Consider the following 70,663-nt stretch of genomic DNA (forward strand, 5'->3'; position numbering starts at 1 on the left):
TTTATTATTATTATGAGTGCAAGCCTCTTTTACGGGCAAAAATTAACACAATGTATTAAAATGCAATACAACATACACTGGAGAAGAAATCAGGAAAATAAATATTATTATTATTATTATTATTAACTGGTTTGAGGGAAAGAGACAAACGGAAAAAGTCTGAAGAAAAAATTGACTGTCACCACCAGGACTCGAACCAGGGACCTTCGCTTGTAGCGACTAGTTGGTTTGGAGGTGACAGCGTTGCGAATGACCGAGGGGCCTCGACGTCTGTCTCACTGTCCAGGAGCGACACTGACTCACGCTGCTATCTGGTGTTCACGAGGTGTTTGTCGCGCTGGAAACGGAGCGTCTCTGTAAGTTTGTATCCCTGGTGATGTTTGTGCCTGGAGAGCACTATATAAGCGGTGCTCTTCAGGCACAATCTTCCTCAGCCTACTCAAGCTCAACTGATGAGGGGTGAATTCCCCGAAACACTGTGTATTGAGCAGGGAGTAGTGCTTTCTTGCAGGTTTGCCGAGTCGAAGGTTCGATGGACTTCTCGTGTGCTCTGGATGGCAGTCGTGAGTCAGTCAAGTGTCAAGTAAAGTCGGCGGAATAGCGCGAGCTCCGGTGTGGGGAGCAAACCCTTTCTTACAAATCATCGCCGAAGTCGCAACCACTACTTCGTATTATTATTATTATTATTATTATTATTATTATTATTATGTCTCCTTTATTCACTTCTTTCGAAGGCGATAAGCCAGACCCACCGGGAAATATTTCCATGGGTGGGACAGCAAAAAGAAAGTGAAAAAATAGAAAATAAAAAAATAAAAACCAAAGGGACAAGAAATAGTTGAAGGAAGAGGAAGAAAGGAAAGAAACTCAATCCGAACTCCAACATCAAAACAATAATAAAGAATTTGCAGCGACAGGCAAAGTACATCAACCAATGAAGAGAGTAACAAAGGAAAATTAATATCAGTCTTTATCAGTCGGTATTCAAGTCTCTTAGCTATTGAACATGCATACGCAGCAGAGGTGCATCTACATGTTAAGGATAGTTCTTAGTATTTAGTTCTTAGTATTTTAATCGAACCTTGGATAGCCTCCTGTTGCACAATAGCCAGGTTATTATTATTATTATAATAGCAATGAAAAGTATGAATGCCGCAGACATCACCACGCAACATGACAATTTGTTCAAGGTTTTGGTTTTGTGTGTTTCCAAAATCGATTTTCACGTTCCGATCATCAGTGGAAATACGGAACTAAAGAGATCAAGGGAAAAACAAAGGTTAAAAATCCAAAGAAGTGTGACACATGACGGGTAACTTGTGGTAAGTATTACAAGAAGTGAGAACTAAAATAAAGAGTAAGTGTGACAAACGGGCATGAACAGTGCAGAAACAACTCATGAACACGGGGTGCAAACTCACGAAAATAACCTAAGTGCTAAAACATGTTCTTTTTGCTTACACAAATCGGGCTTATGCGTACGAATACAAACAGCTTCAAGGACCTTCAACTGCTGGACATAACGGGCACGACACAGTACAGAGAAGTGGGAATCATCATACACACTCAAACAATCGGGACGAGATAACAAATGCAAGTACACAGCTGACTTCTTACGAATTTCACCCTCATCAGCTCCATCACCTACCCTGCCACCTGACTCCTCCTCGTCCGTTTTATCACCATCACCACCAGCCGTCTCACCGTCATCCGCCTCGTCTTCATCCGCCGCCTCGTCATAACCCGCCTCGTCGTCATCTGTATCCTAGCAGCAGTTGAAGGTCCTTGAAGCTGTTTGTATTCGTACGCATAAGCCCGATTTCTGTAAGCAAAAAGAACATGTTTTAGCACTTAGGTTATTTTCGTGAGTTTGCACCCCGTGTTCATGAGTTGTTTCTGCACTGTTCATGCCCGTTTGTCACACTTACTCTTTATTTTAGTTCTCACTTTTTGTAATACTTACCACAAGTTACCCGTCATGTGTCACACTTCTTTGGATTTTTAACCTTTGTTTTTCCCTTGATCTCTTTAGTTCCGTATTTCCACTGATGATCGGAACGTGAAAATCGATTTTGGAAACACACAAAACCAAACCTTGAACAAATTGTCATGTTGCGTGGTGATGTCTGCGGCATTCATACTTTTCATTGCTATTATTAAACTTTTATCTCCACGTAGATTATTATTATTATTATTATCATAGCTCAGTGGTTAGAGCATCGCTGGCTACAAGCGAGGGTCCCTGGTTCGAGTCCTGGTGGTGACAGTCAATTTTTTCTTCAGACTTTTCCCGTTTGTCTCTTTCCCTCAAACCAGTCAATATTATTATTATTATTATTATTATTATTATTAACTGGTTTTGAGGGAAAGAGACAAACGGGAAAAGTCTGAAGAAAAAATTGACTGTCACCACCAGGACTCGAACCAGGGACCCTCGCTTGTAGCCAGCGATGCTCTAACCACTGAGCTATGGTGTAGTCGTCATCCAAGCAGAGACCGTTCAATGTTTTCTTCAGACTTCGTAACTCACACTTCCTGTGAATCCACACAGGCGGGTGGGACGCAGCCCTCACTGTAACCCACACACTTCACGTACAAACTAGCACGCGGGGAGCCCCAAGTCATAAAATATTAACTGGTTTTGAGGGAAAGAGACAAACGGGAAAAGTCTGAAGAAAAAATTGACTGTCACCACCAGGACTCGAACCAGGGACCCTCGCTTGTAGCCAGCGATGCTCTAACCACTGAGCTATGGTGTAGTCGTCATCCAAGCAGAGACCGTTCAAAATAGCAGTAGTCACAGAGACAAAATTTACGCCAGATAAGTGCAGCGAATCTGAAGCAGCCATGCCTGGCTATCACACCCCCATCCGCAAGGATCGCTCTGCACACGGTGGTGGAGTAGCAGTCTGGGTGAAGGCTGGCCTAGGATATGAACATCTTGATCACATCCAGTGCCATGATCACGAGATCATCTGGCTGAGTGTCACGACGCAGAGTGGACAGAAAGTTGTTATCTGTGCAGCCTATCGGCCCGGGTCCTGTTCGGAGACAGATCTCCAGCTATTGGAATACTTGGACAACACGCTGGAGGCATCCCGTACCTACGGATCAAATGTCATTGTGACCGGCGACTTCAACGTGCATAACGCTGCCTGGCTCTGCAGCAACAAGACCACCCGAGCTGGAGAGTATGCAGAGGATATCTGCTGCTACCATGGCCTGAGTCAACATGTCGACGTACCCACCCGAGGTGATAACACCCTGGACCTGGTGATGTCTGATTTCCCTTCACCAGCAACTGTTAAGGCACACCCGCCTATTGGACTCTCTGATCATGCTGTCCTCCAAGTTGACTTTCCTGTGAAGCTCACCCGTGAGCCCAAGACATCGCGTAGAGTCTGGCGATACCACCGCGCAGACTGGGAGCGGCTTGCCCACTTCTACCGAACAACAGACTGGGAGAGCATGCTCGGACCTGAACCGGATCTCAGCTGCGACAACATCACCAAGAGGATCCTCGAAGGAATGGCACAATTCATACCCAACAGAGTTATCTCATCGCGCCCCTCCGACGAACCTTGGTGGACACCGGAGTGTACAGCTGCAGTCAACACCAAGCGACAGATGTGGCACCAGATGCGCTCAAATCCCGACAGTGCTGATAAGAAAGCAAACTACCGCACAGCTGCAGCCTCTGCACGCAGTACCATCCAGCGAAACAGAGAACGGCATATTACCATGCTCCGGCAGAAACTCACCACTGGTAGCCTTCGGGACAAGGAATGGTGGTCCACTATCAAGCGTGCGGGTGGCAAGGGCCGCAGCGCTGATATACCAACACTCCGATCTGCTGATGGAACTGAGTACACAACCAGTCAGGAGAAGGCCAAGTGCCTTGGTCAGTACTTCGCCGATAAGTGCAGCCTCGGCCCACAGGACTTCAATGAGGAATCTGAATTCCCCTTTGTCCAGCCTCGCTCCCAAAGCCGTCTCCTAAGTATTCGCTTCCGCCCTGCTGAGGTCCGTAAATTGCTGAGGGCCCTTGATCCTTCGAAAGCGTCAGGCCCTGATGCAGTTCCGGGCAGAGTCCTCAAAGCCAACGCTGAGCACCTTGCAGTGCCACTATGCTTGCTCTTCCGCCAGTGCATGACGTCGGGGACACAACCACAGTCTTGGAAAGTGGCAAGTGTCGTCCCAGTCCATAAGAAACGGTCAAAGTCAGCCCCATCGAACTATCGGCCCATTTCCCTCCTGTCGCTCATCTCCAAGACAATGGAAGCAGTTGTTAACCGTGCTCTCACCAACTTTCTCGAACGAAATAATATACTCTCAAACCACCAGTTCGGTTTTCGTCGAGGGTTAGGACCTGCTGATCTCCTAACAGGACTACACCACCAATGGAGCAAGATAGCAGCTGCTGGCGGTGCTGTACGTATTGTTGCCGTCGACATTGCGGGGGCCTTCGATAAAGTCTCCCACGCAGGTGTCCTTCACAAGGCAAAGGCTTACGGAGTGTCCGGGAACCTCCTCAAGTGGCTCCACAGCTACCTGGCGGATAGACGAATCCAGGCCGTTGTGAGTGGACAAACCTCACCTAAATTCCGAATCAGCTCAGGTGTGCCGCAAGGGAGCATACTGGGCCCCACTCTGTTCCTCCTATATGTCAATGACATGGAGGACCACCTCCCAGCCACAACCCAGCTCGCCATATATGCAGATGACACCACGCTTTATCAGTGCATCCCATCCCTGACCGCTCTCCCAGTTGGCCTAGCGCAGCTCCAGAATGCTGTGGATGCCTTAGCTGAATGGGGCCAGAGCTGGAAGATCGCATTCGAGCCGACAAAGTCGCAAGTCTTGACAATTTCACATCACCGTCAACCCTGGCCGATTCCTCCAGCCACTTTCAATGGGGTGGCCATAGAGGAAGTGGAGGAGCTGAAGTTGCTCGGAGTGCTCTTTGATCGGAGCCTCTCCTTTCGCTCCCACATCCGACAGGTTGCAGTCCGTGGTCACCAACGTCTTGGCTTCATGAGGAAGGCCCTGCCCATTCTCGACAGCAAGGCCAAGTATGCAGTGTATCGCGGCTTCGTCCGCCCAGTACTTGAATACTGCCCGCTTTCATGGTTGGGTGCGTCCCAGTCTACCCTGAACCAGCTGGACCGGGTACAGCACCGAGCCCTAAAGCTCATCGGCCCAGGGTCATACCTCCCAAGCCTCACTGTTCGGCGTCAAGTCGCAGCACTCACATTCCTGTACAAGCTGCATTGGATCGACGGTCCCCCAATCCTGACCACCATGACACCACCGAGGGCAGTTGCAAACCAGCACCGGCGCTCCACTCGCCACCAGCAAAAGAACCAGCACCAGCACCAACTAGCACCGACACTGCCCGCCGGAGCCCGTAATAGTGCTCTCCGATCATTCCCCCATGCCACGATCCAAGACTGGAATCGTCTCCCATCTGCCCTGCTACGCAACCTTCCCACGCAGAAGGGAATGCAGGCATTCAAGGAAGGCGCCTACAAGTCGCTCCGCAGCCGAGACTGGCGTTCAGCCACAGATGCCCTCTGAACACTCCCTGAACACCCTCTCTGCTTGCACCCTGGCTCCCCCCTTTTTTATTTTTTATTTATTTTATTTTTTATTTTTTTTATTTTTATTTTTTTTCTTCCTCTTTCACATGTATCATCTTTCCGTTTTTCCTTCCTCTATATAAATGTACCCCCCCCCTCCCCTCCCCCTGTGCCTACTCCTCCCCAGTTTTTGGTGCTCTGAAGTGTCGCTGAAGCCGAGACCTCAGGTCGGCGGAGATGCTCCAGTTTTCACCACCACAGTTGCGTCTGCAACCACCTCTACCATGCAGTATTCTGTTCTCGAGGTTCGTGGTTTCTCGTAAAAAAAAAAAAAAAAAAAAAAAAAATGTTTTCTTCAGACTTCGTAACTCACACTTCCTGTGAATCCACACAGGCGGGTGGGACGCAGCCCTCACTGTAACCCACACACTTCACGTACAAACTAGCACGCGGGGAGCCCCAAGTCATAAAATATTAACTGGTTTTGAGGGAAAGAGACAAACGGGAAAAGTCTGAAGAAAAAATTGACTGTCTCCACCAGGACTCGAACCAGGGACCCTCGCTTGTAGCCAGCGATGCTCTAACCACTGAGCTATGGTGTAGTCGTCATCCAAGCAGAGACCGTTCAATGTTTTCTTCAGACTTCGTAACTCACACATTATTATTATTATTATTATTAAGCTTCCGTGGAGATAAAAATGTAATCAACGCAATAAATAGAGTAAGCTGCGCACTCAGTACAAACACCATAAGCAAAACTTGTTTTCATGTAAATAAAGAAGCTATTACTTGCATTGTGCGTATATATATTGAGTTAAGAGCTTTTGTTGATTTGCCAGTAATCCTCTGATGAGATGGCGACGAAAACGTTTAGGAACAAGCTTCTTTATTTACATGAAAACAAGTTTTGCTTATGGTGTTTGTACTGAGTGCGCAGCTTACTCTATTTATTGCGTTGATTATTATTATTATTATTATTATTATTAACTGGTTTGAGGGAAAGAGACAAACGGGAAAAGTCTGAAGAAAAAATTGACTGTCACCACCAGGACACGAACCAGGGACCCTCGCTTGTAGCCAGCGATGCTCTAACCACTGAGCTATGGTGTAGCCGTCATCCCAGCAGAGGCCGTTCAACATTTCCTTCAGACTTCGTAACTCACACTTCCTGTGAATCCACACAGGCGGGTGGGACGCAGCCCTCACTGTAACCCACAAACTTCACGTACAAACTAGCACGCAGGGAGCCCCAAGTCATAACATATTAACTGGTTTGAGGGAAAGAGACAAACGGGAAAAGTCTGAAGAAAAAATTGACTGTCACCACCAGGACACGAACCAGGGACCCTCGCTTGTAGCCAGCGATGCTCTAACCACTGAGCTATGGTGTAGTCGTCATCCCAGCAGAGGCCGTTCAACATTTTCTTCAGACTTCGTAACTCACACTTCCTGTGAATCCACACAGGCGGGTGGGACGCAGCCCTCACTGTAACCCACAAACTTCACGTACAAACTAGCACGCAGGGAGCCCCAAGTCATAAAATATTAACTGGTTTGAAGGAAAGAGACAAACGGGAAAAGTCTGAAGAAAAAATTGACTGTCACCACCAGGACACGAACCAGGGACCCTCGCTTGTAGCCAGCGATGCTCTAACCACTGAGCTATGGTGTAGCCGTCATCCCAGCAGAGGCCGTTCAACATTTCCTTCAGACTTCGTAACTCACACTTCCTGTGAATCCACACAGGCGGGTGGGACGCAGCCCTCACTGTAACCAAGAGTACATAACCCGTTTATCTACTCTTGCTGTAACCCACAAACTTCACGTACAACCTAGCACGCGGTTATTATTATTATTATTATTATACGCACGTCCGCGTTTACGTCAACAGTAAGTCCACGTATTCGCATGTGCCAGAAGACAGCCAGAGTTGGCAGAGAGGAAAACAAAAAATAAAAGTAAAAAATAAAAGTAAAAAATAAAAGTAAGACAGCAGGCGATAGGCACATGACTCATGTTCGATGATAGGTGCTCAATGCACGGGATCTATTCGAAAGATCAAAAAATAAAACAAGAATAACAGACAACTACGATAGGTTTGTAACTCATGGTCGATGGTAAGTGCTAAATGCACGGGGTCTGTACAATGCCTTTGTCCCATCCGTTAGTACTGCGTACATCCTGGCACAGCTCGCGCCACGCAGGCCTGTCCGCGGCGATGGCCCGCAGGTGCTCCAGGTCTGCCAAGTTCCTTAGACTCCTCAGTCCTGCTGATTCTAGGTCCGCGGATAGTGTGGACACGATGGTTGTCCGTGGCCGCCCTCGCCATACCTTGTCCCCACAGGTGAAGTAACTCCGCATAGCGAGGGCGGCAGGCGTGTCTTGAGGGAGTCTGAGGATATTATGACCAAACAGGCCCCATCTGGATCGCCGCATGAGGGCACTGATGGGCTCTGTTGGGACTGCTCGAGTAAAAATAATGAAAATGCAAAAAAGAATACCAATTACCCAGTGCTCATTAGCGAGCCTGCTCATGCTGGGCCTGCTCTTCTACTCTGCGCTGTAGTGCCTTCAGAGTATCGATGGTCACAAGTACACTTGTAATTAGCGGCCTGGATCATGTTCTCGACGGGAGTTTTGAACACGAGCGGGTCCAAGCAGTCGCCGTTAAACTCCTTGTGATGGAAAAGAGATATGATCGACACGCGGTGCTTGTACATAATGAACGACGGCGTGTCCTTGATTCTCTGAATCGTGAGTGCGAGATTTCCCAGAATCGCACTATTGAGCAGTATGTAAATAACGAGCTTGGCAGCGACGAACCAGCTCAGGTAATACCCACAGTAGCACTGACACTGCGAATCTACGTGTGGATACCTACGGCCTTGCGCAATGATGCCATGATGCAAGCCCAAATATAGAAATAGTCCTCCAAATATCCAGAGGGATAACGCCAACAACGATGCAGAAAACAAAATCAAGTTGAGCATGCGCGTACGCCCGTCCAGTTTGACCTTTAGATCTGCTGTACTGAGCGAGATGTGGTATAACAGGTAAAGCCTGCTGGCGTGTCTATAGAGGGCCAGATCGTGCTTGACCAGGGACACGATCACGCTAAACGAGCATATGGCCAGCTGCACTGCAAAGAACTTGCTCGGATAGACGGAGGCGTTGTCCACGATACCGGCGTTCGTCGTGTCCAGCTGCACGTCCACCGTATCAGCTGGTTCATCTAGCAGGTACACTGGGGGACACGTTTGCGTATCCTTCAGGATGGGCTGCACACCGTCGCCGCAGTATGAGTTACACCATTTGCGCGGTGCGGTATGCCTGTCAAGGTAGGTGTAGTCGAACCCCCAGAAGAACATGATGACGTTGGTTGCCAATAGCGATCCAATGATCACCACGTACAGAAACGGAGCGAACTTCTTAAACTCCTGCCAGCTAACCATCTTGCAAGTGCCTACCACAATACTACTACAATGTATTATCTACTCGCTAGGACACAGACGTTCGCACACAACCGCTTACAACAGACTCAGTTAGTCGAAAACTACACTGGGCCACTAGGGCAGATCCGATGACTGAATCTGTCCAGTACCTACATGTCTGCGGAGGTCCTCCCCAAGTCTAAGAATTGAGCGATCACGTAAGCGTTGGCACCTCCCGGCACCTCCGACTTGCAATGCGCAACTGGCAAACAAGAAATACTGGCAATGACTGCTCGCTAATTACTGACTGTCAGGGCTTTTCACGACTCCCTGATCAACTGGTCCAGCCACAGGCATAGACATGCAGAAGCGTCGGTGTCCTCCTCGCGATCCAGGGTCTACTTTCTTGATTCACTAGGACGACTAGCGACTGACTGTGTACTGGCAAGTCTCTCGGAGTCATTTCACACTTCTAAGTTCTATGAAAAGAACTAATACTTATTACTTGAGTCACATCGCCAAGAACGCTAACAGCAACAACAGCTGCAGAGCAGGCATGACCAATGATTCATGTTCAAGACGTGCAACGTGGAACCATCACCCCAGCACAGATCACAGAGACTAGGTACATGGCATTGTGCATTGCCATTGCTTGGTAAACCAGTTGTACTTTTCGACCCATTGGCATTGTCATATTGTCATTGTGGCAATGTCACTATCGTTGAGAACACAATGTGCTCAATGACTATGAATTACGTCGTCATTAGCTAGGGTATTCACCGAGGTGTCGAGGACTCTACACCAGAACCAGCAAAGCTAAAGTGCAGTGTACATTGTAGGTACAGGTTTGACGAGAGAAATCCGACCTCACACTAGTGTCCCTGGCTGGCGCTAGTACTAGTAGTATAGTCAGGATGTCGGATTTCTGTGGGAAGAACTGCGTCATGCACAATGTAGTATGGACTATGGTGTATACTGTATGGAGGTACATGTCACATGATGTCTTGGATGATGTCTTTGATGATGATCATGGCACAGTCATAATGGTCAAAACGACAGGTCACGATATGACTCATGTCATGACCACCGTCGTTGACTCAGGCGCTGAGCTCATGAGTCATGAGACAGTGACAGACAAAACAGTCTGTCACTGTGTCAGCGAGGTGGACAGATTCTGGAGTGCCGGGGAGATTTTCCTGGTTTAGCACCATGTCAAGGACACGATGTAGCCCGAGCCGTGTCAGTTGTTCTGTACATGCGGATGGGGGGGGGGGGGGTGCGACACTGTGTTGCGAGCAGTGTTATTGGCTTATTGCCCTCAACAAATTATGTAAATGGCAGCTTCTCCACATCTCCAGCCATCAGCAGCCTTCGCCCATGCCTGCTACCACGTTTGGTGGTGAGGACAACCCTCACGGGAGCAGCAACTGAAGGCTAGTGAAGCTTCTGGGAGTCACGCTTGACTCCGAACTCACCTTTGACGCTCACCTACGCACTGTCACAGTTGCCTCTGGGGCGACCCCCCCCCCCCCCCGTATTGGACTGCTTCGCCGGCCACTCGAGTCCTGGACGGTCCTGGCAAGCTTGTTGTGTACCATGGCTTTGTTATGTTATACTACTACTAGTACGCTCCCCTTGCCTGGATGGGAGCTGCTCCCACCCCTACTCTTACCAGTGGTGTTTGTCCTGCTATTCTCTATCCCTTTCTTATATTACGAGTAGGTTGCACGTGTGTAGGCTGCACGGTACCGGATAACATAGCGTCATAAGCCTGTCTTGAAGGCAGGTGAGACTGTGAGTGTCTTGTAGAGACTACTGAAGAACAGGACATTCATTGTACAGTTATGCAAAGACTTAGTGCAGCTTGTCAGTGCTACCCCTCGGATAGAGCAGCCACTCTGATGAAATGACTGTTTATCTCACAGAGGCGTCGGAATCGATTAGGGTCCGGCGGATTCTGCCGGCAGAAAAATTGGCAGAATTCGGTACTTTTTCTGGTAAGTTTCATGCATGTTTGGTATGTGGAAAAAAATAGAGCAGAATTCGAGGAATTGCCCGCCATAAGGTTTGTATGGTTCTGCCAATTTCGCTGCTTTTCGAGCAGAATCTGCCACCTTTTCGAGCAGAATCCGCCAGTCCCTAGAACCGATGCAGTAAAGGTCAGTGACTATGACCTGTGGTGATGCTAATTTTTATTCCTCTTGACTTACTAGTACTTCGGTCAGTATGACTAACTATAGTGTTGTCTTCTTTCTTTCTTTTTTTCTCTACAGAATCCACACACATGTATCTCCAGACACTGGGGTGAATAATGGGGTGTGGTGGTGGGGCCCATGAAGCTCAGCCGACCAGAGGTCTCGGCGTCACTGCTCTATGGATACACCAAATGGAGATCGGGTAAGGAGGATTAATATGAAAGGGAAACAGAAGAGAAGGAGGAGAAGAAAGAAAATGAGAAGATTGTATTGCTCAGTGAGCAAAAGAATAAGTTGAGTATTGGCATGAACACTGTTAGACTTACAAGTATTATTTTTACCGATTGGAAGAGCTTGGGCAAGCTCCTGATCTATATCGATGGCAAGTGAAATCCGACCCCTGAATTTCGTGCTTGAGTGCAGCACCGATTCTAGTGGTCTCTACTAGTATTTCCTAGTGTTGCTATCCCGAGCCGAGTCTTTGCGATGCGAGCTGTGAGCGATGTGAGCTCAGGGGTCGGATTTCAGTTTCCAGCACTGTACATCACAACACAGCACAACATCACCAGCAGCAGCAGCAGCAGCAGCAGCAGCACAGTATACCAGTACAGTCGGACCACTAATTCATAATCTTCTTAGGAACTTACTTGTGGAAATCATGCAGAACACAAAGGAGAGAGAGAGAGAGACCGAGAGAGAGAATGATTCACGTGGCGAGACTGCTACACTGCAGGAAGGCTAGCCGTAAAAATCTGTGTGTCAGTAATCAACAAGTGCAGGGCGGTGAAAAAAAAGGGTGAAGTGAGAAAAAGGAAAAATAGAATAGCAAAAGATCCCCTGCGAAAATGCAGTGTGCAACGCATGAGAAAGGTTAACAGCCAGTCTTGGTCAGAGGCAGAACAGGCGTACTGAAAGACGACGGGAATTTGTTTAGATCCACCCAGCCAGATCCACGTGCTCGCGGAAACCTAGTGTCCAGGGCCACAAATCCGGACGTCTTGTCCTTGAAGTTGGCGAAGACGCTGACACTGCGAACTTTAATTCCGTCCGTGTTTCCAGCCTTGATGGTGATCTCTTTGATCATCTTTGGTGTTACACACGTGCCGCAGATATCTGTAACGTTAACGCTCACTTTCTCCATGTACGTACGGCTGTGGAGTCGGAGAATAATGCCATCGAGAGGGATGTCCTGCCGCACGGTATCAAATGCAACGCTGGCAGGGTGTTTGCTCTTGAACTCTGGAAGACTGATGTTGGGAAGAATAAGACTCTCCACTAGATGATCGTGCTTCTCCAGTAGTTCACTCAGATCACTGAACAGTGGGATGGGATTGCAAGCAAACAGCAGATCTAGATGATGTGACATTGGCCCCTCGTTGTCACTGCCGGCAAAGCGAGCAGGGCTCACTTGTAAGTTGACCGTGAACGAGTCAATGCACTCGTGGCATTTCCACCACGCGTTAGCTGAGTGAAGTCTTTGCAGGTACACACAGGAACGAGAAAAAGGAGACAACGTGTAAGATTAGTACTAAAGTGTAAGATTAGTACTAAAGTGTAAGATTAGGGCCTGTCCAGACTAGGTAGAAAACCACGTAAACACGCCGTAAACATGCTTGTTGCCAAGGTGAGTGACGAAAAATGGCCGAAAACGGGGAACGTGGGATTCACGCGGAACGTGAGTCGCGGACCCCTGTACAAAGCACGTTTCTCATCTCATGCCGTTTTCGCAGTGTTTGTTGTGTGGGAGTCGATGGAGTTTGCGGATCGCAGTTTTTTCTTGCTGTTTCCAGCTGCCGCTTGTTTTCGCTTTGGAGTTGCCACACGTCCGTTTCAGCGACCACTCGGAGGCGACATTGATACAGTCATGGCTGGACATGCAGAGAAATCCCGGGGTCTGATGAAGAGGGGTGTAGTAGCGAGACTCGGAGAATTCTCTTGATCGAGTACTGATTTGAAAGAATTGTTTGGAGAGGAAGCAGAACCCTCTTGTGACCAAAATTGACAACATGAAGGCCAAAGCCAGGAAATACACGGCGGCCACCAACATTGGTTCATCAAGCGATGCTACTGCCGGCCTCGACCTTGGCGCTGCGCTGCCGCGAGAGTCACACGGTGGCCAAATTTCCGCACCTGGAACAGAGTTCAGGGTGATATTCCTTGAGCTCGGCGTCAGTGCTGCCATCGCTGGGCCGCCACTTGTTTTGTAGCTAGCTGGGTAGGTCTAGCCCAAGCCAGGGAGTCCTTTCCTGGTCTACCTTGGTCTACGCGCTACAAACATTGCAATTGTGCAATCGCGGCATCTAGAGAAAATGTGAACAGGTACACGACGTAGTTACACTGGTGACAGAGTGCAGTGTGGACAGAGCATCGCGTGTACGTCACGTACTCTGAAACGACACGCCGTTTTTATTACATAGTGTGGATAGGCCCTTAGTACTAAAGTGTAAGATTAGTACTAAAGTGTAAGATTAGTACTAAAGTGTAAGATTAGTACTAAAGTGTAAGATTAGTACTAAAGTGTAAGATTAGTACTAAAGTGTAAGATTAGTACTAAAGCACAATGCTGCCAACCTTCCGTATTTGTACGGAAATTCACTCCTTTGTCCGCAGTACGGAAATTGTACGGAAAACTGAGAAGTATGGATCTGCTGACTGTGAACCAGTTTTACCCATGACTAAGTACTTGTACATGTATGCGGAGCACATAAAACTGCAGAGTATACGCCAACACAGGGTGTTCCATTCGACTCAGCACCCCGACGACTACAGCTAAACTGGTGAGAATTTGATTTTAGCTTTTACTTCCCCTTTAAATATTCATTATTTTCGCAAAAATATACATTATAAATCATGGGATTAAAAAAAATGGTAGTACGCAAAAGCTCTGAAAAATACGGAAATTCTGCCGGCCCCGTACGCAAATCAGACCGAGCAGGTTGGCAGCACTGAAAGCATAATATGTTAGGGAAGTGTATAGACATGAACCTTCTCAATACCTGCACCACCCAGTGCCAAATAGCCCCAGCCAGACAACACAAGACACCAACTCATAAGGGACAACACACCTCGAGTCACACTGACCCTAGCTGCTAAGAATGTCCTCAACCAGGAGACACAATTCGTCACAACAAAGCCATGGTCACTGCACAGCAGGGCGACGGGCGGTTACACTTACCCGCAAAGGAGAAGAAGTACGGCAACAACGCTCATGGAAGACATCTTCACGGGGCAGGACTTCTTCTTGGATAGCAGCTGAAAAGTAGCGAGAAGAGATCGGAGAACCTTTCTGCAAACAACCTAGGTCGAGAAGACCGTTTCGAAAATGCAGTAGCTGTTTGAACGAAGCTGACTTCTCTTCTTTTTACGTTACCTGCCGCTCCCGCCAGCGCTGAATGCAGTAGGTGTAGTTGTCGCGAGCTTTGCCGCCTCACGCCTCTAAACTGCGCCAGCCCTCACAGCCATGATCCACGGCCAGATGGGGAGGAAGCGCGCCGATCTGCGTTGTGGCTAGAAAATGCGCCCATCACACGGTTACCGGCCATAAACCACGTACATTGTAGCTTCACAAATCTTTTCACAAATCGGACAACGACAAGCTAAGCAACCTAGGCTAGGCAGTGAGATCTGAGACCTCAACGTCGGACCAAACGATGCTCGCTCACACCTCCGACGCACGCCATACTACGTTGACGTACAGACTTGCATCCACAGGCACTCCGTACCCGTGCGCGTGAGGTATGGGAAGTAACCGGAGATCGAGAGCGATGACGATAAGGCGCGATCTCCGGCGATAACAAACCGCTCGCAGCACGGACAAAGTGGCAACATAAAAACCGAAGAGGCAGTGAATTCAGTCATTGGACGGGAAACTTCTTCAACTCTACGAAACTTCAAGCGGCATTTCTCCCTAGCCAGGCCCACTGCAGTCAAGTCAAGTCTCCACGAAGTTCCACGGTGCTCGCAAGGATGTCTTCGCCTCAAGCTGTCGCTCTCCTTCTCCTTCTCCTTTGCGGGTGAGTACATTCAATTGAATAGTGTTTGCTTTTTGTTCGGTGACATTGTCACGGGTATGGTTCTGCCAGAGTTAGTACTACAATTTCAAACCTGAAGTTTGTGTTCAGTGAACACACCGGGAGCCCACTGTTGATGATGCCAATGAGGTTATTTCCCTGCGCGTTTGTCAAAAGTACTTCAACAGTACTATTTCAGCAAAAAACGTTCAGTCCATCTGCTGGAGGGAAGGAGTTTCAGGATCACACGATTTTTTCAAATCGCTGTGAGTTTTAGAAATGTTATTGCAGAGCCGAAATGTTGTGCAGCAGCCTGGCTTGCTTGCTGGTTTACCTAGCATCTAGTCTTCTAGACCTGTCATCCACTCCACCTGTACTAGTACTGTAAAAGCCATTATTCTAGCGAGGCGTATTATAATGATTTCCCAAAATTGACTGGTTTACGTGAAGGTAACGATTCTCACAGTTTATGTATCGATTTCTGCATAACGATTTCTATTTTAACGACAGATTTCTCCTCGTTATTAATACGAGAACAAAATAAAGTGCTAAAATAGAATGAAGAAGAGTGAGAAAGTAGAAGTTAAAGTGCAAAGGGGGTGAGACAATTTTAGCACTTTATTTTGTTCTCGTAACACATTATTCAATGCATTTTAATCATTGTTCAGCACGGATACTCTTCAATAAGTCTGTTCTCCATCTTGTTTCTTTGTGTGCCATCATAGACTTCACTCAGCTAACGCGTGGTGGAAATGCCACGAGTGTATCAACTCGTTCACGGTCAACTTGCAAGTGACCCCTGCTCGCTTTGCCGGCAGTGATAACGAGGGACCAATGTCACATCATCTAGATCTGCTATTTGCCTGCAACCCCATCCCACTGTTCAGTGATCTGAGTGAACTACTGGAGAAGAACGATCATCTAGTGGAGAGTCTTATTCCAAACATCACTCTGCCGGAGTTCAAGAGCAAACACCCTGCCAGTGTTGCATTTGATACCGTGCGGCAGGACATCCCTCTCGATGGCATCATTCTCCGACTCCACAGCCGTACGTACACAGAGGAATTGAGCGTTAACGTCACGAATATCTGCGGCACATGTGTAACACCAAAGATGATCAAGGAGATCGCCATCAAGGCTGGAAACACGGACGGTATTCAAGTTCGCAGTGTCAGCGTCTTCGCCAACTTCAAGGACAAGACGTCCGGATTTGTGGCCCTGGACACTAGGTTTCCGCTAGCACGTGGATTTGGCTGGGTGGACACCAACCATTTCCCATCAGGTCTAAGCCAGACTGTTCTGCCTCTGACCAAGACTGGCTGTTAACACACCACGTGACCAGTGTGTGGCTGTTAACACACCACGTGACCAGTGTGCACCCAGTCATTATTATCCACGTTTTGCAACGGTCTTCAGCTTGACAAATCTTACTTTTTCCAGTACATGCTTTCTGCAATGTAGATCCAAATTCACTTCCGCAATTATGACCTGCACTTTTATTACTAGCTAGTATTATTCCTTGTGTTCACAAATCGCGATATTGCTAATCTTCAATTCAAGAGCGTAGAAAAAGAAAAAGAAAGAGAAAAAGAGAGAAAAAGCCTATTGTGGGTTTGCCTTGACAATTGATGTGTAGCCCATTTGTGCCAGTGTGATACATTCACCTTGTCAGAAAGGCTAACAGTGCAACAGTGCTATGCCTTGTCTGAGAAAAACATACTGAATATGCATTTAAGTCCAATACAAAATTGGAATGCACAAAAGAATGCAAGTCGAAATAGTGGTTGCGACTTGGGCGATGATTCGCTGGGAAAGGGCAAACCTAGTAAAACAAAGCAACAGTAATCTGTAATAGCAACTATTGAACTGGACACATTCAGTGTGAATCTACCTTGTCTGAGATGATTATAATGCTCTGCCTGTTCTGAGAGGCTAAGGATGGCTTATAATGGGCTAGGAGAGTGTGTTCGCTGAGCGTTAGAAACCAAGCTTACATGCAGTTAAGCGTATACTTGTGAGGCGACTACATCGTAGCTTATTCGATAGTAACCTCTTTTACGGGAAAACCGAACACAACTAATTTTGAAATTTATGGAGAGCTAGAACACAATTCAAGTAGTGAAAACAATTGCATGAAAGGAAGAATGGGATACCGTGAAAGGAAGAATGTGATACCGTGAAAGGAAGAATGGGATACCGTGAAAGGAAGAATGGGATACCGTGAAACTGGAACCCTACTCAAATACAGCAAAAGTCAATGAAGCGAACACTGTCATAGAATAGGAATGCCATACACTCTCACAGAAAGGAAAATGAGAAGTGACGTAATCAGTACCTAACACCATAGCTTAGTGGTAGAGCAAGGCAGCTTTGTCAGTTAGACTAATCAGGGGCGTAGGCAGGGGGGTGCTTTGGGTGCCAAAGCACCCCCCTCAAAAATGTCGATCTTGGTTCACAGCTGGTTCGAGAGAGACCATAGCAGACCCGCTGATCACATGCGCAAATCTGCAGGGAGTAGTAGGTATTACTCCCTGGTTCAGACCTGCAAGTACAATGTATCTGAAACCAATCCACATGCAGTGGACTATTAATTTTTGTCTCATGATCGGCCATTTTGCAATGAAATTTCTAGTCAAGGGAACTCCGCTTCGTACCTGCCGTTGTGCAGTGTCACATCAGGCCTCAGCAGGCTCAGCGCATGATTTGTATGGCACTCCACATGTTTTGTTAGAAGCAAAGAATCATACAAACACGCCATTGGTAGAAGCAAGGAAGTAGCAACGCGGTCTAAGGCCGGAAAGCACACGTCAGACATAGCAGTTTGTTCTCGCTATGTTTTGTATAATGTAGTTCTCGATGTTAATTGGTATCGTTGTGGAAAGGCAAAGTTTCTTTCATGCATTGCAAGTGTGGATACAGCAGTAGAAGAATGAAAGTAACTTTGAAGTGCACTTTGAGTTTTTGTGGGAAATAGTGTAGGTTTGGTCAAGGATGTGTTACTGCACTATCAAACATGACGAAGGGGAAAATGGCTCGAGAAATCCCACTTTAAAAGTTCGATGGAGAGTGTGATAATTCTGGAGAAAGCAGCAACCAGGACTTAGTCCATCATTAGTTGGAAGCAGGCCAGGGTGTAGTAAAATACCATAACTATTACTACTCCCTGGTTGGAGATTTGCCACTATGATTCACTGATTGATCTTCAGCGTCGAATTAGGGGCGAATTTTGCTTCCCCCCCCCCCCATTTCACGGATCGAATAATGTGCATGAAAGGACCAACATAAGTGCATGTACTTTTGTGTGGGAAAGTCGTGGCACCCCCCTTGATCACTATCCTGGCTAGCCCCTGTTAGTGGTAGGGCATGGCTGGCAATACGCAAGGGTCGCTGGTTCGAGTCCTGGTTAGGCATTGGCGGATGATGCTCGAAAAGGTGGCAGATTCTGTTCGAAAAGCAGTGAAAATTGGCAGAACCATACAAACCTTATGGCGGGCAATTCCTCGAATTCTGCTCCATTTCTTTATCCACATACGAAACATGCTTGAACCTTAACAGAAAAAGTACCGAATTCTGCCAATTGTTCTGCCGGCATTATCCGCATATGCCTAATGGTAGCTTTGTCAGTTAGTGGTAGGGCATGGCTGGCAATACGCAAGGATCCCTGGTTCGAGTCTGGTGGTAAGAGTCACTTTTTGTCCAATTTCTCCAGGTTGCAACTCTCTGAAAATAATTAGAATTGTGAGTGGATTCAATTCCCTGTACATACAGTACACGTATATGGTCTGACCATAAACAGCAAATGCAAGTTTATTCTTATGGCGATAAAAATCACAGATTGCATGTTACTCATCATGATGAGGAGATGGCGTTTTAACGCTTGGGTCACCACTGTAAGTGGAATGCACTGCTCCGTAGATCAACGACCAGACCAGGGAGCAGTGCAATGGTATTGCCCTACTTAGTTCCTGGACCAGACCTGGGTCATCTCATACACGCACATATACATGTACAATGACTACATATTATGGCAAGGTACGTTCGGGCCTGATGGGAAATTTTTATTTCCATTGCTATCAGGTTCGGCCTCATTTCCTCTGTGCTGCGCTGATGAGTTCAAAAAGAACGAAACAGCATGCTGTCCGCAGATTGAGTATTTCGCTCCTGCTCTTGTAGCAGTTGAGCACTCTTGCGTGGGGTAGTGCCTTTGCTGTTTGCGTTATGCAGAGCTCACTGACTTGTCAGTTTGAGCACTCTGGCAAGGTACGTTCGGGCCTGATGGGAAATTTTTATTTCCATTGCTATCAGGTTCGGCCTCATTTCCTCTGTGCTGCGCTGACGAGTTCAAAAAGAAAACCTACATACGTATTAACTATGTACATGTACATGTGCAGTGTAGACTCTACCTATGTTCGCAGTATGGATAACTGACACTTCCATGATCCCTTAGTCGTTGGTCTTCTAGTTGCGTAAATCATGTGCCTGGTATTTTCAAACTCAGAGACATTGCACTCAAAGTTTCTAACGTTGGATTTAGCTCAGCCTCTCCTCTTTCTGCCATGGTACTTGCACATGACCATTGGTCCATTTCGGCAGCATGTCACGGGACCTGTCCAGAATGGCATGGTGATCTCCTAAACCCTGGTGCGGACCTCATCCAGAAACCTGCAGCCCATGGCAATGCACACACACAATGTACCATGTATACGCCCGTCGCAAGAGAGGCACGCAAATATGAAAATGCACTCGATGTGCACCCACAGATGTTCTCTTTACAGCAACGATAGCGGATTCTGATTCTGATTCTGATTCTGATTGAAACAGATCAAGACAAGCGCCAGATAACTGTCTAATCCACACAACTGGCAAAGCCATGTGAATCCACCCCCAATGCACACCTGGTCTACATACACCACACGGAGTGCATCGGAATAGGACAGCCAAGACAGTTACCTATGCACACCCTACACTTGCTGGGGTAACCAGTATAGACACTCCCCAGACCTCAGACATGCCCATCGCGGAAGCGATGATAGCGAACAGCTATGTTAGACATACAGTAGCAACTTGTGCTGGGATTACACCATTCAACAGCTTGCAAAGCTGATGATTTGACCGCCACTATTTTTAGCCTGGTATCCACCACACAGCTGTTTGAAGTGACTTTTTCTGGCCAGTGATTCCCTATTTTTCATTTTTCCCTTTTTTCTACACACATACACACACCACACCACATACTCCGGCATACACTGGCTGTTGGTAACCACCCAGGAGAATGAAAGAAAAGTCAGGAAGAGTCCGAGAAAGAGAAGAAAGACGTGTGCGACCATAATCGTCGGGAATTGAACCCGCAACCTCACGATTGGAAATCGACTGCACATACCACTGCACCATATGGGACACACACACGCACACACACACACCATGCACCACACATACACACACACACCATGTACCACACATACACACACACACACACACACACCACCACCACCACCACCACCACACCACACACACCACACACACACTCACAAACACACACTCTTTCCTTTTGATCGATGCGTGTTGCCTTGTTCCTTACACTTGTCTACTTTACTTTTTTAAAATCTTTTAATAGGGTTGTGTTTCAGAACTAAATATTGCGACAGAGCTTTCGGCCATATTTTCAATTCATTGCATTCCCAACTCATCACAACCACGCGCTCTTCAGCCGAACCATACAGACAACAGCAAGGACACTTCCGTTGAGAGATAATATTGCTCCACGCCTCTAGACAGCTGTTTCGCTCCCTGTCGGAGCTCATCTGTGTTTGCTAATAAAATCACACACAAGCGCGCGCACACACACAAAACCACACATTGTTTTCATGATCAAAATCTAGCGAGCCATTCAGGCAATATTATATCCTGGTCTATATCAGTTGTAGAGGTCACCTGCGGAAGACTGCTCATTACACTAGGGTACACAGCCGTGCACATGTCTTTGATGCCCATTTCAACATGTGTACAACTACAAGTAATTCTACAGAACAGAACAACAAGGACAATCAAGGCTTGTTTGCTGCGACTTGAAGTTTCATGCTCTCGCAATCATCAGGCAACAGTTGCCTGATGATAGCGATAGCATGAAACTTCAAGTCGCAGCAAACAAGCCTTGATTGTCCTTGTTGTTCTGTTCTGTATTACGCTCTGCCTCCGCCATGGTGTTGAGCACTGTCAGCACACTGGGTACATCCTCCGGTACAAGTATTTCGATTTATTTGCGGGATGCCCCAAAGGCGTAATGTAATGAAGATACAGTGTACAGTAGACAGATGGTCCATACTGCAGCAGTGAATGAGGATTTGCTCAAGTAATCCAGCACCCTCTCTAATGTAGCCGAACTTCCGTAGCGCAAATGGTGCCGGATTATGGTGCCGGATTATGGTGCCGGATTACAAACTTTAACCAGGGATCCCTGTGTTATTTGAAAGTATGCTATTTGACCCTCGTGTTCCTTCCGTTCCAGTCCCGCAAACTGATTTCATCTCATTCTGTACGCGGCAGCGGCAGCTGCATCAGTTTGCGACCTAGCAGCCGGGGAAGGGCATTGATAATTTCAACGTAATCCTTGTGGTCTGCTCCATTGTCTTGAGGATTTTCCTGGACTGTAATAAAAATTTCGGGATTTCCTCTCCCGGCCCCGGGCTAGTCGGTTATGCCCAGCTTTGTGCTCTTCCTGTATCTGCTCGCCGCGGAAAAGCGGCGGATTCTCCTACATGACGTCATTGCATAATGCTACAGTAACATTACCTACATGTACGTTTGTGTACAGCTCGCTGTGTTTACGGCAGTCAGAGCAATTTGAGCTAGGGTCCGGCGGATTCTGCCGGCAGAAAAATTGGCAGAATTCGGTACTTTTGCTGGTAAGTTTCATGCATGTTTGGTATGTGGATCAAAAAATGGAGCAGAATTCGGGGAATTGCCCGCCATAAGGTTTGTCCGGTTCTGCCAGTTTCGCTGCTCCTCGAGCAGAATCTGCCACCTTTTCGAGCAGAATCCGCCGGTCCCCAATTTGAGCGGGTTTTAAATGCTCGGTGTTGTTCATTAGACGGCATTGTGTTTGGTTCGGCCAGCACAATCATTTACACGTGTGGGTTTTGAGAGGAAAATAATAATAATAATAATAAAACAGGTCGCGTAATGAAGCAGCATAACGATAGATGTGCAAAGTCATGATGCCTGGTCCGCTTCTGTCCTGGGTTCACTACCCCGTGCGTTGCAGCCGCGAGCAAAACCAGCTCAGGCTGAGAGTTCCCTCCATGATTGCTTGTCCAAAGCGCGCATTCTGAGCCCACTCAGATCAGTCATGGTCTTCAGTGGCATGTCTCTGGCAGCTGTGCTTGCCTTGACTGCCGTGGCCAGGAAAAGGTACCATGCAAATCCCTTACGACTTCACGTCTTCATCAGATTTCAGAAACATATTAACAGTTGCAGCCAGCTCCCTAATAACTAATATAAACAACCAACTTTGAAGGAAAAGCCACAGCGTCCATGGAAGTAGGGAGAAGTCGGCACCGAGAAGTCTTGGCGATATCCTCACGAAGAGGGATGACTAAAAAGGAAAATAAGCAACCATGTACATGTATGATGTGACCAGCCACGACCCACATCCACAGTTCCGCACAGTCAGAGGCGCGACGTGACGTCAGTCATCTTGGCGGTGCACACTGCACAGCGGCATATTACTACAATGACGTAACGTCGTTGTAGTAATTGTAGTAATATGCCGCTGTTATACAGTAGTAATATGATTGTACATGTAGATGTAGCCTATCCTCTCCACTGGAGATGGGGCGTCAAAGGTCAGAAGGTTCATGTACACTACTCTCTTACACTCTGGATCCGACAACGTCAGGACATCACTACATGTACTCTCTTACACTCTGGATCCGTCGACAACGTCAGGACATCACTACAATGTACTCTGGATCCGACAACGTTACGTCAGGACATCACCACATGTACTCTGGAGTCTGGACCCGACAACGTTACGTCAGGACATCACTACATGTACTCTCTTACACTCTGGATCCGACAACGTTACGTCAGGACATCACTACGTCATCAGTACATGTACATGTACTGCCAAGAGTACAGTCATGTACATACCGGTAACCCGGTTGTGTACTCTTGAGTCTTGGCACTTGGCAGTACACTGTACTACAACAGTGCTAGTCTACAGTGCTGGCAACTGAAATCCCCCCCCTAGCGATGCGCTAGCCGCGTTAGCGATTCGTACGAGACGCTAGGGGGTCGGATTTCAGTTGCCAGCACAGTAGTTTGAAGTACATTGAAACCTCGAACACTGATAAGACAAAGAAGAACACTGATAAGACAAAGAAGAACACTGATAAGACAAAGAAGAACACTGATAAGACAAAGAAGAACACTGATAAGACAAACGTTCGCTTTAGAAGAACTAGTGTCCATACATTGTAGGCAATTTGTAGCTCTATTGGATAAATCACTGTGTATGCACTGGGTATACATATACGGATAAGAAGAACTCCCGTTAAAGGGGAAGTGCATCGATTTTTCAAGTAGGGCTCAGATGAAAGACAATTGGATGTCGGTTCCGATGGTATATCTCTCGCTTGCGTACGGCAAGGGAAACTTGCCATATCGCCGATTTCCTGATCCCGTTTCCATGGCGACTACAGGTGATGACGCACATTCTGCTTAGCTCCGTGAGAGAGAAGGTCGATCAGTGAAGAATGGTGTCATTTTCAGTTGTCTTGTTGTATTCACGAAGTGAAAGAAGTACTGTGTTTAAGGCTGTTAGTGCCGTGAACTGTTTATTAGTAGTCCTCTCCGTTGTGTACTGGGACGTGACACCGACAGAGGAAAGCTGGAGTGCGGAGACGTTAGCTGGCAAGCGAAAATCGTGACGAACCAAATGCTGAAATCTTGGTTGGGACAAATCAAACGTTCAGCATTTACCTCAACCAAGGACCATGCCGTTTGCTCTTTCCACTTCCTGAAGGTGGATGCGCTGCCTGCTGGAGACTCTCCTATCTCTCGTAACATCTTCTGAAGCCAGGTGAGACGACGAGTAGCGGAGATTAGCGAACGAAATAATGTCGTATGTTTTGAAATTTTTGCTGAACATTTCTCAGGAGAGATGGCGAATACCAAGCATCTTCTCCAAGTCTAGAGAAACCATTTCGTAGGCTACATTCCGCCTAGGGAAATGCAGGAGATGGCCTGGCTGGGGAGGACACACTTGGAGGAGAACGAAGTAAGTGATCTTGTTTGTTGTTCTTTGGTATTGCAATCTTATGTTTGACGAACATACGGCATGGTGCATAGTTGGTCGTTGAGTGCCTGCATGTGCATGTATAAGTGTGTGCTGATGAACACTTCCTATGCAAGAATCTGACACTCATGCTCTCTTTATTTCTTGCAGTATGTGCGCACGTGTGTGTGTGTGTGTGTGTGTGTGTGTGTGTGTGTGTGTGTGTGAGAGAGAGAGAGAGAGAGAGAGAGAGAGAGAGAGAGAGAGAGAGAGAGAGAGAGTGTGTGCAGGAGCAGCGTGGAGCATGCCAGTGTGATCGCTGTGGCCGTTGCTTTCTTAGCTGTGGCGTTCTTGCTCGTCACAAGTGTGTGGCTCAGCCCCCAACGACAGTGGGGCCGTGTTGTGGTGAATACTGTGTGTCCTGCGACCGCTGCTTCCGTTCGGTCCAGGGCAGGAATAGACACCGCTGCTGAAGCTCTCCCCGGCCGTACGTCAGTCTCGTGGCAGATGACCCGAACTCTCATTTTGTGTGTGTGTGTGTGGTGTATGTTTATGTATGTGTGTGTGTTGCTCCCTACGTAAACAAACTCTTGTTTTTGTGTCCCGGGCGCCATGGGGCGGCGTTCTCCCATTCTCTCTCCACTGCCCCTCCGGGCCCACGTGGCAGTGACTCAACAGGGCAAGTGTGTGTATGGTGCATTTTGTGTGCTGGCATGTCTGTATAAATATGTTGGACAGAATTTGTTCACCCACACCGTTCATGGAAAACCATGCTAGGTGTTGCTGGAACGTATGGAGTCTGCGAGCACTTACAATAACTTACGTCATGTCACAACAAAGAACGGTGCAGTGTTTGACCCTCATGTAAACATGATGGTGATGGTACCTCATGTAAGCTACCCATGAAGCTAGAAAGAACATCAGGTCAACAGAATTGTACCAGAGGAAAGCATCTATTGCCCGAACTTCTTCATTTGAAATGAACAATACCCTTCCCCATAGAGACAACATGCAGATGATGTGTATGGACAAATAATATATAAATAGGCCATTCACTGAGGGCATGGAATGATCTCTACGTGTAGATTGGATAGACACATGCACGTCTGCAAGGAAAGCATTTGTTCATGGGTTAGTTCATGGGCTGATTGAGTTCACATGGACTAAGTTCATACATGCCATCTCTCCTGAGATATGTTCAGCAAAAATTTCAAAACATACGACATTATTTCGTTCGCTAATCTCCGCTGCTCGTCGTCTCACCTGGCTTCAGAAGATGTTACGAGAGATAGGAGAGTCTCCAGCAGGCAGCGCATCCACCTTCAGGAAGTGGAAAGAGCAAACGGCATGGTCCTTGGTTGAGGTAAATGCTGAACGTTTGATTTGTCCCAACCAAGATTTCAGCACTTGGTTCGTCACGATTTTCGCTTGCCAGCTAACGTCTCCGCACTCCAGCTTTCCTCTGTCGGTGTCACGTCCCAGTACACAACGGAGAGGACTACTGATAAACAGTTCACGGCACTAACAGCCTTGAACACAGTACTTCTTTCACTTCATGACATGATACAAGAAGACAACTGAAAATGACACAATTCTTCACTGATCGACCTTCTCTCTCACGGAGCTAAGCAGAATGTGCGTCATCACCTGTAGTCGCCATGGAAACGGGATCAGGAAATCGGCGATATGGCAAGTTTCCCTTGCCGTACGCAAGCCAGAGATATACCATCGGAACCGATATCCAATTGTCTTTCATCTGAGCCCTACTTGAAAAATCGATGCACTTCCCCTTTAATACGAACAAATACCATCGGTCCCTAGGCCCTTGGACCAGGCTTGGTGTTCGTCCTAAAGAGGTTTGACTGTACTGGTCTACATGTAGTAAGTCTACGTGCACAGGATCTAGGACTAGGACTTAGGATTAGGAAGCGGAAATCGACGAAATAGAGTTTTTTTCCCCAGTCTAACCCACGTGCGCATGGCCGCAGCATGCATGGGGGTTATGACAATGTACATGTGCAGCTGTAAGTGTAAAGACAAAGCTTCATAAAGTTAGTTTATTGCTGAACATTGTGAACGCACTAATTATTATTGTGAAACAAATTGTACCATTCGAGGTACTAATAAGCCATTGGTTTAAAGTACCGATACGACTAGAGCATTGACGTCATGACGCAGCTAAGCACAGACGCAGACCACCACATGCACACCACACTCCACAACATTTTCCCGGGGACATCATTGATTTATTATCATTATCAAAATTACATGTACTGTACATCATCTGTCGCAGAGATGTACAGACGCAGACTGTGCGTTCTGTCTTCCGTCGAGTCGAGCAGACCCCGTGCAGTGAATCTCCCATTGATCTTAGACGTCTGCGGAGGAAGAGTGATGTCGAGACTGTAGCAGTGTAGTTCAATGTAGGCTTCTTGTGGTATACCGGCAGAGTGTTGTGTAGATCTAGAAGTAGAAGGAAAAAAGCCGTGCCACGAAGATACCAGGCCAGGATTTGCCCGTACTCGTAATCGTAGAGGGCTCGAGATCGAGAGTCTGATGATGGCAGTGATGTGCATGCTAGATGCTGTGTCACGGGACTTGGCCGTGACTTCGAGAAAAACCGGTGCACCCCACCTGATCAGCTGATCACTGACCTAGAGCCTGACAACCATTGTCCAAAGCTGCAGCCAGGGCATCCTGCGATCGTGTATCAAACGACCTGGGTCACAGTGGGTGGAAACTGCGCACCCTCGTGATTATCGCGTGAGTGAAGGCTCAAAGTGTTGCATTGCCGATCAGCGCTGCATATGCGCATGCAGCAGCGCAGTATCACCTAGTCATTCTTTCGAGGCATTGGGTACACGTAACGTCGTTCCTCAGCACTACGCCGACTCAGCGACACAGCTATCGATATCGCCTAAGCGTACCAAAAAAACTGCAAGCTAGCTACCGAGCTCCCTGCACTGACAGCAATATAAACCGAGCCGTCGCCAGGATTTTGCTAGTTCTACTTTGTTGTTGTTCGCCAGATTTCATCTCTCTCGCTTCCGTTCGCTCGTTCGCAAAGATGAAGTGCTTGATCGTTCTGGCGCTGGTCGCCGCCGTATCGGCCAAGTCCGTACTGGAGGAGCTAAAGATCTCCGAGGAGTGGGATACCTTCAAGACCCAGTTCGAGAAGATGTACGGCACCGAAGAAGAGGAGGTCCGCCGCTACACCATCTTCAAGGGCGAGGTAAGCCTGAGCCTGCTAGCCTTGAGAACAGACACCGTCAGCTCATGGCAGAAATCTGAGGCCAATGTGACTGCCTTGCCGTATGGGTGCACGGGGAATTCTACTTTGCGAACAGGTCAAAATGAATAATTCGACTTTTTGGCTATTGTTTTGGTTGCATTCGTTTGTGTTTTTTGGAGTAGAGTTCTAGTGTTCTATTGGTCATCGTCACAGTGTACTAAACTCGAGCGTTCGTTTGGCAAAAACTTCCTGTGGGTTTGTGCATGTTCGAGCTGCTGCATTGGCGCTTGTGCATAATTATTTGCGTGTGTATGTCATTGTGCAACATACATTAGTCTGAAGAGGGCACCTATAATTATCACACTCACTTTCTCATGTGTGTATATGTGTGCCTCTCTCTCTCCCTCTCTGCAGGCCCGCAAGATTGAGAAGATCAACGCCCAGAACCTGACCTTTCAGCTGGGAGTCAACCAGTTTGCCGACATGACCGATGAGGAGTACGCACAGGTGCTTGGCTATCGCCAGGACAAGTCTCTGAGCAGCGCCGAGTCTTTCGTCGGCAACCCCGACGTGAAGCTGCCCTCCGAGGTCGACTGGGTAACCAAGGGATACGTCACACCAATCAAGAACCAGGTACGTGTTTGCAAGACCGATGGTGTCACAGCTAGTGTCGCCGCCGCCACTTTGGTGGTGATAGTGTCGGCTAATCAGTGGGTGCCTTGTGTTCAGAGAAGTACTGGGATGTTCCCATTCCTGCCCCCCCCCCCCCCTGGCTTAGTTCTGTTCTAGCATGCATGGTTGTGTAGTCGGGAATCGTAGCAAGGAGCGTCTCTACCAGTTTGAACGATTAGAACGCTTCTCTAGCCTTGCCGTAGTGGAGGTGAGATAGTGTTTGCTTTTGAAAGTCTTTGTTCGCATCGTCGTGTGTGGTAGTGCGGCCACCGCCGCTGATCGGATGCGTATTATTACTGTCAGCTGGCGTGACCAGTCCAGGCTCCTGTCTCCTAGTGACTAGTATGGTGAAATGGCAGTACTAAACGGGAGAGAGAGATAGAGAGAGACGGGACTGGTGTGTAGATGGTTGCAGCATGCGGCTCGTCACGAGACGACTCTGCCATGCATGTACACGTAGCTAGCAGCATGCAGTGTGTAGTGCAGGGTGGTGATGTGGTTTAGAGATAGCCGGCACGCTCGCGTGCGCACGGTCGACCGGATTGCCACATATGGCTGTGAGTGGGTCAGTCTTGATACTTGGCATGCATATGGCGGGAGGACGGTGACTACATGCAGCCACTCGGTGGCATGTGATATGTGCACGATGTAGTGGCATTGGTTGCAGGTAGCCGCTCGGTGGCATGTGATGTGTGCATGATGTAGTGGCATTGGTTGCAGGTAGCCGCTCGGTGGCATGTGATGTGCACGATGTAGTGTGCATGAAGCCGTGATAGTGGCAGTCCATGTAAGGAGGGAATAGGGTATCATGTGATCACTGCCATGCCGCGTCCAGCCGTCCACCATGGCCACTGTACAGTACTGTGTGCATGGCAATCTAGCATGGCCCATGCATGTACTCCCCGTGGTCATGTGATGAGTCACATGACTGACACACCAACATCAGCGGCAGCAGCATTGGAAGTTAGTTGTTGGCATGGGTAGTTCAGTGGTAGGGTTGGGCCTAGCAGTGCATGCTGGGTGACTATGTGTGGCACTGTGGCTAGGTGACAGCCGTCCTCCTGCACGTCTTGTGACCTGCTTGTCTGGTGAGCGGTGATCGGCGCCCGCTGTACGCTAAATAACTGAGTCATGGGCATACAGCGGGTCACATGACAAGGCACTGACATGCCATGTGTCACCCGGGGTATGGACAGCTAATAACTGTGCTCAGGTGACTTGTGTGTGCATGCCAGTCATTCTCATCATCTATGCATACTTCTGCCACCACCACCGCCACTGTTGGTAGACAAGCAGTGGTCCTCCCCGTGCGTCTTGTGACCTGCTTGTCCGGCGAGCAGCAGCGGCGGTACAGCACTCTATTACCGCTCACTCTCTGTCATTCTTACAGTGCTTGGTCGGCTTTAGTTCTACGTGCCGTGAGAGTGAGTTGTGCTAAGCTATAGCTACCCAGCGTGCTCACGCGGGCTAGCAGGGGACAACCTCAGAGATGAGACTAGGAAGTACTGGTTGAAGCGTTGCTGGGCATGTGTGTGTGGTAGAGTAACTACGGCACGAGAATGGCAGTGGCGATGACACAATGCATACCTTTGTTGGCCGCTATAGCTGAGAGTGGCTGCTCTGGGCGAGGCGGCACCAGGTTGTCTGGGTCTCGTTAGCGATGACTAGTAGCTTCCATGTATTCGTGTCTGTGCGAGTGCAGGAGTTCTTTGCTGGGTTATGCACAAGCGTGATTCAATGATGTCGCTACCTCGACCGGGAGTGCTGTGTATTAGCTGACGTTAACTTCTCGTTTGCAGAGTAGGAACATGACGTGCAGTTATGGGGAGTCCTGGTCTGTTCTGAGCTAGGGTACCAGTTGCAGCATTCAACCTGCAGTGGTCAACTTGTACTAGTGTGAACTGCTGATGGCGTGTATTCTGAAGGGCACACTCTAACCAATCTAAATGCCAATAAAGTAGATTACTAGACCAGCTTACTAGACCCTACATTACAGGTTGCCGCTTTCTTTTCGAAACATGCTGATTCACAGTTGAATTGTGCTGAGTCTTTGCCAATGAATGACTGGGCTTTTAGGGCGGGTAGACACCATGGCTTCCAGGTTAGGGTTTGTATAGTATACTGGTGAATCAATGTCAGCGTTCTGTTTGGTGACATGTGTGCTGGCGCCCTGCCTGACAGTTTGTGAGCAGTAATTGCACCGCAGCTTGTCCTGGTTCTCGTGTCGGGGTGTCTGCACTGCGGCAAAGCCTGGGTCCTCGCATCGAATGGATTGTGTGTGAATGTGCTGTGGCAAACCCTGGTACTTGCACTCGGTAGCCCTGTAATCACTTTCTTTGTTCATGTGTCAGGGGATATGAGGTGGTATGTCCCATGTACAATTATTATAGTTACGTTCTCCCAGTGTGACGAGTAAGGAGCTCTGCTCTCCACAATGTGTTTGAGCTGTCATGTGTGACCTGCATTGTATCCGGAGTTAACGATAACGGGCTGTAATGAGTGATGGGTGTCGTGTATTCATGCAACCTGCTCCCATTGCAGCTTAGGACACTATGGTGTACACTAGTTGTGTTCAGACTGCCATGTAGTGATCTACAGGCAATGGGAAAACTGCATACGTGTAGCATTCAGCATGTATGGGTGTGTACCATGATTGCCATCATGCCTGGATGCCGGTGTCCCTGGAGGCTCTAGTAAGCGTGCGGGCAATGTGTATGCTGCAGGCTCTCAACACTTGTGGCGGCCATACTGGCGCTTCCAGGTTCGGATACTTAAGGTCGTGTGTTCCGTGTACGATCTGTATCCAGCGGCATGTGAATATGTGTGGTATTTCTTGTTTGTGTGTTGTGTGCTCATACGCAGGGTGCCTGCGGCTCCTGCTGGGCGTTCAGCACCACCGGCTCCACCGAAGGCCAGCACTTCAAGAAGACCGGCAACCTTGTCTCGCTGTCTGAGCAGAACCTGGTCGACTGCAGCCAGAAGGAGGGTGACCATGGCTGCCATGGCGGTCTGATGGACTTTGGCTTCAAGTACATCATCGAGAACCACGGCATTGACACCGAGGAGAGCTACCCGTACACGGCCAAGGACGGTACGTGCCGCTTCAAGGAGTCCCACGTCGGTGCCACCATCACCAGCTACAAGGATGTGCTGCCGCGCAAGTCCGAGAGCTCCCTGCAGGAGGCTGTTGCCACGGTGAGTACTTTTCTTACACACAAAAGAATACTCTCTGCATGGTGGCCAATATTAGAAGCTACGTCCTAGGAGTACATATCCGGCAGATAGACTGGGTAGGACCTGTTAAGCTAGGCCGACCTGCGAGTCTCGGCGTCGTGGCTCGCCAGATTCACCTTCGGGTGGACGTGGATGCAGATTTGTTTTACTGCTTGCTCCACTGCAGCTTTCCCGGTCGGTTTAATAAGTCTTTTTGTCGTTTTAAGAAATCTGATGATGCAAAAATAGCGGTGTGGATGTTTTGAAAGTGCTACTGTCTGTTTTGGATGCGAACTATTTCCCAGCAGTTGATTGCATTCGCCATTGTATAGAAATGTATAACTGTAATACTCTTTACTCTCTGTGTGTTCTCTTCTGTTCCTGCCGGCTGTCGTATCGCAGATTGGCCCAGTGTCGGTTGCCATTGACGCCTCATCGACGTATTTCCGCTACTACAAGCACGGAGTCCTGATCGACCACAAGTGCAGCAGCACTCGCCTGGATCACGGTGTCCTGGCTGTCGGCTACGGTGTTGAGGAAGAGCAGGACTACTGGCTGGTCAAGAACAGCTGGGGTACCAGCTGGGGCAACAAGGGGTACATCATGATGGCCCGCAACCACGAGAACATGTGCGGAATCTCCACGGCCGCCAGCTACCCGATCGCCTAAGCACGCATCATCGTGACAACGCCATCATAGAAGAAGCACTCGCACACGCCTTTGTCGTGTGATGTTGTAACTTATCTACCATCAGTATAGCTGATTGCCACCGCCACAGCTGCTGCTGCTGCTGCTTGTGTGGCGCAATCTTCCTTCTGTACATTGTTACATACTTTCTCTCTGTCACCATGACAACTTAATAGCACTAGTATTACAGTTTCACATCTGCACCGAATCTCACCTCCTCCGTTGCCGCTCGCACAACTGCACCGTCGCACCCTTAGCTATGTGTCTCACCGCCTCACTGCACTGTTCCTGTGTTTGTCCTTACCTGTGCCGTTGACCCTTTGCCCTCCTCCTTTCAGTAACCCCCCGGCGTTACTCTCTATTCTCATCATGTACTTCTGTTGACGACGTTATGAATAAAATATTTATATGACTCCCGTCCCAAATCCGACAACCGGCATATAAATTTGTAGTTAGTGTGCGCAGCAGTAGCAGCAGTTGTGCCCATTGATTCTCATTCTCCTGTTCTTCTCTTCTGCACTGGCATTGGCAAGGTTTGCTGGCCTCTGTCAACGTCACTGTGCGTGATCATGTATGTCTCTGTGTTCGACAGTTTTGACTTTTCTCCGAGTTTATGTGGGCCAGTTCTGGGACGCTGTTTGCCGCTGTGAGCGTTTTGTTCGTTTTGTTCTCTTTCGTTAAATCGATACTGAACTCTCTGCGTTGTTTTTGTTGCACTTGCTTGTGCGAGCGCGCACCCGGTACGCGTGCGTGTATCAGGTTATTCCGTTCTTGGGGGTGCATTGCTACCAGGGAGTATTATATTTTAATACCATATCTAGATATCTACTACTGCCTGATTGTTGCGGACAAATCTGAGCACGGGGGTATTACACCAATGAGGATGCCGAAATACTACAATAATTATTGATAGAAAGGAAAAGGACATATGGAAACGAGTTAAGAGTAACTCTCCACCACTGTAACTAGATACTATAATACAGTCAGAAAGTGCAACAACTAGGCACAAAACTGGCAGAGTACTGAGACATTCGACGTCCTGACACCTAGCTTCAACACATCTCCGTAGCGCTAACCGACAGCCTTCCAACTTGGAAGGTTCAAGGTTATGGAAAGACCAAAGAGGGGAAGGCAAGCGCAACGAAAACGAGCACAAGCTACAGTCCCAACGGAACAAAGTATGTCGATTGTCACTGGACGATGTCGGTTAGCGCTACGGAGATGTGTTGAAGCTAGGTGTCAGGACGTCGAATGTCTCAGTACTCTGTCAGTTTTGTGCCTAGTTGTTGCACTTTCTGACTGTATTATAGTATCTAGTTACAGTGGTGGAGAGTTACTCTTAACTCGTTTCCATAATGTCCTTTTCCTTTCTACTTTTATTATTGGCTCAATACCCGAGTTTTATAATTATTGATCATAATGATTTCGAAGAAAGTAAAATGAGCGCACACATACCACGAGAACAGTGGAACAATAATTATGACAATTCATCACAATATTATTGATTATCACATGAAGACGACGTTCAAATCATAACATTGTTTGATTCAGTTCACGTGATAATCATCAGAAATCTTCATCCCAATGATAGTTTTGTAACAAGGGAAATTGTGGCCACAAGTTATGCTATGATACAATTTTTCCTTGGCTCACCATCTGAGTTCTTACAAGTTACAATGATAATTGGACAACAAAGGAAAAATATTTATGGTACCATAAAGTATTTAAATAACCGACGAGGAGACAACAGTCGTAAAATAGCAATGAAAAATATCAATTGTGCACTCATAACCATGTATAAACAATTAAAATGAAACAATTCCAGAACGTTTTCGTGTGACCATCATCAGTGGAACGTCGTCACATAGTAAGAATCACTAAAATAACCAGTTATATAGCTAGAGTAATATGAAAAGAAGCGTGAGAATGCAGGACAGCTAGCGGTTATGCATAACGCGTGTAGTGTGAACCTTTGCAGTGTATCTGAGAATGATTCTTACTATGTGACGATGTTCCACTGATGATGGTCACACGAAAACGTTCTGGAATTGTTTCATTTTAATTGTTTATACATGGTTATGAGTGCACAATTGATATTTTTCATTGGTACCATAAAGACTTTTCTCAAGGTTTGGAGACTCCACTGTAGCCAATACTTGAATCCATACATCCTGTACACACACCTTGTACACACTCTCTCTAACGGTCTCTAGGCTACACTGCAATTGATATACATTAGATCAAATTTTCGGGCAAGGCCCATCATCAGGAATAAGCTTATTCCTGATGATGGGCCTTGCCCGAAAATTTGATCTAATGTATATCAATTGCAGTGTAGCCTAGAGACCGTTAGAGAGAGTGTGTACAAGGTGTGTGTACAGGATGTATGGATTGGTACCATAAAGGTGAACATTATTAGATCTTCACTAGTTTGAGGGAAAGACACAAACGGGAAAAGTCTGAAGAAAAAATTGACTGTCACCACCAGGTTATTAGATCTAAAACTAATACAAGAAACACTGATATTCTAAAGCTAGCACTATCGGAGGCGAGATTAAAATGAGCCTGGCAACCATTGGCAAAGCTGCAGCCAGGGCACCCTGCGATCGTGTATCATTCGCCTATGTATGGAAACTGCGCACCCTCTCGTGATCATCGCGTGATCACGTGAGTGACCGCTCAAAATGTTGCATTCGGCGCTCGGCATTGCATTCTTGTTGTGGCTTGCTCTTGGGAGAAATAGACTTCAGAAACACAATTGGAAGAGAATTCCGACATGGCCATATGGGGGATTGCCAAAACAATTGTGACAAAACTCAAAATTGACCCATTCATGGCCAAAAGCTAGGATACTTTACCTAGCTTTTGATACTTTGTCAAAAGCTAGGATATCATCTCTTTCTGAATGGACTGATATCGTCAAAGCGTACCAAAAAAACTGCAAGCTACGCATACGCTCACTGAGGGTTCTACTGTAGTAACATGAACAGAGCCGCCGTCAGGATTTTGCTCCTTCTATTTTGTTGTTGTTCGCCAAATTTCATCTCTCTCGCTTCCGTTCGCTCGTTCGCAAAGATGAAGTGCTTGATCGTTCTGGCGCTGGTCGCCGCCGTATCGGCCAAGTCCGTACTGGAGGAGCTAAAGATCTCCGAGGAGTGGGATACCTTCAAGACCCAGTTCGAGAAGCTGTACGGTACCGAAGAAGAGGAGGTCCGCCGCTACACCATCTTCAAGGGCGAGGTAAGCCTGAGCCTGCTAGCCTTGAGAACAGACGCCGTCAGCTCATGGCAGAAACCTGAGAAATACTTGACTGCCTTGCCGTATGTATGGGTGCATGGGGGCTACTTTGCAATAAATAATTCGACTTTTTGACTATTGTTTTGGTTGCATTCGTCGTAAAAGTTTCATTCCAACTTTTAGCGCACAACAATTTGACACCACAGAATCATAGCGCTAGCGCGCTACCGGGGCAATACAGACATGAAATCTAACAAAAAAAAAACGCTTCGAAAAGTAAAATGGAAGGTCCTGAATGAACGAGATGATTTTGTCCTCCAGGCTCCACGTGTGGGATGCCCTGGAAGTCGTAAAATAACTACTTGTCCAGACCGCGATGAGACTTGCCCACACAGCCCCAGTGCAGGGCACAGACTCAACGCTGCACAAAACTTCAGTCCTGGCACTGTTGGTACACACATGCCCACATGGTGGTTTCGGCACCACGAAGGGGCAACAATTTCGAAAGTGGAGTCGAATGTGGTACATGTACATGTACATGTGTGTCCTGACTCCTGATTGACTGGGGTATTTATTATTATTATTAGGCCAAACTAAAGAAGGTGTGTGGTTCGACTCACCCGACCGACCGTACAATTTCAGCCCGACCGTAACTTTTTTTCGGCGGGCTGTCGTGTGACTGACGTACGTGGACTGAACACGTCCACGTCTACGTGCTGTGCGGCGTGAGTCTGCGGACGCAGGCGGCTCCTTTTGGACTTGACTTGTAGTTGTACTGCAGTGCAGTGCAGTGAGTGGTACGACTGCTGCCTTGTGCTGGTAGTAGAGTCTACTCGATACGCGTATACAGTGTATTTACATGTACTAAAAAATATATTAAAAAAAAAATCCGCCCGCCCGCCCGTAAAAAAAATGTCCATGTTAGTCGAACCACACACCTTCTTTAGGTTGGCCTTATTATTATTATTATTATTATTATTATTATTATTATTATTATTATTATTATTATTATTATTATTATTATTATTATTATTATTATTATTGTGGAAGAGAAAAGGACATATGGATACGAGTTAAGAGTAACTCTCCATCACTGTAACATGATACTATATACAGTCAGAAAGTGCAATAACTAGGCACAAAACTGACAGAGTACTGAAACATTCGACGTCCTGACACCTAGCTTCAACACATCTCCGTAGCGCTAACCGACAGCCTTCCAACTTGGAAGGTTCAAGGTTATGGAAAAGACCAAAGAGGGGAAGGCAAGCGCAACGAAAACGAGCAAAAGCCACAGTCGCAACGGAACAAAGAATGTCGATTGTTACTGGACGATGACGAGACCAGTACGATATTTGACAAAGCGGTCTAACTACAATTCGTAGCAGCAAAGCAGCACACCACCCAACTTGGGTGGGTCATAAATATCAAAGATAAGTAAAGAAGGGGAAGCTTTGCGAAAACGAATTGTACAAGCCGAAAGCCAAACTCCTACAGTACTCCTCATGCATGTGCTGCTTTGCTGCTTCGAATTGTAGTTAGACCGCTTTGTCAAATATCGTACTGGTCTCGTCATCGTCCAGTAACAATCGACATTCTTTGTTCCGTTGCGACTGTGGCTTTTGCTCGTTTTCGTTGCGCTTGCCTTCCCCTCTTTGGTCTTTTCCATAACCTTGAACCTTCCAAGTTGGAAGGCTGTCGGTTAGCGCTACGGAGATGTGTTGAAGCTAGGTGTCAGGACGTCGAATGTTTCAGTACTCTGTCAGTTTTGTGCCTAGTTATTGCACTTTCTGACTGTATATAGTATCATGTTACAGTGATGGAGAGTTACTCTTAACTCGTATCCATATGTCCTTTTCTCTTCCACATTTATTTATGGCTCAACATCCGAGTTTCAAATTGCACACCTGATGAGCCGTCACGAACCATACGGCGAAACGTACGTCGTGTGAAACAACTTGTTTTGTAGTCAACTAGTCCATCACAATGTCATGCATGAGGAGTACTGTAGGAGTTTGGCTTTCGGCTTGTACAATTCGTTTTCGCAAAGCTTCCCCTTCTTTACTTATCTTTGATATTTATGACCCACCCAAGTTGGGTGGTGTGCTGCTTTGCTGCTTCGAATTGTAGTTAGACCGCTTTGTCAAACATCGTACTGGTCTCGTCATCGTCCAGTAACAATCGACATTCTTTGTTCCGTTGCGACTGTGGCTTTTGCTCGTTTTCGTTGCGCTTGCCTTCCCCTCTTTGGTCTTTTCCATAACCTTGAACCTTCCAAGTTGGAAGGCTGTCGGTTAGCGCTACGGAGATGTGTTGAAGCTAGGTGTCAGGACGTCGAATGTTTCAGTACTCTGTCAGTTTTGTGCCTAGTTATTGCACTTTCTGACTGTATATAGTATCATGTTACAGTGATGGAGAGTTACTCTTAACTCGTATCCATATGTCCTTTTCTCTTCCACATTTATTTATGGCTCAACATCCGAGTTTCAAATTGCACACCTGATGAGCCGTCACGAACCATACGGCGAAACGTACGTCGTGTGAAACAACTTGTTTTGTAGTCAACTAGTCCATCACAATGTCATGCATGAGGAGTACTGTAGGAGTTTGGCTTTCGGCTTGTACAATTCGTTTTCGCAAAGCTTCCCCTTCTTTACTTATCTTTGATATTTATGACCCACCCAAGTTGGGTGGTGTGCTGCTTTGCTGCTTCGAATTGTAGTTAGACCGCTTTGTCAAATATCGTACTGGTCTCGTCATCGTCCAGTAACAATCGACATTCTTTGTTCCGCTGCGACTGTGGCTTTTGCTCGTTTTCGTTGCGCTTGCCTTCCCCTCTTTGGTCTTTTCCATAACCTTGAACCTTCCAAGTTGGAAGGCTGTCGGTTAGCGCTACGGAGATGTGTTGAAGCTAGGTGTCAGGACGTCGAATGTTTCAGTACTCTGTCAGTTTTGTGCCTAGTTATTGCACTTTCTGACTGTATATAGTATCATATTACAGTGATGGAGAGTTACTCTTAACTCGTATCCATATGTCCTTTTCTCTTCCACATTTATTTATGGCTCAACATCCGAGTTTCAAATTATTATTATTATTATTATTATTATTATTGGATGACGACTACACCATAGCTCAGTGGTTAGAGCATCGCTGGCTACAAGCGAGGGTCCCTGGTTCGAGTCCTGGTGGTGACAGTCGATTTTTTCTTCAGACTTTTCCCGTTTGTCTCTTTCCCTCAAAACCAGTTAATATTTTATGACTTGGGGCTCCCCGCGTGCTAGTTTGTACGTGAAGTGTGTGGGTACTAGAGGGCTGCGTCCCACCCGCCTGTGTGGATTCACAGGAAGTGTGAGTTACTAAGTCTGAAGAAAATGTTGAACGGTCTCTGCTTGGATGACGACTACACCATAGCTCAGTGGTTAGAGCATCGCTGGCTACAAGCGAGGGTCCCTGGTTCGAGTCCTGGTGGTGACAGTCGATTTTTTCTTCAGACTTTTCCCGTTTGTCTCTTTCCCTCAAAACCAGTTAATATTTTATGACTTGGGGCTCCCCGCGTGCTAGTTTGTACGTGAAGTGTGTGGGTACTAGAGGGCTGCGTCCCACCCGCCTGTGTGGATTCACAGGAAGTGTGAGTTACTAAGTCTGAAGAAAATGTTGAACGGTCTCTGCTTGGATGACGACTACACCATAGCTCAGTGGTTAGAGCATCGCTGGCTACAAGCGAGGGTCCCTGGTTCGAGTCCTGGTGGTGACAGTCGATTTTTTCTTCAGACTTTTCCCGTTTGTCTCTTTCCCTCAAAACCAGTTAATATTTTATGACTTGGGGCTCCCCGCGTGCTAGTTTGTACGTGAAGTGTGTGGGTACTAGAGGGCTGCGTCCCACCCGCCTGTGTGGATTCACAGGAAGTGTGAGTTACTAAGTCTGAAGAAAATGTTGAACGGTCTCTGCTTGGATGACGACTACACCATAGCTCAGTGGTTAGAGCATCGCTGGCTACAAGCGAGGGTCCCTGGTTCGAGTCCTGGTGGTGACAGTCGATTTTTTCTTCAGACTTTTCCCGTTTGTCTCTTTCCCTCAAAACCAGTTAATATTTTATGACTTGGGGCTCCCCGCGTGCTAGTTTGTACGTGAAGTGTGTGGGTACTAGAGGGCTGCGTCCCACCCGCCTGTGTGGATTCACAGGAAGTGTGAGTTACTAAGTCTGAAGAAAATGTTGAACGGTCTCTGCTTGGATGACGACTACACCATAGCTCAGTGGTTAGAGCATCGCTGGCTACAAGCGAGGGTCCCTGGTTCGAGTCCTGGTGGTGACAGTCGATTTTTTCTTCAGACTTTTCCCGTTTGTCTCTTTCCCTCAAAACCAGTTAATATTATTATTATTATTATTATTATTATTATTATTATTCAAACAGTAGTTTGGAGGCGGTGGGAAAAACAGTTTCGTAATACGTATTCGCATGCAACGACGCAAATCCACACAATTCAGTAGACACTTTTTCTATCAAACGTTTTCTTTCCCTTCTCTTCAGGATAGTACAGGGAATGTTGGAAATTAGAAAAACACATAACTATATAAAGAATGAAAGAAAGAAAAGTCAACACTTCAACATAGGTGTTAATAATGATTAAAGTGTTAAAAACTCAAAAACAAACAGCTGCAAGTTGTAGACAAACACGTTGAACACATCAGGGAACACTTGTCACACTTTCACGAGGTGTGACACCAAACAACTGCAACGATAACGCATTCTCCTTCTGTACACATAGTTCTGGATCTAGTTTACGAATATGCAGAGCTTCTAACACAGCAAGATGTAACTTAGACCTTCCACGAGTCAAAATCGAAAAGATATCATCACTATACAACTTACGACAACTAGCACTGCCCGGCAAATGACGCTTGATGGACAATGTCCGATCACTTAGCTCTGTCACCTTCGACGCCTGCCGTTGTTCTCTTCCGTTAGGGTTGTTTGGTTGGTTGCTCCGGTCCACACCTCCAACGTCAGTTGATTTCATGTCCGTTTTTGTTGATTTCATGGCCGTTTTCGTGTCACTTCTTGGTCTTCCTCGTTTCCTCTTGTTGATCGTTGTTGTCACTTCCATTATCGACGTATTCAGATCCCCAGTACTCCGTCTCTTCACCTTGCTTCTGGTAACTCTTCCGGTGTCTATGAGCTCCAGTGTCACATTGGGTGGTTTTCGAGACGGTCTCCCTCGCTTCCTCACGCTTGTCTGAGATGGGCCAAGCTCCCCGCCCGTCGAGGCGGAGGCGCGCATGCGTACATCCCTTCAACACCTGGGCGCACGCATCCGTCAACATGTGCCGTTAGGTCTTGTCCCTGTTGACGCTCGTGGTACTCGTCCTCGTCGTGGCCGTCCTCCAAAATGTGCTGTGCAGTCCGATACTGGAACGCATTTGTCTGCGTCCAGTGTAGATGTACGCATGCGCGCCTCCGCCTCGACGGGCGGGGAGCTTGGCCCATCTCAGACAAGCGTGAGGAAGCGAGGGAGACCGTCTCGAAAACCACCCAATGTGACACTGGAGCTCATAGACACCGGAAGAGTTACCAGAAGCAAGGTGAAGAGACGGAGTACTGGGGATCTGAATACGTCGATAATGGAAGTGACAACAACGATCAACAAGAGGAAACGAGGAAGACCAAGAAGTGACACGAAAACGGCCATGAAATCAACAAAAACGGACATGAAATCAACGGACGTTGGAGGTGTGGACCGGAGCAACCAACCAAACAAGCCTAACGGAAGAGAACAACGGCAGGCGTCGAAGGTGACAGAGCTAAGTGATCGGACATCGTCCATCAAGCGTCATTTGTCGGGCAGTGCTAGTTGTCGTAAGTTGTATAGTGATGATATCTTTTCGATTTTGACTCGTGGAAGGTCTAAGTTACATCTTGCTGTGTTAGAAGCTCTGTATATTCGTAAACTAGATCCAGAACTATGTGTACAGAAGGAGAATGTGTTATCGTTGCAGTTGTTTGGTGTCACACCTCGTGAAAGTGTGACAAGTGTTCCCTGATGTGTTCAACGTGTTTGTCTACAACTTGCAGCTGTTTGTTTTTGAGTTTTTAACACTTTAATCATTTTTAACACCTATGTTGAAGTGTTGACTTTTCTTTCTTTCATTCTCTATATAGTTATGTGTTTTTCTAATTTCCAACATTCCCTGTACTATCCTGAAGAGAAGGGAAAGAAAACGTTTGATAGAAAAAGTGTCTACTGAATTGTGTGGATTATTATTATTATTATTATTATTATTATTTGTTTTACATCGGAAGCTCAACAGTGCAGCTGCACAAATATGAAGAGGCCGATGGGACAAAAAAATTAAAAAAAATAAATAAATAAATAAACAATGTATAATATACATCAGTGTAAATGTTCAAATGTTTAGAAAAAAAGGGGGATGAGTGGTGAACATAAAGAGAAAAGAAGAAAAACGTATGCTGAATGAACCTGGGCAATATATACATGTAGCTGGTGAGAGACTAAACGTTGCCAACATTGTCAAACAAAATTGCACGATATCGTTCAAACCAAACTGGATCATCCAATAAGCGCTTAAAACCACGATCGAACTGAGAGGTAAACAAAGAGGATTTCAAGTCATTAGGTAGAGCATTAAAAAACAGAGCAGCACGAAGTACAAAGGATTTTTGACCGAGTGTTGTTCTGCATTTTAAATAAGGGATATCATGTGTGTCGCGATTACGCGTGCTCCGGGTAGATTGCGGGGCTGGGAATAACGATGTAAATACAGGCAAAGGGCGAAGAATATGATTATTGAAAATGAACTTCCCAGTTGACACCAGAAAATAGTAGTCCAGGGGGCTTAACATCAAGGTTTTTCAGAAGACCAGAAATACTGTCCCGGCTCGAAGCCCCACAAGCCGCTCGGATAGCTCTATTGTACACGCTTACTAGACGATTGTGATCCTTCGCAGTAATGAGTGTGACGAAGGAACAGATGCAGTACAGAATGTCAGGAAGAACGACAGACAGGATGTACTGCCGGCGTGCAAGTTTGCTCAGTTGCCGGAAGGTGCGACGTAAGACACCCACCTTCTGGGATACTTTTCTAACAATTACATCGATATGGGTAGCGTATACATGTACATGGTTTACTAACACATACTTGTACATGAGTAGTAAATTATATTGATTCTTCTGTAACTTCGAGATCCATGAAAGAAATCTTATGAAATAATTGTCTGTACGCTTCCTGTGGACAGCACAGATACAATGCCACGACAAAACTAGACCAGACGTGTGCCCGTGCCTGTGGCCAGACTTGACCGATGCAGCCTTCCGATGTTTACAAGATCCGGCACAGTGTGTACTGTACAGAACACATTGCATTGGGAACAATACCAAATTATTGTGTAGTGGCGTTCTTCAGGCTACGGTCCACTTCGGAGGGCGTGACTACTAGTAACCATGGTAGCCATGGTAACACCAGGAGAAAATCCAAGAATCTCACCAGATCGACAAGGAGACAAAAGTCGTAAAATGGCATTAAATAAGAAAGATCAATTGTGCACTCATAACAACAGCAACAAATGAAGAAAGGTAAGCTCCATAACATGATGAAAGTCACAAGAAAATGTTATGGAGCTTACCTTTCTTCATTATTTGCTGTTGTTATGAGTGCACAATTGATCTTATTTATTGCCAATCTAACCAGAGGCCAAGAAATTCATACGGGAGTGGAAAAATTCGCAACAACCAGCAATTCAAGACGCGGGCAGACAACAACCTACATGTAAGTATCGGCTACAAGTCAACAGGAGAGACGTTAGTGCCCCGGACAATCCAGAACGGAATCAAAAATACAAATGTACATACTATGTTCATTCAGAAAAAACAATATCCATAGAGATACGCTGCACGGAAGACGGTCCAAAAACAGTTAAAACTGGAGAAGAACAGCTACACGTACATGTACATGTATCAAAATATTTACTGGCCAGTTTTCCTGCATAACGTTATTGGTAGCTGCCAGTCACACTAAAACATACCAGACCCATACATTGGCTCCTCAGTCTCCACACTTTCATCTTCCAAGTCCTTGTTGTTCCTGATGAGTCCCTTTCTCCTCGACTGTACTGCTGCACTGCACTTTGCAAGGCAATTCTCCATGGGTGAAGCATCGAGATCCGAGAAGGCTGAGCGGACACAGTCTCCAACAAGGCAAATCATTTCGCTAATAGGATGTGCTCAAAAACTTGAAAAGTACCAATGCCAAAGGTTGAAATGGATGACAGCCAGGTAAACAGCAATGTTGACAACACATGCAGACTGCGTTTCAGGCAAATACGACCATACCGGTTTGTTTAAGCACTCATTGCGATTCTGTGTCGCGCCCTTCTCGTACTTCAGTAGCAGCTTCTTGTGGCAAGTTCACAATACCCTGGCACCATCATAGCTAGGCTTGGGAATGGGGTTGGGGATCAGGGCAACTAACTGCCACTATAGTTTTAGATTGAGTTTCAATTATCTACTACTACAGTAAAACCTGTGACTAACGACCACCACCACTTGGGGCCAGAGAAAGCGGTCTTTAGTGGCAGGTGGTCCTTAGTTAGAGGTTTGCGCCACACAACCATGATTATATGAATGTGAGACCGTCCGTGCCTGGCGAAGTGGTCTGTAGTACCAGGCTGGTCGCTAGTCACGGTGGTCTGTAGTACCAGGCTGGTCGCTAGTCACGGTGGTCTGTAGTACCAGGCTGGTCGCTAGTCACGGTGGTCTGTAGTACCAGGCTGGTCGCTAGTCACGGTGGTCTGTAGTACCAGGCTGGTCGCTAGTCACGGTGGTCTGTAGTACCAGGCTGGTCGCTAGTCACGGTGGTCTGTAGTACCAGGCTGGTCGCTAGTCACGGTGGTCTGTAGTACCAGGCTGGTCGCTAGTCACGGTGGTCTGTAGTACCAGGCTGGTCGCTAGTCACGGTGGTCTGTAGTACCAGGCTGGTCGCTAGTCACGGTGGTCTGTAGTACCAGGCTGGTCGCTAGTCACGGTGGTCTGTAGTACCAGGCTGGTCGCTAGTCACGGTGGTCTGTAGTACCAGGCTGGTCGCTAGTCACGGTGGTCTGTAGTACCAGGCTGGTCGCTAGTCACGGTGGTCTGTAGTACCAGGCTGGTCGCTAGTCACGGTGGTCTGTAGTACCAGGCTGGTCGCTAGTCACGGTGGTCTGTAGTACCAGGCTGGTCGCTAGTCACGGTGGTCTGTAGTACCAGGCTGGTCGCTAGTCACGGTGGTCTGTAGTACCAGGCTGGTCGCTAGTCACGGTGGTCTGTAGTACCAGGCTGGTCGCTAGTCACGGTGGTCTGTAGTACCAGGCTGGTCGCTAGTCACGGTGGTCTGTAGTACCAGGCTGGTCGCTAGTCACGGTGGTCTGTAGTACCAGGCTGGTCGCTAGTCACGGTGGTCTGTAGTACCAGGCTGGTCGCTAGTCACGGTGGTCTGTGACTGTAGTACCAGGCTGGTCGCTAGTCACGGTGGTCTGTAGTACCAGGCTGGTCGCTAGTCACGGTGGTCTGTAGTACCAGGCTGGTCGCTAGTCACGGTGGTCTGTAGTACCAGGCTGGTCGCTAGTCACGGTGGTCTGTAGTACCAGGCTGGTCGCTAGTCACGGTGGTCTGTAGTACCAGGCTGGTCGCTAGTCACGGTGGTCTGTAGTACCAGGCTGGTCGCTAGTCACGGTGGTCTGTAGTACCAGGCTGGTCGCTAGTCACGGTGGTCTGTAGTACCAGGCTGGTCGCTAGTCACGGTGGTCTGTAGTACCAGGCTGGTCGCTAGTCACGGTGGTCTGTGGTACCAGGCTGGTCGCTAGTCACGGTGGTCTGTAGTACCAGGCTGGTCGCTAGTCACGGTGGTCTGTAGTACCAGGCTGGTCGCTAGTCACGGTGGTCTGTAGTACCAGGCTGGTCGCTAGTCACGGTGGTCTGTGACTGTAGTACCAGGCTGGTCGCTAGTCACGGTGGTCTGTAGTACCAGGCTGGTCGCTAGTCACGGTGGTCTGTAGTACCAGGCTGGTCGCTAGTCACGGTGGTCTGTAGTACCAGGCTGGTCGCTAGTCACGGTGGTCTGTAGTACCAGGCTGGTCGCTAGTCACGGTGGTCTGTAGTACCAGGCTGGTCGCTAGTCACGGTGGTCTGTAGTACCAGGCTGGTCGCTAGTCACGGTGGTCTGTAGTACCAGGCTGGTCGCTAGTCACGGTGGTCTGTAGTACCAGGCTGGTCGCTAGTCACGGTGGTCTGTAGTACCAGGCTGGTCGCTAGTCACGGTGGTCTGTAGTACCAGGCTGGTCGCTAGTCACGGTGGTCTGTAGTACCAGGCTGGTCGCTAGTCACGGTGGTCTGTAGTACCAGGCTGGTCGCTAGTCACGGTGGTCTGTAGTACCAGGCTGGTCGCTAGTCACGGTGGTCTGTAGTACCAGGCTGGTCGCTAGTCACGGTGGTCTGTAGTACCAGGCTGGTCGCTAGTCACGGTGGTCTGTAGTACCAGGCTGGTCGCTAGTCACGGTGGTCTGTAGTACCAGGCTGGTCGCTAGTCACGGTGGTCTGTAGTACCAGGCTGGTCGCTAGTCACGGTGGTCTGTAGTACCATGCTGGTCGCTAGTCACGGTGGTCTGTAGTACCAGGCTGGTCGCTAGTCACGGTGGTCTGTAGTACCAGGCTGGTCGCTAGTCACGGTGGTCTGTAGTACCAGGCTGGTCGCTAGTCACGGTGGTCTGTAGTACCAGGCTGGTCGCTAGTCACGGTGGTCTGTAGTACCAGGCTGGTCGCTAGTTACGGTGGTCTGTAGTAGCAGACTGGTCGCTAGTCACGGTGGTCTGTAGTAGCAGACTGGTCGCTAGTCACGGTGGTCTGTAGTAGCAGACTGGTCGCTAGTCACGGTGGTCTGTAGTAGCAGACTGGTCGCTAGTCACGGTGGTCTGTAGTAGCAGACTGGTCGCTAGTCACGGTGGTCTGTAGTAGCAGACTGGTCGCTAGTCACGGTGGTCTGTAGTACCAGGCTGGTCGCTAGTCACGGTGGTCTGTAGTACCAGGCTGGTCGCTAGTCACGGTGGTCTGTAGTACCAGGCTGGTCGCTAGTCACGGTGGTCTGTAGTACCAGGCTGGTCGCTAGTCACGGTGGTCTGTAGTACCAGGCTGGTCGCTAGTCACGGTGGTCTGTAGTACCAGGCTGGTCGCTAGTCACGGTGGTCTGTAGTACCAGGCTGGTCGCTAGTCACGGTGGTCTGTAGTACCAGGCTGGTCGCTAGTCACGGTGGTCTGTAGTACCAGGCTGGTCGCTAGTCACGGTGGTCTGTAGTACCAGGCTGGTCGCTAGTCACGGTGGTCTGTAGTACCAGGCTGGTCGCTAGTCACGGTGGTCTGTAGTACCAGGCTGGTCGCTAGTCACGGTGGTCTGTAGTACCAGGCTGGTCGCTAGTCACGGTGGTCTGTAGTACCAGGCTGGTCGCTAGTCACGGTGGTCTGTAGTACCAGGCTGGTCGCTAGTCACGGTGGTCTGTAGTACCAGGCTGGTCGCTAGTCACGGTGGTCTGTAGTACCAGGCTGGTCGCTAGTCACGGTGGTCTGTAGTACCAGGCTGGTCGCTAGTCACGGTGGTCTGTAGTACCAGGCTGGTCGCTAGTCACGGTGGTCTGTAGTACCAGGCTGGTCGCTAGTCACGGTGGTCTGTAGTACCAGGCTGGTCGCTAGTCACGGTGGTCTGTAGTACCAGGCTGGTCGCTAGTCACGGTGGTCTGTAGTACCAGGCTGGTCGCTAGTCACGGTGGTCTGTAGTACCAGGCTGGTCGCTAGTCACGGTGGTCTGTAGTACCAGGCTGGTCGCTAGTCACGGTGGTCTGTAGTACCAGGCTGGTCGCTAGTCACGGTGGTCTGTAGTACCAGGCTGGTCGCTAATCACGGTGGTCTGTAGTACCAGGCTGGTCGCTAGTCACGGTGGTCTGTAGTACCAGGCTGGTCGCTAGTCACGGTGGTCTGTAGTACCAGGCTGGTCGCTAGTCACGGTGGTCTGTAGTACCAGGCTGGTCGCTAGTCACGGTGGTCTGTAGTACCAGGCTGGTTGCTAGTCACGGTGGTCTGTAGTACCAGGCTGGTTGCTAGTCACGGTGGTCTGTAGTACCAGGCTGGTCGCTAGTCACGGTGGTCTGTAGTACCAGGCTGGTCGCTAGTCACGGTGGTCTGTAGTACCAGGCTGGTCGCTAGTCACGGTGGTCTGTAGTACCAGGCTGGTCGCTAGTCACGGTGGTCTGTAGTACCAGGCTGGTCGCTAGTCACGGTGGTCTGTAGTACCAGGCTGGTCGCTAGTCACGGTGGTCTGTAGTACCAGGCTGGTCGCTAGTCACGGTGGTCTGTAGTACCAGGCTGGTCGCTAGTCACGGTGGTCTGTAGTACCAGGCTGGTCGCTAGTCACGGTGGTCTGTAGTACCAGGCTGGTCGCTAGTCACGGTGGTCTGTAGTACCAGGCTGGTCGCTAGTCACGGTGGTCTGTAGTACCAGGCTGGTCGCTAGTCACGGTGGTCTGTAGTACCAGGCTGGTCGCTAGTCACGGTGGTCTGTAGTACCAGGCTGGTCGCTAGTCACGGTGGTCTGTAGTACCAGGCTGGTCGCTAGTCACGGTGGTCTGTATTACCAGGCTGGTCGCTAGTCACGGTGGTCTGTAGTACCAGGCTGGTCGCTAGTCACGGTGGTCTGTAGTACCAGGCTGGTCGCTAGTCACGGTGGTCTGTAGTACCAGGCTGGTCGCTAGTCACGGTGGTCTGTAGTACCAGGCTGGTCGCTAGTCACGGTGGTCTGTAGTACCAGGCTGGTCGCTAATCACGGTGGTCTGTAGTACCAGGCTGGTCGCTAGTCACGGTGGTCTGTAGTACCAGGCTGGTCGCTAGTCACGGTGGTCTGTAGTACCAGGCTGGTCGCTAGTCACGGTGGTCTGTAGTACCAGGCTGGTCGCTAGTCACGGTGGTCTGTAGTACCAGGCTGGTCGCTAGTCACGGTGGTCTGTAGTACCAGGCTGGTCGCTAGTCACGGTGGTCTGTAGTACCAGGCTGGTCGCTAGTCACGGTGGTCTGTAGTACCAGGCTGGTCGCTAGTCACGGTGGTCTGTAGTACCAGGCTGGTCGCTAGTCACGGTGGTCTGTAGTACCAGGCTGGTCGCTAGTCACGGTGGTCTGTAGTACCAGGCTGGTCGCTAGTCACGGTGGTCTGTAGTACCAGGCTGGTCGCTAGTCACGGTGGTCTGTAGTACCAGGCTGGTCGCTAGTCACGGTGGTCTGTAGTACCAGGCTGGTCGCTAGTCACGGTGGTCTGTAGTACCAGGCTGGTCGCTAGTCACGGTGGTCTGTAGTACCAGGCTGGTCGCTAGTCACGGTGGTCTGTAGTACCAGGCTGGTCGCTAGTCACGGTGGTCTGTAGTACCAGGCTGGTCGCTAGTCACGGTGGTCTGTAGTACCAGGCTGGTCGCTAGTCACGGTGGTCTGTAGTACCAGGCTGGTCGCTAGTCACGGTGGTCTGTAGTACAAGGCTGGTCGCTAGTCACGGTGGTCTGTAGTACCAGGCTGGTCGCTAATCACGGTGGTCTGTAGTACCAGGCTGGTCGCTAGTCACGGTGGTCTGTAGTACCAGGCTGGTCGCTAGTCACGGTGGTCTGTAGTACCAGGCTGGTCGCTAGTCACGGTGGTCTGTAGTACCAGGCTGGTCGCTAGTCACGGTGGTCTGTAGTACCAGGCTGGTTGCTAGTCACGGTGGTCTGTAGTACCAGGCTGGTTGCTAGTCACGGTGGTCTGTAGTACCAGGCTGGTCGCTAGTCACGGTGGTCTGTAGTACCAGGCTGGTCGCTAGTCACGGTGGTCTGTAGTACCAGGCTGGTCGCTAGTCACGGTGGTCTGTAGTACCAGGCTGGTCGCTAGTCACGGTGGTCTGTAGTACCAGGTTGGTCGCTAGTCACGGTGGTCTGTAGTACCAGGTTGGTCGCTAGTCACGGTGGTCTGTAGTACCAGGCTGGTCGCTAGTCACGGTGGTCTGTAGTACCAGGTTGGTCGCTAGTCACGGTGGTCTGTAGTACCAGACTGGTCGCTAGTCACGGTGGTCTGTAGTACCAGACTGGTCGCTAGTCACGGTGGTCTTTAGTCACAGGTTTTACTGTGCATTGCATAGACGTAGAGGGACAATGTACTCGTACGAGTATTATGCTTCTCTATAATTCTTTTCTGGCATCCCTGCACTCTGTTTACATACCAATGGTCTTTCCAGATCTTGTGACCTGCTTTGAATCTTTCATTCCGAAAGCTAAAAACAAGAATAAAACAGTAGTTGCTATGTCTCGTAATATTGGCCGGTGTTTCCGCCGAGTCTTGAGATGTTGCAATAAATAAATAAATAAATAAATGTTGTTGCTATGCAGTTGCCATGGTTACCATGCTCGAAACTTCAACGGCTAATTTCGGTACCTTCCATCACGTTTGCAGGGTAAAAAAATTATATCGTGGAGCTCCTTGTGGTCCCTCTACACGTTAAAACACTCAAAAAGCTGTGCACTCTCAACTGCAACAATATTTTGGGCTCCTGGCCCCCCTGTACCGTAAAGTACCGCCAGAGCGCCCCACCATCTCATCCTTTCGTGGTCGTAATGTGGAGGTGGTCTGCTGTCTATAGGTCATTCGACATGAACCTTGTACACATATTGCACGTTTTGCAGTCAATCCGTACCTTCGAGCGGACACAAGCTCCACACAAAAACCTGCCAAGTGTGACCTTAGTACACTAAGATTATCACATCGTACAAACTTCGTTGCACACTGCCATACGATTTTCCTTTCTCAGGCTGTATTATTATTATTATTATTATTATTATCAAATTTTTGATAGGGCAATCCCCACAGGCCGTGTAAAATCAAGGTGGGACGCTCTCGCGAGACGGGGCGCTCTGGCGGTACTTTACGGTACTATTATTTAGCAAAACGGCACGTTCCCGTGGGATTGTGCGTGTTGGAGCTGTTGTTATTGTACTTGTATTGATTTGGTGCATACTTATCTGCGTGTATATGTGCACAAGTGTGCACAAGTGAAGTAGGCATCCCCGCTTACATTGCGATAGTGCTTATAATAATAATATGTGCAACTTACGTTTGTCTGAAGGGTGCACCTACAACTATCACACTCACTTGCTCATGCGTGCGTGCACGTGTGCCTATGCGCGTCTGTATGTGCCTCTCTCCGTCTCTGCAGGCCCGCAAGATCGAGATGATCAACGCCCAGAACCTGACCTTTCAGCTGGGAGTCAACCAGTTTGCCGACATGACCGATGAGGAGTACGCACAGATGCTTGGCTATCGCCAGGACAAGTCTCTGAGCAGCGCCGAGTCTTTCGTTGGCAGCCCTGACGTGAAGCCGCCCGCCGAGGTCGACTGGGTCGCCAAGGGATACGTCACACCAATCAAGAACCAGGTATGTGTTTGCAAGACCTATGGTGTCAAGGCTTGAGTCTCCACTGCCACTTTGGTGGTGATAGTAAAGAGGTTCTGCAAAACGAAAAATGCGTACAAACGTTCGCTCTACGTCATGAAGTGCGAAACTTGGCACGAACTTTCGCAACTTTGGATGCGAAACTTGCAGGGATGGCGAAGTGAACTGTCGTAGGAAGTTTCGTGCAATGGGCCCATGGCATACGTGTACTTGACCCGTGTATACTACGAAAATATGCAGAACGCAAAGTTCGTGCGAAAATTTGTACCTACTTTCGCATAGCCAGTCTCTCTAGCTACCAGAAGCTAAACGTGGAGCAGACAATGGCCATGTCAAACCAGCGAACCGCTACTGGAGTTGCCATGTCAAACCAGCTAACCGCTACTGGAGTTGCCATGTCAAACCAGCGAACCGCTACTGGAGTTGCCATGTCAAACCAGCGAACCGCTACTGGAGTTGCCATGTCAAACCAGCGAACCGCTACTGGAGTTGCAAGTAAACCAATGTACATCAAGCGCACAAGCATAGCCGTCACCTAGTGCAAGTACAGTGATACCTGTCTAAGACGACCGCTCAAGGGACCTTCAAAATGTGGTCTCTGTTGCCAGGTGGTCTCCGTATCCAGGGCCGTTTGACTGGAAATAGCATCCCTTGGTCCTGGTTACAGTGGTCTTCTGGGGCAGGTGGTCACCTTATCCGAGTGGTCGCCTTGACAGGTTTTACTGTACAAGATTAGGACGACAGTGCCAACTCCCGCTACTCTGCAGCTACCTACTCTATCTAGCTTTGACGAGTTACATGTGTGTGTGTGTGATACCAGGCTTTCCAAGCTTACAGCAACCAGTTGTAGATACCCTTACCTTACCTCTGTCAGATCCTGCGCCGGTTGTGCCCTTTGACAGCATCGACGATCTCCTCAGAAGTCTACATGTAGATGACGAAAGCCATCTGCCTTGGAGAAGCCACAGTAAGAGCCAGCTCCATCTGGTGCTCCATCACTTCCCGTAAAATTCGCCTTTCAGAAGTCTGAACTTGTCCCTTTGTCTCTCTCTATCTTACTGTCATGTTTCACTTGCTTGCAACGCTGTTATGATGGTAATGTATTGATGAAGAGTGCAGGTTCAGACCGGTACTATGCCACAACTATGTATGTCGTATGTGGATGGCAGTCTGAAACACAATCAGATATGTACGGTCAGGGCAGGTATCGTTGATTCAGGCCCCGAGAGCGTAGCCCTCGGCCGAAGGCCTTGGGCTACGCTCTCGGGGCCTGAATCAACGATACTGCCCTGACATCCATGTCTGATTCTATACTTCTTGTGTGCTATATCTTGGGTGTGTGTGTGTGCTCACACGCAGGGCGCATGTGGCTCCAGCTGGGCGTTCAGCACGACCGGCTCCACCGAAGGCCAGCACTTCAAGAAGACTGGCAACCTTGTCTTGCTGTCCGAGCAGAACCTGATTGACTGCAGCCAAAAGGAGGGTGATCGTGGCTGTGGCGGAGGTTTCATGGACTATGGCTTCAAGTACATCATCGAGAACCACGGCATTGACACAGAGGAGAGCTACCCTTACACGGCCAAGGCCGGTACATGCCGCTTCAAGGAGTCCCACGTCGGCGCCACCCTCACCAGCTACAAGGACGTCCTGCCCCGCAAGTCCGAGAGCGCCCTGCAGGAGGCTGTTGCCTCGGTAAATACTTTTCTTACACATAAAAGAATACTCTCTGCATGGTGGCCCATATTAGAAGCTGTGTCTTAGGAGAACATATCCGGCTAAAGATAAGAAAGCTTTATCATACATGTATATACCACTCTTTGGTTTTAGATTATTACAATGAGAGTGCACAATCAATGGCTTGTCCACCAACTCTTTGTTTTACTGCTTGCTGCACCACAGCATAGTGTGTTGTTGGCCGGCCCACTGCGCTTCTACTCTGTTGGACCATCGTGTCTGTTGAACCAGGGAGTCGTAAAATACCGGTATTTTAAGACTCCCTGTGTTCAACCATTGTGTCATCATGTCTGTTGCAGCTTTCCCGGTCAGCTTATTGACTCTTGTTGTCGTTAAGAAATCTGATGATGTAAAATAGTGGTGTGGATGTTTTGAAAGTGCTACAGTCTGTTTCGGATGTGAAATATTTCCCAGCACTTGATTGCATTCGGCGATGTATAGAAACATATACATGTAATTGTAATACTCTTCACTCTCTGTGTGTTCTCTTCTGTTCCTGCCGGCTGTCGTATCGCAGGTTGGCCCAGTGTCGATTGCCATCGACGCCTCATCGACGTATTTCCGCTACTACAAGCACGGAGTCCTGATCGACAACAAGTGCACCAACGCTTACCCGAATCACGCTGCCCTGGTTGTCGGCTACGGTGTTGAGGAAGAGCAGGACTACTGGCTGGTCAAGAACACCTGGGGTACCAGCTGGGGAGACAAGGGATACATCAGGACGGCACGTAACCATGACAACATGTGCGGGATCGCCACGGACGCCAGCTATCCGATCGCCTAAGCACACATCGCCGGGACAGCGCCGTCAAAGAAAAAGCGCTCGCACACGCCTTTGTCGTGTGATGTTGTAACTTATCTACCATCAGTATAGCTGATTGCCACCGCCACAGCTGCTGCTGCTGCTGCTGCTGCTGCTGCTTGTGTGGCGCAATCTTCCTTACACTATCAGCCCGGATCATCCATTCGCGCTATGATCCAAGCTTGCAGCCTATATCAATCCTATCTTCTGAAAATTGTGGTCAGCTTGCTGTCTGATGATCGATTAAAACCGTGAAACTCAGAGTTACAGAAGAAACGCTTTTCATCCCTCTCAAGTGTGTTTATTTTATATAATGTATAATATTATTTCACCGTCCAATGGCAGAAGCCAATGCAAAGGAGGGGGCGTTAGCCCTCCATGGCAAGAGAAGGAAAAAAAGAAAAGAACATAATTATGTGACTCCCGTCCTGAATCCGACAAATGGCATACCAGTCTAACTGTACAATGTAGCTAGTGTGTTCAGCAGTAGCAGCAGTCGTCCCCTTTATTCTCATTCTCCTGTTCTTCTCTGCTGTACTGGCATTGTCAAGGTTTACTGTCTCGCTCTGCCAACGTCACTGTGCGTGATCATGTATGTCGCTGTGTTCGACAGTTTTGACTTTTCTCCGAGTTTATGTGGGCCAGTTCTGGGATGCTGTTTGCCGCTGTGAGCGTTTTGTTCTCTTTCGTAAAATCGATACTGGACTCTGTGCGTTGTTGTTGCACTTGCTTGCGCGAGCACGCACCCGGCACGCGTGCGTGCATCAGATTATTCCGTTCTTGGGGTGCATTGCTACCAGGGAGTAGTATATTTTAATACCATACCTACTACTGCCTGATTGCTGCGGACAAATCTGAGCACGGGGGTATTACATCAATGAGGATGCCGAAATACTACAATAATTATTGATTTGAAACTCGGATGTTGAGCCATAAATAAATGTAGAAGAGAAAAGGACATATGGATACGAGTTAAGAGTAACTCTCCATCACTGTAACATGATACTATATACAGTCAGAAAGTGCAATAATATTGCACTTTCTGACTGTATAATTATAGTATCATGTTACAGTGATGGAGAGTTACTCTTAACTCGTATCCATATGTCCTTTTCTCTTATAATTATTGATCAGAATGATTTCGAAGAAAGTAAAATGAGCGCACACATACCACGAGAACAGTGGAACAATAATTATGACAATTCATTCTATTGATTATCACATAATAATAATTCGCGGGATTCGCGTTGGCATCGCTTGAATGTTCAGAAACACACAAACTAGCCTTCGCTTCCGCAGGCCACCACTATGCCTATGCCTTGCACACCTTAGTGGCGAATGCAAACCTCACAAGTGAGTCAGGCATGAGAACGACGTTCAAATCATAACATTGTTTGTATGATTTGAACGTCGTTTTCACGTGATAATCATCAGAAATCTTCATCCCAATGATAGTTTTGTAACATGGGAAATTGTGGGCACAAGTTATGCGATGTTACAATTTTTTCCTTGGCTCACCATCTGAGTTCTTACAAGTTACAATGATAATTGGACAACAAAGGAAAGATATTTATGGTACTATAAAGGTGAACTCGGGTATTGAGCCAATAATAAAAGTAGAAAGGAAAGGGACATAATGGAAACGAAGGTGAACATTATTAGATCTAAAACTAATACAAGAAACACTGATATTCTAAAGCTAGCACTATTGGAGGCGAGATTACAAGTCATTAGCCTGGCAACCATTGACCAAAGCTGCAGCCAGGGCACCCTGCGATCGTGTATCATTCGCCTATGTATGGAAACTGCGCACCCTCTCGTGATCATCGCGTGAGTGACCGCTCAAAATGTTGCATTCGGCGCTCGGCATTGCATTCTTGTTGTGGCTTGCTCTTGGGAGAAATAGACTTCAAAAACACAATTGGAAGAGAATTCCGGCATGGCCATATGGGGGATTGCCAAAACAATTGTGACAAAACTCAAAATTGACCCATTTGTGGCCAAAATCTAGGATACTTCTTTATCCTAGCTTTTGACACTTTGTCAAAAGCTAGGATATCATCTCTTTCTGAATGGACTGATAGCTGATATCGTCAAAGCGTACCAAAAAAAACTGCAAGCTACGCATACGCTCACTGAGGGTTCTACTGTAGTAACATCAACAGAGCCGCCGTCAGGATTTTGCTCCTTCTATTTTGTTGTTTTTCGCCAAATTTCATCTCTCTCGCTTCCGTTCGCTCGTTCGCAAAGATGAAGTGCTTGATCATTCTGGCGCTGGTCGCCGCCGTATCGGCCAAGTCCGTACTGGAGGAGCTAAAGATCTCCGAGGAGTGGGATACCTTCAAGAGTCTTGAAGGTATCCCTTGATGTATCCCGTGTCTACCCAGCTGGTACCCAAGGTGTTCTTGACCAGCCAGTAGTCCTGCTCCTCCTCAACACCGTAGCCGACAACCAGGGCAGCGTGATTCGGGTAAGCGCTGGTGCACTTGTTGTCGATCAGGACTCCGTGCTTGTAGTAGCGGAAATACGTCGATGAGGCGTCGATGGCAATCGACACTGGGCCAACCTGCGATACGACAGCCGGCAGGAACAGAAGAGAACACACAGAGAGTGAAGAGTATTACAATTACATGTATACGTTTCTATACATCGCCGAATGCAATCAAGTGCTGGGAAATATTTCACATCCGAAACAGACTGTAGCACTTTCAAAACATCCACACCACTATTTTACATCATCAGATTTCTTAACGACAACAAGAGTCAATAAGCTGACCGGGAAAGCTGCAACAGACATGATGACACAATGGTTGAACACAGGGAGTCTTAAAATACCGGTATTTTACGACTCCCTGGGTCAACAGACACGATGGTCCAACAGAGAAGAAGCGCAGTGGGCCGGCCAACAACACACTATGCTGTGGTGCAGCGAGCAGTAAAACAAAGAGTTGGTGGACAAGCCATTGATTGTGCACTCTCATTGTAATATCTAAAACCAAAGAGTGGTATATACATGTATGATAAAGCTTTCTTATCTTTAGCCGGATATGTTCTCCTAATACACAGCTTCTAATATGGGCCACCATGCAGAGAGTATTCTTTTATGTGTAAGAAAAGTATTTACCGAGGCAACAGCCTCCTGCAGGGCGCTCTCGGACTTGCGCGGCAGCACGTCCTTGTAGCTGGTGAGGGTGGCGCCGACGTGGGACTCCTTGAAGCGGCATGTACCGGCCTTGGCCGTGTAAGGGTAGCTCTCCTCTGTGTCAATTGCGTGGTTCTCGATGATGTACTTGAAGCCATGGTCCATGAAACCTCCGCCACAGCCACGATCAGCCTCCTTTTGGTTGCAGTCAATCAGGTTCTGCTCGGACAGCGAGACAAGTTTGCCAGTGTTCTTGAAGTCCTGGCCTTCGGTGGAGCCGGTCGTGCTGAACGCCCAGCTGGAGCCGCATGCACCCTGCGTGTGAGCACACACACACACCACGCACACACACACACACACACACACACACACACACACACACACACCCAAGATATAGCACACAAGAAGTATAGAATCAGACATGGATGTCAAGGCAGTATCGTTGATTCAGTCCCCGAGAGCGTAGCCCAAGGCCTTCGGCCGAGTGCTACGCTCTCGGGGCCTGAATCAACGATACCTGCCCTGACCGTACATATCTGATTGTGTTTCAGACTGCCATCCACATACGACATACATAGTTGTGGCATAGTACCGGTCTGAACCTGCACTCTTCATCAATACATTACCATCATAACAGCGTTGCAAGCAAGTGAAACATGACAGTAAGATAGAGAGAGACAAAGGGACAAGTTCAGACTTCTGAAAGGCGAATTTTACGGGAAGTGATGGAGCACCAGATGGAGCTGGCTCTTGCTGTGGCTTCTCTAAGGCAGACGGCTTTCGTCATCTACATGTAGACTTCTGAGGAGATCGTCGATGCTCTCAAAGGGCACAACCGGCGCAGGATCTGACAGAGGTAAGGTAAGGGTATCTACAACTGGTTGCTGTAAGCTTGGAAAGCCTGGTATCACACACACACATGTAACTCGTCAAAGCTAGATAGAGTAGGTAGCAGCAGAGTAGCGGGAGTTGGCACTGTCGTCCTAATCTTGTACAGTAAAACCTGTCAAGGCGACCACTCGGATAAGGTGACCACCTGCCGCAGAAGACCGCTGTAACCAGGACCACGCGATGCTATTTCCAGTCAAACGGCCCTGGATACGGAGACCACCTGGCAACAGAGACCACATTTTGAAGGTCCCTTGAGCGGTCATCTTAGACAGGTATCACTGTACTTGCACTAGGTGACGGCTATGCTTGTGCGCTTGATGTACATTGGTTTACTTGCAACTCCAGTAGCGGTTCGCTGGTTTGACATGGCAACTCCAGTAGCGGTTCGCTGGTTTGACATGGCAACTCCAGTAGTGGTTAGCTGGTTTGACATGGCAACTCCAGTAGTGGTTCGCTGGTTTAACATGGCAACTCCAGTAGTGGTTAGCTGGTTTGACATGGCCATTGTCTGCTCCACGTTTAGCTTCTGGTAGCTAGAGAGACTGGCTATGCGAAAGTAGGTACAAATTTTCGCACGAACTTTGTGTTCTGCATATTTTTGTAGTTTACACGGGTCAAGTACACGTATGCCATGGGCCCATTGCACGAAAATTCCTACGACAGTTCACTTCGCCATCCCTGCAAGTTTCGCATCCAAAGTTGCGAAAGTTCGTGCCAAGTTTTGCACTTCATGACGTAGAGCGAACGTTTGTACGCATTTTCGTTTTGCAGAACCTCTTTACTATCACCACCAAAGTGGCAGTGGAGACTCAAGCCTTGACACCATACGTCTTGCAAACACGTACCTGGTTCTTGATTGGTGTGACGTATCCCTTGGCGACCCAGTCGACCTCGGCGGGCGGCTTCACGTCAGGGTTGCCAACGAAAGACTCGGCGCTGCTCAGAGACTTGTCCTGGCGATAGCCAAGCATCTGTGCGTACTCCTCATCGGTCATGTCGGTAAACTGGTTGACTCCCAGCTGAAAGGTCAGGTTCTGGGCGTTGATCTTCTCGATCTTGCGGGCCTGCAGAGACGGAGAGAGGCACATACAGACGCGCATAGGCACACGTGCACGCACGCATGAGCAAGTGAGTGTGATAGTTGTAGGTTGGTTGGTTGGTTTTTATTTCACTTCGCACATTCAAACGGGATGACGACCCAATAAAATGACGGCGAAGGCTTAGCCTAGAAGTGGCTATGGAAGAACATAGTAAAAGCTATGGAAGCACATAGTAAGAGAATAGGATACTAATAACTGCGGGTAAACGGGGGAGAGAGAGAATACGATGTATCTGTGATACTACGTGCGGGTTACTGAACTGCACGGGGAGGGAGAGCAGACCGATCAGCAGCAACTCGAACTACTCCCTACAGGCGTATGGTACACATGCATGCTTAAACTCAGGTAGCCGGGTAATTGTGCGGACCTCACCAGGGAGAGCGTTCCACAGCAGAGCACCAGCAACAGAAAATCTCCGCTGACCGCGGCGTCTACGGTTTGCCTGGCTTAGTAGGCCATTTGACTGCTGATGGCGGGTTGGGGTGCCTTGTGCCGGGGTCAGAAGCTGGGCGAGCACAGGACTGGTGCGGGCGTGGATGCACCGCCAGATGGTGATCAATATTTTCTGCCTGTAGAGCTCGCTGACACGGTACAGGGAGTGAGCAGTGAGCAGCGGCTGCATGGCTGTCCGGGGCGGGTTGCCATCGATACAGCGGATGGCTCTGTTTTGCGTGGTTTGCAGTCGTTTCAGTTGACCCTCTCGCATTGCGGCTGAGAAACAGCAGGAGCCATAAAGCAGGTCGGGCATTATGACCGCCTTCACATACACCTGACGAGAGCATCTTGATAGGCTTCGGCGTGCCCGCCACAAGGCGCCAATTTTCTTGGCAACCTTGGTGACCACATAGTTTACATGGGTGTCCCAATCTAGGCGATTGTCAAGGTGAACGCCGAGGTAGCGCGCAGAAGACGCTGAGGGGAGGAGACAGTCGCCGCTTTTGACTGTTACTTCCTGTACATGCTGCTGAGGAGAGATAGTCAGAACCTGGCTCTTGGTGGCGTTCAAGATGAGGCCTCGGGACTTCAGCCAACCGGCCAGAGCAGTTGCCGCTGTGGTGAGGGTTCTGGACGCTTCCGCCGCTGAGGCCTGGGAGTCGTACAGGGCTATGTCATCTGCAAATTGTACACTTGGCACAGGCGAGGAAACCAAAGGGACATCGCGTGTGTATATACTGAAGAGGACAGGGCCGAGAACAGAGCCTTGGGGTACTCCGCAGGTGCAAGCCAGAGCAGGGCTGGTTGAAGGCGAGATGAGGATCTGCTTCTTGCGGCCGGACAAGTAGTCGACGAACCAACTAAGGGCGTTTCCAGAAATTCCAACCGCAAGGAGGTCTTGAATTAACTTGTCGTGGTGCACTTTATCAAAAGCTTTCGACATGTCTAATAGGCACAGCCCTGTGGTCTTGCCACTGTCTCTCGCCTTCTGTAGATTATCAGTCAGCACACAGAGGGCGTCTTCCGTGGAACATTTCTTGCGGAAGGCAAATTGTGTTTCGGGTAATGCCTGGGTCAAGTCCAAATGACGAACTAACTGGTGTTGCACTACCCTCTCCAGCAACTTGGACACTATTGGGAGAAGGGATACAGGTCTATAGTTGGTGGGGACTGATGGGTCACCGGCCTTGTACAGTGGCACGACAGACGCCAATTTAAATGCGGATGGAATGGTTCCAGTCCTCAGCGAGGTGCAGAACAGCACAGCAAGAGAATATGAAAGCAAGTCAGCACACTGCTGTAGCAGAGAGCCCGGTATGCCGTCACTACCTGTGGCTTTCCGCGCATTCAACTTCTCAAGGAGACGTCGGACGTCAGCAGGAGTCACAGGATCAAGTTCGGTCAAGGAGACGGGTCCAGCGGGACCGTGCGGGGTACAGAGTTGTTCAGGACGGTTGGGATCGGTGACAATGGAGTGGAACGTGTCGGCCACCTCGCTGATGCTACAACTAGGATCTTGGCGGCGACGTGAACGCCCAGTGACTGCATTTAGAATGGCCCAAGACTTCCTAGGGTTGGCCACATTTTCTTCGCACTGACGGGAGAAGTACTCGTTTCGCTTGCGCCGATACGCGTTCCGAGCAGTGCTACGTGCTTGTTTAAACTCTGCATACAGTGTGCCGTTTGTCCTATCCTTCCGCCAACGGCTGTGCAGCCGCCGTTTACGCTGTTCGAGCTGGTGCAGCTCTCTGTCAGACCAGGGAGGTATCGCCCTCCGGGAAGGCTTAGAGTTGTGCAGCGGGGCATGCTTGTCCAAAACGTACAGGAACTTAGTGTGCCACTCTTTCCACATGTGATTTACATCATTGTGATCCGAAAAATCATGTAGAGAAGCCTCAAGGATATCTTGCCGAAAAGAGTTAATGTCAACGCCACGTATATTCCTGGTCAGCCGCGACGTCGTGGATGACGCGGGTGGAACGTCAACGGCAAGCTGAATAAAGGCTTCCACAGCGCTGTGGTCACTAATATCAGTGGGCACAACCGTTGCTAGGGACACTAGCGCCGGGTTGGTCAATATGAGATCGATCATCGTGCCTTCAGGGCACTGTGGAGTTTCACGGGTCGGCCGCATGACGATGTTCTGGAGGCCAAACGCAGCACAGAGGTCGGTGAGGTGTTTGTGCTGGGGTGCCGGATGGGCTGGGTCCATATTTACATTAAAGTCTCCAACTAGGGTCACGGAAGAAGACTGCACAGCTGCTCGTACAATATCTGCTTCCAAATCTGCCCAGTAAGACACTGGCTCCCCCGGTGGCCGGTACACGCAACCAACCAGGTGCCGACCTGGTTTTCCGTTTATTTCTACCCAGACTGTTTCTGTAGATTCAGAATGCAGATCTGGGCGGGATCGAACTGGGATAGGTGCACCCTTCAGACAAACGTAAGTTGCACATATTATTATTACAGGTAGACTCCCTTTAATTCGAACCTCAAATTGCCAGGCCCTAACTTCGAATTATCCAGAACTTCTAATTATCCAAATGCAGCCCCGTGCACTGATATGTATGTAAAAATGCTTGAAATCGCATGCTGAATATTTTTTGCACATTTTTATTTGCATCAACGAAACATAGGTGGTCGTACTGGTCATGTACATGTACAACGGATCATCAAAACACTGGATCGACACAAAAATTAATCATTTTGACAATATCTCCATCTTCTAGTGAAGAGGTAACAGTCACTAGTGCACTGCAGCTTTCCTGAAACGGCACAGAACTGCGCTGCCTAATCCGCGTCATGAAAGGCCGTCGGACAGCAGCACGTCGTTCTGAAGAACGGAAGTGAAGCATAGGCATCGAAAATATTTACGACCATGGTGTTGTTGTGCGCCAACATCTCCGCGCACGAGCTGGCGCTGCAAGAAAGGCCATCGAGATCCGCGTCCACCTGGAAGAAGTCGTTTTGCACGGGCTTTAATCAAATTTCGAGAGAAGGTGGGTTTCTTTAACCCTATAGTCGATCCTGCAGCGGACCATTGATCGATTTTTGAGCTACTCTTGGCTAGAGAAGGAGAAAAGAATGAACTTCGAATAGACCGATCCCCTTATTATAAATATATGCACTGGGTTCGAGCACGGGGGCAACCTCGGAGACCAACGCCCGCTTCGGCCTCAAGACCAAATACTGCCCCTCGAAGGTACCAGAGATGAAGGGATTTGAGGATGACGTCACGAAGATGATTGAGAACCTGAGATTCCGAAGAGTATCTGATGGAAGGCCTTTTTCTACCTGAAGGGTGACAACACCAAAGAGGAGACCAACGCCCGCTTCGGCCTCAAGACCAAAAACTGCCCCCCGAAGGTACCAGAGATGAAGGGATTTGAGGATGACGTCACGAAGATGATTGAGAACCTGAGATTCCGAAGTCGTATGTCCTTGGGGTCGTCGTATGTCTGTTGTGTTGATTGACATTCTTCTTCTATACTGGAGAATATTCCAGCGAGTGAATCCAGAGCAAGTGCTATGGAAATGGATTAGCGAGAGCTCATAATAGCCAGACAGACCCACGAGTCCTTTCTTGAACCGAACAATAATCATCTATGGCATTCAACATGCAGTTTGGGAAGCCATGCAGTCCTGGGACAAATATCCAAATGCATTCTTGTCTCCAGACCAAACAACGATTGTTATCATACTTGACAATTTCCAACTCTAGACCACCATGCCAGCTCAAGCAAAAAGAAGCAAAGGAAGACGGAGATTTCTACTTGTGCAGCCATTCGGGGAGGAGCACGAAGGCTGTTTTAACATTATATGATTCGACTGTGCACGCACTTTCCAAAAGTGTACTTATCACATACCACGTGAACTCTTGGCTGTTTGCAGTGCGATATGCTTACATGTGCATGCCCTTGCCGCACATTCACACTCCAGTACAAAACATAATATGCAAATATGTAATGCACATAATGTAACATTCTACGCTTGAAAGCAGATCAGCATTCAAACTTTTTCATTGCCTTCAGGCTGCAACAGCATATTGCAAGAGGGCACAATGGCCCAACCCAACATCTTCCCGAACACCATCGGCCATGGCAGTACAGACCATCTGATATCACTCACACCAGTGACACCACCCACATAGAAGAGAAGCAATGTTGATACTTCATAGTGAACACGTTACAAATACTACTGAGAGTGCATATAGGCAGTACACCAGGTTCAGGATGCATTGATCCATTCTTCTGCTTCGGCTATGCATGCTGTCAAGAGTACATAACCCCCAAGAGTGTGCAACGGGCATAGACCCAGCCCTCGGCGAAATTCCTACATTACGTCATGCGCAGCTTGTCATCCGACTATGATCCGAGGTAAATTTGGGTTCTTTGCGATTTCTGGAAACTATACCCTGAACCGCTTAGGCACCGGCGGATTATGCTCGCGAAATCAAGGAATTATGCTTTCATGGATTCTCGCATTATGCTCGTAAAATCCTCATATTATGCTTTGGCACCCGGGGATATACAAGTATATTCACTTTGTTGTACTTATGGAGCCTCAAAGCGAATAATCAGCTCATCTCTCCCTAGCTCCACGTCTCCTTCCATCATGACCGAACATCATCTATACATCAATTTAGAGCAATATCCGTAGCCTGCAGTCATATCATGGCTGCTAAAATCCAGACTGGTCATGACTTCGTAACATGCATAATGTACAAATGTAATGTACATGTACATGTACACGGAGTTTTGCGGACTACCCGCCACTACATGTACATGTATCTCGTCTGCCCCGGGATACCTGATGAAGGCTGATTCACTCGCATCTTCTGCTACATGTACTGTGTCAGTGTGAGAAAGAACTTTGAAGAAGACGAGTTCGAGCATACAATAATGCATTGCCATGATTTCTACCCTGCATGCCTGCTTTTCATTGAAAACACTATCTGCATGACCTCCGAACCCTTTGCCATGCAGACCACCAGCACTGATCAGGTGCATTGTACACAGTTGTATAGCCTACATACTAGAACTGTGGTATAATTGTGTAGTTATGCTCCTACCTCCGAGAGGATGCCAAATTATGCTCCAAATTTTCAACCATCAAATTATGCCAATAATTATGCCGGCATATTTCGCCGGTGCCTAGAACCGCTCCTAACTCAAGGGTGTAGCCTCGGGTTTTCGAAGCTTTTTTTGAAGACTTTTTGGGACGTACAAGTCGTACTTTCTCAAAAACAAACTCTTTCTCCAAGAATCCATGGATATCACGACAGGAAGAAGTGAGGACGCTGTAAACATGGTGCATTGCCGTCGAGGACAATCATTCTGATAGCTGTGCAACTCAGCCGAGAAATGCTCCTTCGACGTATTTTCTCAAGTTCCTCAACCATTTGAATCATCTTCGAGGAAAGCGCCGGTAATATACCGATGCGGCGATGGCCTGGGGAAGAAATTGTTCTTGAAGAGACTGACTGCACTAGTGAAAGAAGAAGGCGATGAAGAGTCACCATTGCATCGAAAAATAAACAGTTTTGTCTTTAAATAATAGGATCGTGTGCTTTGTTTCACTTTTGCTTCTTCAGACTCAGACTAGAATCGCAGTTTACCCTGGCCTGGGGAAGCATCCTGGTTTGACTGTAAATTTTAGAAGAATTCATTGGCGTGACTCATCGCACTGCACCAAAAATGACGCAATGAAGGAATTCCGCCGAGCGGGCTTCCATACACGGACTGATCAGGAGTTGCACACTCTTGGGGGTTATGAACTCTTGATGCTGTCATCAGTGAGCCACATCATTGCGAAAGACTGATGACGGAGAGATCATTGCGCGTGTGTAGTCACAATTGTAGGGAGGTTCTGCTCTACGTTTTGGGAACGCGACGCAAAGAATCACGCGAACTTTCTTCGCGTTCCCGTTGAAGAAATGCTGTTCTGCTCTACGTTTCACCTAGAGAAGTCACGTGGAATGTGTACTGGGAATTTCCCCTTCCATATTTGGCAGTTTTCTGCGTGCAGTTGATCGATACCCAGCAAATCCGTACGCATCTCCGCGTAGAAATCTGGAGCCAAAACACGCGAAGCCGTAGACTCTAACCCAGACACCTGCTCTCTACGTGATTTCTCTACGTTTCACGTATAGCAGAACCTCCCTAATATCAGAGGAAGTACAGGTTCCTGCACGAGTATGAGGGCAGTACCGCGGAATCCAGCCCGCGCCGCGATAGCGGCAAGGGCTGGATAAACAGCGGTACTGGCCGAGTATGAGTGACTGGAACGTGTTTCCCGTGTGCACCCAAGCCAAATAAAGAGATACGTACATGTACAATGTAGAGGGGACGGTTTCAAATAGGACACCGGTTGCAAACCGGAACGGACTCAATATTCACTTTCTCTCTTGGTATTTTGATTAGAAAACATATGTCACAGTGAGACTACGATGTGTTATACTCCGAGCCAAAATTTCATGGCTCTGCGATGACCAGAAGCGCCATACCAAGCAGGTGAGTTTTTGACGTGTTGCTTCGCACTGCGACTTGAGTTTTACGACTTTCGAAAAATCAACTTCTTGTCGCAGGTAAACAGCGGCTCGCCTCTCGCCAATAAAGCACCGCATATCAATGAAAACTAATGGAAGCACACACAAGGCTTATTGTTACTCTGTGCTGGCCGTCGTGGAGCGAAAGCAATTACCTAATTTCAGAGCCAGAGTGAACTTGACGTGCACTCTAAAACGTGTCCGGTTTGGAGCCACCTCTGATTTGAACTTTTTTGAAGCGAAAAATTGGGCAACTTGGAGGCAATGGGTCAACACAAAGGAGTGGCTCAGTTCGATTGACTCTGGCCCCAGAGCAAACTTCAACATGCCAGTTTCCTTCCACAAACATATTTCGAGTGAAAAATCAACGCTGATGATCGGTTTGGGTCTATACAAATTTGGCTGTCAAAACGTCCCGGTATCGAGCCGTCCCCTCTACATGACAGACACACCTGCATTGTGGTTTGTGTTTGTTTTCTGGTACAGTTTTTCATAGTAGTCCATAGTGCTTTTTTTCTCGTGGTGCCATTGACATTGTCGACTGGGCATCGGGCATTCTGGCTGTTCTGTTCCTACGGATTTTCCCCACGTCTTGATCGGAAACCTCGGCAAATTGCGTGGGTCCTGCAGGTTGCTGAGCATTGCGCGCTTTGGTTGAGGCTCATCCGGCTCGTCCAAGATCTCCTTCGCGAGCGACTCGGCAATAAAAGTTTCAGTTTCTTCCTCAACTTTTCGGAGGAGCTCATTCACATCGCCAATATCGTTCAACAAAGGGGCTTCTTTTCTCCCAGTTCCAGATCAAATGTTGGAGCGCCATGATGACAGTTGTAGTTGCAAACAGTCGCTCTTCTGCATTAGTTATTTATTAGTCCACTCTTTTTTTGATCTTGTTGGTTTTCCACTTAGTCGCTCTTTCCGCGCAATCCAGTGCCTTGTATTTTATGAAAGTTGAAACATGCGGCAAGTAACCAATGAAAGACCCGGGTATGATGATTCATGGGCATGAAGTAGAGAGTCAGTCCAGTGGCTACTGCCCGTCGTCAATTGACGACGAGCAGTGGAATCCGTTCCTGCCCGTCGTCAAGTGACGACGGGCAGTAGAATCCGTTCCTGCCCGTCGTCACTTGACGACGGGCAGTGGATCCAGTTCCATCACCTTTGAGCAGGCAGGACCGCGCTTTCAGACATGGCACGTGCTTGTTGCCAGGCCACAGCCAATGAGCGGCCAGAATAAGCGGGCAAGATCAGTAGATCTTGCCCGCTTATTCTGTACGCGATACGGTACAGCAGTCATACAGCACCGCGCCGCACATGCGTACTTACCATTTTTCGAAGTCCTTGCCTTGGTCAACATCTCCGAGTTCTTCAAAATTTGTCTCGCTTCTCCAAAATTACTCACTACTGTCTTGAACGTCTTGAACGTCTGTAGGGAGGCCAGAAACGCCATCCAACCTTGCAGCTGGGCATGTTGCTCGGCGAAACGCACGTAAGGGAAGCAGACCTCAACGAGTGTAGCTTCTCAGCACTAGCATTCGAACCTTACTCTGACAATCATCAATCTTACTCGGAGAACGGGTTTATTCAACCAATCATATTACTGGTACTACTAACGTTACTACTGCCTTCACTGTACTTGAATACTTTCATCTCAAAAGTGGAAAGTCCTGACCAAACAAATCTGTTTGTGATGGACATTGCACACAATGTGACATAATTGCGGCATGTTGCCATTGCCAAGGCTTTTTTTCTCTTTGAACATCTCCATATATGTGGGCCTTGTCTGAACCGCAATCCTACACAGTTGCATCGGGCATGACGCTCTGATCAGGCCCTCGGTCATGTGAGAGGTATATTATGGCATCGCAGGCCGCGCACCTGAGGGCCTTTCTGGAAGCCTTACTCGATCGGATAGAGCGAAACTGAGCACCCTGGCCTGCGAGCAGTTTTTAGTACTCCCGGGTCCAAAATCTCACCACCAGGCCGGGCTGATCAAAACGTCTGCCGGGTCTGCAGCCTACAAACGTGGATATGCCGACACTGTGCTGTCGACGACATGTCCGGCAAGGCACCTTGCGTGAAAGCAAGGAACGCTTTTTTTTAGAAAGGAAGCTTCTTCTCCAAAATTTAAAAAATTTTGAAAATTATTCCTTCTGAAAAATCATCGCGTTCTTGACCTCGAAGCTGACTGCTGAATGCGATTAGGAAATAAGATTCCTGAAGATGCACCAGACTGATTGTGGCTAACCGTCTGTCGTCTGGATATGCACTGTTGTTCGTCATGGTCAGCAATCTTCTACGTTCGTCCTTTCGTTTTCCTGACCACGATGATGACAAGCAGCTCTCATGCTCAGGTTAGTGCTACTTGTATGTCTGGGCAAACAACACATCTGAGATGCACCCACTGACGTTATCGTACTGAAGAATGCAGCAAGGGTTCCTCGGATTCTCTTGATTTCGGAACAAATTTCCTTCACTTTCAAGCTCTCCGTCTCTTCCCCATGCCCTCCATGCATGCACAATGGAGCTTGCATTTCAAATGACTTGAAATGTTGTTTTTATACTTTGGCAGTGCCTCTGCTACACTTTCATATAGAGTGAGGTCCTGTAAATAGGATCCAACATTGTTGGTGGTGTGCGTGGGGGGGGGGGGGGGGAGGTAGGTTTGCAGCCAGGATGTAGGAATGACACTTCTGCGCAGCAGGTGGCAATAGTCAGAACTGGTCGCTCTACAAATCCCATACCTGCCAACCTTTGCAAACCTGAGATCGAATGACATACCTAGGCATGAAAATGTATACAAATGTAGCTCGCGGTGAGGCATGGAACTAATGCACTTTTGGGTGCCTATTACCGCCCTCGATGTCGGGACGATCCCGGCCAAATCGGGATGGTTGTCAGGTATGAAATCCCAACCGAGAAAACCATTAAATTAAAAGATAAACTCGGCTGGAACGCCGCTTTTCTGGGAATAGAAAATATGTAATGCCACTTTCGGCTAGTCCTTTTTGCAAAAGTGATTCAGTGCCTCCCCAATGCTGTATGAGGGCCAGGACATAGCAACTTTCTGTATGCCGGGGGGGGGGGGGGGGGGGGGGTCATCGTCCGCAACATTGGTAGAGTTACGGTTACATTGTATATGTAGATACATGTGCATCAGGGATTCAGAGCACCTGGGGAGACGACATGAGACCAAAGTACCCAAAACGTTGTGAGTTTTGACCCCATATTGCGTAGTTTTACGTGATCTGTGTTCTGTGCAGCTCTTAATCACAGGCTTGCTCTGTTAAACCCAAACGTCTAGATCAACAATTCTATAGACCTTATTCGATAACATGATTTTTGGACTCGCCTCCAGGGATTTGTCGTAAGCTGGGGCACGCGTACGTGAAACAAGTGGCAAGAAAGGCCCAGTTCGTACAAGGGAGTAGTAAATTACCGGTATTTTTCTATTCCTATGTTCCCACGCCAAGTCTTCTGTGCACTGAGTGCAGGTCTCTTGCCGCTCCCTGGTTCCCGGGACCCCGGTTCACGTGATTGTGACGTTTATCGAATAAGGTCTATATGCAGACATGCATAAATCAACCCTTCCACAAGGACGGCTCAAACAGGCAGCCAAGGAGTGAAAATTTCACTCCTGTGGCTAGGGGTGAAACGAAGGCCTCAATTTGCCAAATGAACCTTCTCCATCGAAACGAATGAAGGTGTCGAATGATTCTTTTACCAGTTCACAGTTCCTGTTCACGCGCACTCCCGGAGGGAGGGGGGGGGGGGGGGGGGCTACAATGCACTTGTAGTGACACTTACCGTAAGCCAAGTTGCACCTATGGAAGCCAAGTGGAACATGACTAGTTGACTGAACAGACTACAGTACAGTATACATGCACATGTATACAGTGATGATCAGTGCATGCATGCCTGCCGTAATCGTATGTTGACCTTCGTTCGAATTGAAAAGAGAGGGTCGTTTCGAAAAAGAAAAAAAAGCTCAATGGAAGTATGATGCTGCTGACAATTCAAGACTCACTGAAGTCGCCTTTCTGTATTGGATCATGCGCTCTAGGTTCATCCAATTGGATATGGACTCAAATTATTGTTACACCATTCTTGTTTGGTTAGTTATTCTACATCCCATAGCATGTACAATCCACCTTGTGAATAATGTACCTCGGGTTTACAAAACAACTCGCAAATAACGATACAATCTTCAGATCTAGTGACCATTTGATTGCATACTTCCAACCTCACGAGTAACAACAATACACCAATAACGACACTTTTCTCATTCACAATCGAGGGTCAATATTGCAATCAAACAGGAGGGGTGAAAATCGACCACGGCTGAAAAGGCGTAAAGAAAATGTATGTCATGAGCTACATGGCAGAAGGAGGAAGTAGGTTTTCTAAAGCAAGAAACAGAGGTAAATGAAGCACCAGGTCTGTCCATGCAGTGGAAAGAATTATTGTATTGAAAGCCTGGACAGGCTCTTTACGTCAGCTTGCTACTATTATACCTACATTTGCTTTCTGCCTTTTTCATGCAGGATTCTGAAAGCTGGAGCAGCTCTGCTTACCTCGACCACTGAACTTCCAACTAACTTCCAACCAAGTTCAAGGCAGTATTATGATGAATCAAGCATGCTTGCCATCATTTCGTCATTGCAAAGGACATCGACAATATAGATTTGGTGCTAACTACTTCGTATGTATGATGTAGAGTGTGCTCTATGTATCTATACTACTGATTGGCCTACATTGTACTTATGTGGGCTGAGAGTAATTGATTGTGCTGTATGGCAGTTTACTTGCATGTCATAGATGTTCACATTGCACTCAGCTACTGAATTGCTTTCTGTTGCACTGGCCTACTGCGGCCCACTGCAAATAGATTGTAGTGGCATGGGCCATGCCATAATAGACCAATCCCGAAAAGATTGTCTGGGTTCGAAAGGGGGCATGTCAACTGAGAAAACACTGTACAACACATA

At 48.1% G+C, this 70,663-nt stretch overlaps 5 protein-coding genes across 6 annotated transcripts; 3 read left to right on the forward strand and 2 right to left on the reverse strand.

The window, feature by feature from the left end:
* Positions 1–11,832: 11,832 nt before the first annotated feature.
* On the reverse strand, positions 11,833–14,760 carry LOC135821407 (uncharacterized). 2 transcript variants are annotated; one of them, XM_065334478.1, is made up of 3 exons: positions 14,576–14,760; positions 14,381–14,457; positions 11,833–12,680 (listed from the first exon to the last, which is right to left on the reverse strand). In XM_065334478.1, exons 2-3 carry the CDS (start codon positions 14,422–14,424, stop codon positions 12,077–12,079), a joined length of 648 nt encoding a protein of 215 aa, XP_065190550.1. In that variant the 5' UTR covers positions 14,425–14,457; positions 14,576–14,760; the 3' UTR covers positions 11,833–12,076. The 2 variants fall into 2 exon arrangements, with proteins under 2 accessions (XP_065190550.1, XP_065190549.1); XM_065334477.1 differs by lacking the exon at positions 14,576–14,760 and having other exon boundaries at positions 14,381–14,561.
* Positions 14,761–15,049: 289 nt separating this feature from the next.
* LOC135821406 (uncharacterized) lies at positions 15,050–16,840 on the forward strand. The gene is made up of 2 exons (XM_065334476.1): positions 15,050–15,218; positions 15,941–16,840. The coding sequence occupies exons 1-2, from the start codon at positions 15,172–15,174 to the stop codon at positions 16,539–16,541; spliced, it is 648 nt and encodes a 215-aa protein (XP_065190548.1). The 5' UTR covers positions 15,050–15,171; the 3' UTR covers positions 16,542–16,840.
* A 10,643-nt stretch (positions 16,841–27,483) lies between these two features.
* LOC135821410 (procathepsin L-like) lies at positions 27,484–32,991 on the forward strand. Its single transcript, XM_065334480.1, has 4 exons — positions 27,484–27,721; positions 28,136–28,354; positions 31,256–31,588; positions 32,009–32,991. The coding sequence occupies exons 1-4, from the start codon at positions 27,557–27,559 to the stop codon at positions 32,273–32,275; spliced, it is 984 nt and encodes a 327-aa protein (XP_065190552.1). The 5' UTR covers positions 27,484–27,556; the 3' UTR covers positions 32,276–32,991.
* A 2,106-nt stretch (positions 32,992–35,097) lies between these two features.
* On the forward strand, positions 35,098–54,273 carry LOC135821408 (procathepsin L-like). Its single transcript, XM_065334479.1, has 4 exons — positions 35,098–35,533; positions 50,791–51,009; positions 52,387–52,719; positions 53,279–54,273. Exons 1-4 carry the CDS (start codon positions 35,276–35,278, stop codon positions 53,543–53,545), a joined length of 1,077 nt encoding a protein of 358 aa, XP_065190551.1. The 5' UTR covers positions 35,098–35,275; the 3' UTR covers positions 53,546–54,273.
* Positions 54,274–55,723: 1,450 nt separating this feature from the next.
* Positions 55,724–59,478, reverse strand: LOC135821411 (procathepsin L-like). The gene is made up of 3 exons (XM_065334481.1): positions 58,442–59,478; positions 56,688–57,020; positions 55,724–56,129 (listed from the first exon to the last, which is right to left on the reverse strand). Exons 1-3 carry the CDS (start codon positions 58,694–58,696, stop codon positions 55,905–55,907), a joined length of 813 nt encoding a protein of 270 aa, XP_065190553.1. The 5' UTR covers positions 58,697–59,478; the 3' UTR covers positions 55,724–55,904.
* Positions 59,479–70,663: the final 11,185 nt, after the last annotated feature.

This window comes from Sycon ciliatum, chromosome 7 (genome assembly GCF_964019385.1).
Source record: "Sycon ciliatum chromosome 7, ocSycCili1.1, whole genome shotgun sequence".
NCBI classification, from domain to species: domain Eukaryota; kingdom Metazoa; phylum Porifera; class Calcarea; order Leucosolenida; family Sycettidae; genus Sycon; species Sycon ciliatum.

Bases quoted from the DNA above. Each gene is read 5' to 3' on its own strand.
- LOC135821408 (XM_065334479.1), top strand. From the start codon at position 35,276: ATGAACAGAGCCGCCGTCAGGATTTTGCTCCTTCTATTTTGTTGTTGT. The intron at 35,534-50,790 runs GTAAGCCTGAGC...CCGTCTCTGCAG, and splicing joins ACACCATCTTCAAGGGCGAG to GCCCGCAAGATCGAGATGAT. The intron at 51,010-52,386 runs GTATGTGTTTGC...GCTCACACGCAG, and splicing joins TCACACCAATCAAGAACCAG to GGCGCATGTGGCTCCAGCTG.
- LOC135821410 (XM_065334480.1), top strand. From the start codon at position 27,557: ATGAAGTGCTTGATCGTTCTGGCGCTGGTCGCCGCCGTATCGGCCAAG. The intron at 27,722-28,135 runs GTAAGCCTGAGC...CCCTCTCTGCAG, and splicing joins ACACCATCTTCAAGGGCGAG to GCCCGCAAGATTGAGAAGAT. The intron at 28,355-31,255 runs GTACGTGTTTGC...GCTCATACGCAG, and splicing joins TCACACCAATCAAGAACCAG to GGTGCCTGCGGCTCCTGCTG.
- LOC135821411 (XM_065334481.1), bottom strand. From the start codon at position 58,696: ATGCGCGTCTGTATGTGCCTCTCTCCGTCTCTGCAGGCCCGCAAGATC. The intron at 57,021-58,441 runs GTACGTGTTTGC...GCTCACACGCAG, and splicing joins TCACACCAATCAAGAACCAG to GGTGCATGCGGCTCCAGCTG. The intron at 56,130-56,687 runs GTAAATACTTTT...GTCGTATCGCAG, and splicing joins TGCAGGAGGCTGTTGCCTCG to GTTGGCCCAGTGTCGATTGC.
- LOC135821406 (XM_065334476.1), top strand. From the start codon at position 15,172: ATGTCTTCGCCTCAAGCTGTCGCTCTCCTTCTCCTTCTCCTTTGCGG. The intron at 15,219-15,940 runs GTGAGTACATTC...GTGCCATCATAG, and splicing joins CTTCTCCTTCTCCTTTGCGG to ACTTCACTCAGCTAACGCGT.
- LOC135821407 (XM_065334478.1), bottom strand. From the start codon at position 14,424: ATGTCTTCCATGAGCGTTGTTGCCGTACTTCTTCTCCTTTGCGG. The intron at 12,681-14,380 runs GTAAGTGTAACC...GTACCTGCAAAG, and splicing joins GTACTTCTTCTCCTTTGCGG to ACTTCACTCAGCTAACGCGT.